Source organism: Peromyscus californicus, unplaced genomic scaffold, assembly GCF_007827085.1.
Source record: "Peromyscus californicus insignis strain IS unplaced genomic scaffold, ASM782708v3 Scaffold_20__1_contigs__length_68692818, whole genome shotgun sequence".
Taxonomy (NCBI): Eukaryota; Metazoa; Chordata; class Mammalia; order Rodentia; family Cricetidae; genus Peromyscus; species Peromyscus californicus.
The window spans coordinates 11,402,815-11,474,903 of record NW_026294503.1 but is presented as its reverse complement, the minus strand read 5'-3'; the positions used below and the strand labels follow the sequence as shown (position 1 = coordinate 11,474,903).

General features: G+C 39.4%; 1 protein-coding gene across 2 annotated transcripts; it reads right to left on the bottom strand.

Annotated features, from left to right (window-relative positions):
- Nucleotides 1-18,428: 18,428 nt before the first annotated feature.
- Trhr (thyrotropin releasing hormone receptor) lies at nt 18,429-57,937 on the bottom strand. 2 transcript variants are annotated; one of them, XM_052747748.1, is made up of 4 exons: nt 57,354-57,937; nt 55,935-56,807; nt 24,843-25,229; nt 18,429-20,299 (listed from the first exon to the last, which is right to left on the bottom strand). In XM_052747748.1, the coding sequence occupies exons 2-4, from the start codon at nt 56,721-56,723 to the stop codon at nt 20,240-20,242; spliced, it is 1,236 nt and encodes a 411-aa protein (XP_052603708.1). In that variant the 5' UTR covers nt 56,724-56,807; nt 57,354-57,937; the 3' UTR covers nt 18,429-20,239. The 2 variants fall into 2 exon arrangements, with proteins under 2 accessions (XP_052603708.1, XP_052603707.1); XM_052747747.1 differs by having other exon boundaries at nt 18,429-20,302; nt 57,354-57,926.
- Nucleotides 57,938-72,089: the final 14,152 nt, after the last annotated feature.

The window sequence follows — 72,089 nt, the reverse complement described above, 5'->3', positions numbered from 1 at the left end:
AAGCCAAATAAAGCATGGGGAATTTCCCAACAAGAAAAGCAAAATTCCTTTTAAATAATATCTTGATTTCATAGTTTGTATATCATTTTCCTTAATTATTGTACTGGCTAGTTTTATGTCAACTTGACACAAGCTAATCAGAAAGGAAGGAACTTCATTTTCTTAATTAGTGATCAAGGGCCCAGCCATTATGGGTGGTGCCATCTCTGGGCTGTTGATTCTGAGTTCTATAAGAAAATAGGCTGAAGAAGCCATGATGAGCAAGCCAGTAAGTAGCACTCCTCCATGGTTTCTGCATCAGCTCCTGCTCCCAGGTTCCTGCCATACATGAGTTCCTGCCCTCACTGCTTTTGATGATGAACGTTAGATGGAACCAAGACTGAAATAAACCATTTCCTCCCCAAGTTGCCTTTGGTCATGGTACTGTTTCATCACAGCAAAGATAATTATTCATTAATAAAAATAGTTCTTTCTTTCTTTTTTTTTGTAATACCCTTATCACAGAAGGAGAATGTATGTTCACAGCAATTCATTTTTGTTGGACTCCATTTCACTTCACTTCACTGCAATGAGATGAGATGTTTGCCTTTCATTCTTTTCCATTCTGCAATGTTGCAGACTATTTGTGTACACTGTAAAGAGGTGTCTCTGCCTAAGGCGCCTTCTGATTGGTTTAACAAAGAGTTAAATGGCCAATAGTTAGGCAGGAGAGGATAGGTGGGATTTCTGGGGAAAGAGAGGGAGAGGAGAAGGAATCTAGGTTCATGGAAGACAGTACAGAGAGAGGTAACCAAGTCAAGTGGCAGAACATAGATTAATAAAAATGGGTTAAGTTATAAGAGCTAGTGGAACAAGCCTAAACTAAGGCCAAGCTTTCATAATTAATTATGAATTTTTATGTTGTTATTTGGGACTGGCAGTGCAAGAAAGTCTGTCTCTACTACAATTCTCTCTATCTTGCTTTTTTTCTAGAAATCCAGGTTCCAAGTTCACTTTCCAACTATTTACGAAGTATGTCATAAACACTGAAATGGCTAACCAAGTGTTTCCAAATAGCAGAAAATTAGATAAAAACTGTTTTTAGAGAAAGAAAAGAAGCAAAGGGCTGTCAATTAACTTGCCAAATGGTATTTCTTTCATTTACAAAGAACACATATAAATCTGTAGAGCTTTTAATCCTTTTTGTGATATATACATGTTTTAACATGGAAGAGACATGAATGAGATATTGTTCCTGCAAGCTGAGTAATTCAGAGACGCATGTCCCTGTTTTATGCTATGAAGGGCCATAGCAACAGTGAGTAACAGGTGAAACTAGGAAAAGCCCAGTTAGTCTTAGCATCATTTCACTGTCTTCCCCTAATTGTTCCTTTTCCATGTTCCATCTCTTTATTCAGGCATTCAAAGGATTCCCCAACCACAGGCATCCACTCAAAATGGATGTTCAGGTCCACCTTTGCTTCGCTCTTTGAATAAATAAAAATATGAATTTCCTTAGGTTGATAAGCTTCAGTGCAAAGATGAGGTCTGCTCTTGAATACTTAGGCTGTACTTCCTGGCAGAAGTTAATGAAACTAATATTCCAGATTCTATTTCCTTTCTAATAAATGGGAATTATTTCCTATACTACAGAGTCAAACCCTCTAGTGGTGGTTCATTCCCCAGATGGATTCAGCAACACCTCAGCACAAAGGGGTAAAACTTTAATATAGACAATTAAAATGTGGAAATGATTAAAAGGGTTCTCTGATGTCCTATAAATAAATCAATAAAGGAAATTTCCAGCTTTTCCTTCTAATATGCCAACTTCTGAACTCAGCTATTAATATTTTGTTCACATCGTATACACCTGTCATTGTTTTTGAAAGTGTCCTGTGGAAGGGCACACTTCAACACCTATAAGCTTGTACATCTGGAACTTTTACATATACATGTTTGCACATGAGCATTTAAGACTTGGCAGACTAGTGTGATCAAATGAGGGAGAAAGGTGGTAGGGAGGAAGATGAGAAGGAAGGAGAAGAAAAAAAGAACATGGTGGTATACACCTTCAATCCCAGCCCTTGGGAGGGAGAGGTAGTAAGTAAGACCAGGCATTAACATCTACTCTGGTTATACAGCAAGTTGGATGATGCCAGCCTGAAATAAAATGGATCTTGTCTCTAAAACCCAAAAACAAAAGTATGAGTCTGGATAATGTTGATCTAACTCTTTTTTTTTTTGTTTCGTTTTTTTTTGTTTTTTTGTTTTTTCGAGACAGGGTTTCTCTGTGTAGCTTTGCGCCTTTTCCTGGAACTTACTTGGTAGTCCAGGCTGGCCTCGAACTCACAGAGATCCACCTGGCTCTGCCTCCCAAGTGCTGGGATTAAAGGCGTGCGCCACCACCACCCAGCTTGATCTAACTCTTAAACATTTTTATTTGTTTAATTTTAAACTGCTTTAATGAAGTATGAGTGATGGACAAATCTATAGGCTTTTAAACAACTATTTTCAAGTGATAAATGGCCATACATAGGCATTAAAAATGAGCACAGAAAGGAGTAAAAGACCAGGAATGGTGACGCCAGTAACCCCAGCACACGCCAGGCTAAGGTAGGGCATCTCAAGTTCCAGAGTATCTTAGACTGCAGACTGAAAACCACTTTTGAAAACAGGATAGTGTATCAGTTCATATGAAAGAATTTGACTGGACTTACCTTGCACAGGAGGTGATATTCATCCCGGGAGCCATAAGTTGCCAAATAAAAAGCCTAATGCTAAGTGTGGGCTATCCCCCCTAAAAGTCATTGAAGAATGTCCCAGAGTCTGCTCAAATAATACACACCATTGCCATTTTTCTTTGTTGTCCACCAGAACTTGATGGTAAGATTCTATTGCTGAAGACACCACAAATATTGTTCACACAAATATTGTCACTGACCAGGAAACTTCCTCACAGATTTACTGGAAGGTGTTATGTAGTCTGCTGGAGGGGAAGGAAAGTCACCAATAGTCTTACCTAGCTGTAAACTCTATGATCAACAATAATGACTATTGTGGCAAGATATGCTAGTGAGTGCAATAGTGGCATGAACACTATGGGGCAGCCAACTGCTTTCACTATACAAGAAGAAATTAATACCTTTACTTTAAAATATGCCCATGGTTTGGGAGCTCACTGGGCTGAGGGGTTGGTTGTACCTATCACTATTATTTTGCTTAGTGGACACAGTATCAATCTGCCCTCTAAACTTATATCTCTCTATCCATAGATAAGTGCAGCTCTCAGACTTCATCAGAAAATTTCCATTGTACAATGTACGGTGACTTACTCAGAAACTCACAGCTGGTAGAAGTATAGAGAATAGGTGGCTGTGTTATGCTCAACCCCAAGTGGAACATGTATGTCACACCCCTCTCCCAACCCAAAGTTCGGAGACCATTGTAGAAGAGGAGACAGAAAGATCGTAAGAGCCCGAGGTCAGGGAGGACGGTAGTGAAACAATGTGCTCTGTATATGATGGATCTGGTGCAGTCATGAACCCACTGCAGCACAGGTTTCCTGCATAAGACCTGCACCAAATCAAGCAAATCAATGTTTAAGCATGGAATGGAAAGGGTTCCTGAACCCCAAATCCTAACTGAGGTTCTGTGGGCAGTTGATGGCCCCACATCCAGGAGCATATAGACAACACAAACTTGAGTCGATGGGTTATTAAAAGAAAAGAGAGGACATGAAGGACAGGCAGGGCTAGGGATGTAGGAGTGGATCTGGGAGGCATTGGAGGGGGAGTTAGCATGGATATGATCACAATACATTGTATGAGATTCTCAAAATTAATAAAAATATTTTTAAAAATTCAAAAAGTGAGACAGCTTCTTTTTAGAGTAAATTTCTTCCAGGTGCCCCACTGTAAACAATATGATTATAACAATTCCGTAAATCTCCCAATGGTCTCCTTAAATTCTCATTTTAGGCAATAATATAGAGGTTGCATTGCCCTATATCCCAGAAATATTCTGAATCTAGACTGATTATTCTGAGATCATGACTTAGTTACATCACAAAAATTTTTGTTTTGTGATAACCTTGATGTACTTTCTACACTGGAACCCTCTAAAGTGCTTCTTAGGCAATTCATTGCTTAATGAAGAAAGGGTTTAAATTTTTATGTAAAGTATTACACATGTAAACACACATGTACAATCAGATTATGTAAAATTTTATCCTTTTTATTAAACTTTCTTTTTATTTATTTTGTGTCTTTCTCATCATGCCTCAATCCCATTCACTTCTCATCCCTTTATAGCTGCCCTCTGTCCTTGCACCCCACCCCCCAAATAAAATAAAATAAAATTTAAGAGAAAAAAAAGGGGGAAAAATCTCATCATGGAAGCTGTAGTATGACATAGTGAGTCATCCAGTAAACTCTTTTATCCATGCATCTTTGCTTGCAAGTGTTCATTGCAACGAGTCATTGGTGTGTTTCCAGGTCTCTGGTTTCTGCCACACTATTGTTGCTGGGCCCTCACTAGGACTCCTCTTGGATATCCTGTTTCTGCCCTGTGTTGTGGAGATCCTGTAGCTTTGGGTCTCAAGGAAGAGTCCCTTTGAGTGCTCCTGCAGATCATAGATGAGGTGGATGTTTGGGTGGGCCAACTCATAACTCTGTTTCTGGACCTGGGTAGTTGCAGGGTTGGTCAGTTCGCTAGCTATTCTCTGTCTCCACCACAAGGGTGAGCTTTCCAGCATTGCAGTGCTAGGTCACCAACTGCAATGATGAGCAAGGGATGGGACCAGTTTTCTGCTTTCCTGCCCTCAGGGTCAGCTCTCTCACCCCTATACCCCCTGGGCCAGCTCTACTGTGCTGTCCAGGTGAGGTGCAGGGTCCACTTTTCTGAGTGCTGTAGCTGGTATATAGGAAGGTCAGTTGCTTCACCCACCACAGGTACAGGGAGGGACAAGGAAGCAGAGGGCATCTTTTCCTCACCCTCACCACCACATGACAGAGGGAGAGGGTGGCAGCTCCCCCACTCTCACACCCTCAGGGCCAGCTCACCCATACCTCTGCCCACAGGGTCAGCTCTCCTGTGCTGTCCAGGTGAGGTGCAGGGCCTGCTTTCCTGAGTACTGCAGCTGGAAAGGGGGAAGATCAGCTTCCTAATCTGTCACAGGTGGTGAGGGATAAGGGGGTGGGCATCTCTCCCCCACCTACACTGCTGCATGACAGACCAGTAGTGGGGATAGCTCTCCACATTCACAACTTTGGTGCTGGCTCACTCACACCTCTGCCAACAGGGTTAGCTCTTGTGCTGCTGAGATGAGATACAGGGCCTGCTTTCCTGAGTGCTGAAGCTGGTGAGGAGCAGGGGCAGCTCTTCCATTGTTAGGACCTCAGGGTCAGCTCTCCCACCTGCCTCAGGCACAGAGGGGCACGGCGTGGGGCGGGCAATCTTTCCCCTGCCCATGCTGCCATATGACAGATGGGGGTGGGACCAGATCTCATGTTCTTGGAGCAAGCTCACCTGTTCTCCCCCCCCCCCCATCAACAGGGTCAGCTCCACTGTGCTGCCCAGATGAGGCGCAGAGATCACTTTCCTGAGTGTTGCAGCTGATAAAGGGGAGGGTCAGCTCCCTTGACAGCTGGAGGCAGTAGGGTAAAGGGGGGAGGGCATCTTTCCTTCACCCCCACCGCCACACCGCAGATGAGGGAGGCAGTACCAGCTGTGCCCCTCTCACACCCTCAGGGCTCACTCACCCGTCCCCCTGTCTACAGGGTCAACTCTACTGGGCTGCCCAGGCAACGCACAAGGCCTGTTCTCCCAAGTGCTGCAGCTACTGAGAAGTTGGGTCAGGTCCCCCACCTGTTGCAAGTTTTGAGGTGGTGAGGGGAGGAAGGTATCTTTACCCCACCCATGTCACCACATGGCAGACGAGAGGGGTGCGACCTGCTATCCCATTCTCATGGCCTCAGGGTCAGCTCGCCCATGCCCCAATGAACAGGGTAAGCTCTATTGTGCTACCCAGGTGAGGTGTAGAACCCTTTTTCCTGAGTGCTTCAGCTGCTGCGTGGCAGGACAAGTTCTCCCTAGTGTTTCAGCCTGTGAGGGGTGGGGCCAACTCTATATAGCCCTATCCTCTCAGCCTTAGGTGGTATCAGGAGCCACAGACATCAACACAGACCGTGACTGTATCAGGGGCGTGAACCCAGATGTGGGCCCCGGCAGCATCCCGGGCTCAGATCCATACGTCACCAAGCCACCCACCTCAGCCCGCTCCTCACTGATTTCCCCTCTTCAGATATGCCTCTGTCCACAGGACGTGAACCATCCTGTCTCTCTCCCCTATACCACACCATACATTCGTTCACCATAATAGTGCCCCTGTTTTCTCCTCAAAGCCTGGGGCGTTCTGTCCTTGGCCTGTATGTGAATCTCTTTGTCTCACTCAGTCCATCGTGGCGTTGGGCAGGAACATGCTTCCTCTACCAAAATTTTATCTTTTTATACTGCGTCAGACTATTACGATATAGTTTTTGTAGTCAGACTATGGTATTAGATCTACAGGTGTGTTGTAGTCTGTTTTCTAACTTGAACTTTTAAGTTCTTTAAATGTTCCTAGGATATCTTTTAAAAGAGCTTCTCAAGCTGAGATTGTACTCAGAAGACTCAGAGTTTTGTGAAAAGGATTTGGGCATTGGTTTGGACCGTGTCACTAAGTCTCCCAGAGAAGTTATGAACTACAACCAATGCACACAGTGCTCAACAATAGACTATTTCCTTCTTTCACTGCTCATTATGCCCCTGGCATGTTGGATTCTATTTGCTTCCTATGTCTACTCCTTAGTTTCTCGCATTTCCTTGCTGCTTTGTCCAAGGTGCCCCTTGAAGAGGACCCCGTTCCATTTCTGACAAGTAGACTCTTCTGAGAGCCGTGCTCAGCGCCTCTCTGCCCTGCTCATAATTGTTTTAAACCTGCATTCTAGAGCCATCCTGCTCTTCGGCAAAGCACAGAGAGGTGAGAACAAAGGCCTTTATCGTGATGGGAGCGTAGATCGTGGGCAAGGTGAAGAGCAGTGTTGCCCTCGGGAAGTTGACAACTTGGGGAAATGCACTTGGACAGCACGATTTGCATACTTCCCTGTAGCTAGAGTTTTCCTGCCTGGCCCACAGTCAGGACAAATCTCTCTCACCTGCCAGTCCCACAGCCACTCAGACCCGACCAAGTAAACACAGAGACTTATATTGGTTACAAACTGTATGGCTGTGGCAGGCTTCTTGCTAACTGTTCTTACAGCTTAAATTAATCCATTTCCATTAATCTATACCTTGCCACATGGCTTGTGGCTTACCGGCATCTTCACATGCTGTTTCTCATCGTGGCAGCTGGCAGTGTCTCTCTGACTCAGCCTTCCACTTTCCAGCTTTATTCTCCTCCTTGTCCCGCCTATACTTCCTGCCTGGCCACTGGCCAATCAGTGATTTATTTATTGACCAATCAGCAACACACTTGACATACAGACCATCCCACAGCACTTCCCCAACTGCTTCCTGCTGTGATATCTGCCATGTTATCTCCTTTGACCCTGGATAACGCATGAGCAACTGCACTAAAGCTTATGTGTTTGTGTCTTCTACTTTACAGTCAGGCCTCTCTCTTTAATGAGAGAACTTGGCACCTCACTCAATTTCTCCTGCTAAGTCATCTTGTATCTCCTCAAGAATTCAGTGCCCTTCCTCCATCTGTCAGTTTAAGTAATGAAGAGGCCACATCACTAGGTCATTTATTCACTCATTAGTATTCACAGAAAAGCATAAAAATAATTTTCTTAATTACAGTACTTGCTGCTGCTGTGTGTCTCCCAGATTTCTGTGTGTGATTTTGTCTAGGTAGCAGGCCCTCTGCCTGAATTCAATACCTTTAATTGCTGAGGAACTTCTGCTGGGAGAGGTAATAAGCAAAAAGGGAAATCAGCTTCGAGGATTCCATTTAAAGAATGGATTTTGCCCCTGCTCTTATTGGGTTTGGGGAATCAGGTTGAGCTGTGCTCTGTGATTTGCATGTACAAGCTGAGATAAAGCTTCTTTGGGGCACTGTTTATTTGCTAATAAAAATGCAGAAGAAGGTCTAGTTCTCACTAATTCCTGCTACCCTGTGAAAGGACAAAATGGGTCATCTGGTAGGCTCTAAACCATGGAAATAGCAATTCCACAGCCTTTCACCGTGCACCTGAATTTTATGACCACATCAGCTGATGATTGTAGTAGTGTGGTCTCTGTGGCCTCCCTCCAAGTGCACAGACAAGGTTCAGCACTTTTAGGTTTGTTGGGCAGCATGCTTTATAATCTCAGTCCAGTCTCAAGGCTCTCAAAAGAGCAGCTGAAAAACAGGATAAATTCGTCTCAATTTATTGGCATTAAAGATCGTAGCAGCTAAATCTCCCAGAATTCCACCTTAGCACTTTCTGATATCACTAGCTTTCAATAAGTGGATATTTTTTCCTTTCTGGTTATTTCTAGACTGGTGATAACCAAATATGTATCATTCTGGATCCCCTCTGCTCATCACCCCCATGCCTGCTGATGCCATTGGGGATGGAGAGGCATTTTGAAGCCCTGATGGATGATACCATAGGTTGTATCAATGCTTCTCCTTTGAGCAAAGTTGAACCCAAGTAAAATATATTAGGGAGTCCCATTATGTTTTCTTTATCTTAAACCTTGCCCATTCAATTTCCCCAGAGAAAATAAATAAAATAAGTGACACATTTGCTTAATCTTTAAACATCTATTTTCATACATCAGTAAAACTAATTCTTTTTTCCTCTTATCTTCTTATTGAATTTCCTTCTTTCCTTCACTCCCCCTCCTTCCCCTTCTTTCTCCTCCTCCTTCCCTTTTTCCTCCCTTTCTTCTTCTTTTCTCCCCCTTTCTTTCTTTTTCTGGGTTTTCAAAATAGATGTTTTATTTTGATGCTTATAGATCTACCCAAATACTGCTAACAAAACTCAAAATCCCATGACAACATAAACTCTTCTGGTTTCAAGGTCTGCTATAACTTGTGAAATTCTAAAACTTTTGCTTGTGCTCATTTTTTTTAATTTTTTTTGAGATTCTCATACACAAGTACATTATAAATCATTTCTACTTCCCCCTTCAACTCCTCCCATGTCCCAAACACCCTTGAATTAAGGATTTCTCACTTAATGATTATTATTGTTACACCACACACACACACACACACATACACATACACACAAAACCTACTGAATCTAATTAGCGTTGCCCCATATACATATATACCTACATATACATATATATACACATGCATACATATATACACACATATATAAAACTTTATATATATACATATTTATATATATACATATATATAAAGTTTAGGACTGACCACTTAGGATTGAGAAACATAAAGGGGCTTTTCTTTTTGTTTAGTGCTGAGGACTGAATTCAGGGTCCTCTGAATGACTTCCCTTTGCATTTAAGGGTCTAACTAATTCGCCCAAGCAAGCCTTAAACGTGTAATACTCTTGTTGCAACCTCCTGAATAGCTAGATTACAGGTCTGAACCTCCCCACCCCATTTCACTGCACCCATCTGTTAGACCAGTCCACTGTTCAAGAGGGCCAGGGCCTTCTGTTACATTCACAGGTTAGCTTGCATAAAGAGAAAAAATATAGTAAAGGTGAGAATTTAGTGACTGAGAATTAGAAGAGATGGAAGAGGCTGGGTCCAGCTTGTGTTCCATTGTCTAGCAAGAACACAATTGTTGGTAGAAATGGAGAGCCTGTTTTCATAGAAATCATTGTTCCACAAGATATAAAAAATAGTGTTATTGACATCTGCAGATACCTGCTGGGCTTTCCAGGTTTTTGTGTCCCCGAACAAAGAACTGAACAGCAACACTCAGTTACAGCAGAAACAGAGATCATTTTCCAAGAAACAGTAAACTTCTGGGAAGCAGACAGGAGTGAAGAGAAAGGGTGGGAATAAAACAACAGTGCTGTACAAAGGATGGAGACATTTATAGTATACAGGCTGGGCATTTCAGAGTCATTTGTATAGTGCAGGCTTTCGTGCACATGCTGTCTGTTACACAGAGTGTATAGTGTCACAAGCCGCTTTCTTACTTTCTGTGCCTGCCCTTAGGCCTGGGGACTCCAGGTTTACTCATCGCCAATAGGTTTTTCTCACACTAATTTCCTGCCTCAGTATACACAAACAAGACCAGGACACAGAAAGCAATAGGAGGGCTATGATGTATAGGACAGGGAAATGCATGCAACTCTTCTTGGAAGTGGGAAACTTTTGTGTTTTTGAGGTCAGAAAGGATTCTTGGACCAAAGCTGCACTTAACTGTTTTGGAGTGGAACCAGAAGCCAGGCAACTGGGAAGTGCTATTCTTGGGTCAGGTTTTGCATATGTGTTTTATTTCTAGGGCATGGAAGGAAAAGGTGAAGGAGAAGTCAAAGCTCCCTGGTTAGACAGGTTATTGGATTATTGGCAAAACTGCCCATTAATATTAATATGACTTAATTAGTATCTATGGGACGGTGAAGGACAAAGGAAACCAAACCGTACTTGCTTCTGTCTCAGACAGTTCAAATGCATATGCACATTTGGAACCTTAAGTTTCATTCACTTGAAAACAGAAGCATTGACCTTTTGTTTCTGAGGGCCCTGTGCGTTTATATCACATTATTGACAATTATTACCTTGTTTTATTTCCACTATTTCATATTTGCATCTGATGATTTTTCTAAAGTCTGATGAGAAAAACTCCGTTTTAGATTGTTTCAGAAACAGAAGCCTCAAAAAAAAAAAATGATTTCCCCTAGTAACAAAATAAATGCAAAACTTCGTTTCTTGGAAGGCACAGTATGCTGGGTAAACCGGTTTATCCGCAGAGGGGTGAGAGGGGATGATGAAGGATGCTGGAAAAGCAACAGAGACAAGGTTGAGGAAACTGCTAGAAAGTAAACTGTTAGTGATAGTAGCAGGAAGAAGTATGCCAAGATTAACTACCCACATTAAAATGAAGCCTTTAAGTAAGCAAGGCAGATGCTCAGTTGCTTGATGTCTGACTGTCTGGCACACTTTAACTCAATCTGACAGAGAAAAGTCATTAAAGGATCAATTGATTCCATAAGAAAACTTCCCGTGACCCCAGCTAAGAGAGAGGGTGCCTGAACTGGCTTACCCTGGTAATCAGATTGGTGACTACCCTAATTGTCATCATAGAGCCTTTGCTGTGGGATAATGCATTTGTACACTGGTTTAATAAAACGCTGATTGGCCAGTAGCCAGGCAGGAAGTATAGGTGGGATAAGCAGACAAGGAGAATTCTGGGAAGAGGAAGGCTGAGTCAGGAGACGCCAGCCTGCCGTCCAGGGAGCAGCATGTACTAGCACACAGGTAAAGCCACAGAATACGTGACGACATATAGATGAACAGAAATGGGCTGAGTTTAAGTGTTAGAGGTAGTCAGTAGTTAGCCTGAGCTAATGGCCGAGCAGTTTTAATTACTATAAGCCTCTGTGTGTTTACTTGGGTCTGAACAGCTGCAGACTGGATGGGACATAGGAAAACTTCTAGCTACAAGCCTTCATCCAGTAACTGATGGAAGCAGATGCAGATGCAGATGCAGAGATCCACAGCTAAGCACTAGACTGAGGTCGAAGAGAGGTAGGAGGGAATATACAAACAAGGGGGTCAAAATCATGATGGGGAACCCACAGAGACACCTGACCCAAGCTAATGGGAGCTCATGGACTCTGGACTGACAACTGGGGAACTTGCATAGGATCAAACTAGGCCCTCTGAATATGGGTGACAGTTGTGTGACTTGGTCAGTTTTTGGGGTCAATGGCAGTGGGACCAGGATTTATCCCTAGTGCATGAACTGGCTTTTTGGAGCCCATTCCCTATGGAGGGACATCTTGTTCAGACTCGATGCAGCGGGGAGAATCTTGGTCCTGCCTCAACTTGATATGCCAGACTTTGTTGACGCCCCTCTCTGAGGAGTGGATGGGTGATGGGGTTGGGGGAGGTGTGGGGGGAGCAGGAAGAAGGGAGGGAGGGGGAAGTGTGGTTGGTATGTAAAATGGAAAAAAAAAAAACTTTTAAATTAAAAAACAAAGAGGAAAGTAAAAGATAAACATCCTGACCTGTTGTGTGTTGGGCAAGAGAATGGAATTAAGATGATTGAAAGTGAAATTTAAGGCTAACAAGAGGAAGAAGCTAGCCTCTAGCCACCACCTAGAGACAAAGCACATAAACCAGGAGAGAGAGCAATTCGCTAATGTCAATTCAGCCAATTGTTCTAAGCAAAGATAATGTTCAATCTCGAAATAATAAATGCTGTTTTGTAAGGCACAGAATGATCTTGTAGCTGCACTTGAATGAGTGAGTTTATTAAGTATATAGTAAGCAAAATAAAGAATAGAGATTATCATATAGAAGCATCAGATAGATAACAAAATATCATATAATCAAGTGCTCAGAAAACCCATTAGAGATTACTAGAGTAGCCTAATTGATACATAGAGAGGAAAGGCTAGCATTAGCATTCATCAGAAATCGCTTGCTGTGGGAAGTTCTGTATGCTGTGAATGTGTTGCTCTGATTGGTTGATAAATAAAGTACAGACTGGACAGTAGCCAGGCAAGAAGTATAGGTGGAATAAACAGACAAAGAGAATTCTGGGAAGAGGAAGGCTGAGTCAGGAGATGCTATCCCGCCATCCAGGGAGCAGCATGTAATAGCATACAGGTAAAGCCACGGAACACATGGTGACATATAGATTAACAGAAATGGGCTGAGTTTAAGTGTAAGAGCTAGGCAGTGGTAGGTCTGAGCTAATGGCCGAGCAGTTTTAATTAATATAAACCCCTGTGTGTTTACTTGAGGGACACGAGTGGGAGAGATTTGTCCAGACTGCCAGTAGGCGGGGACATGGGAAATCTTTTAGCTACATCAGCTGGGGGAGCCCTGATGAAACAAGCCATACTGGAGCTCCTAATTGAAAGGTCCTAGCAAAACATAGCATTTTCTCCACAGTTGAGTCCCCCCCATTCTCTTTCCCAGCTAGGCATTTCTATATTATGAGATTAACAATAGTAATGCTGGTCAGAATACCTTTTAGCTATTATTATGAACACGATTTTTACTTTTGAGCTTTTTTAAAAAAATATTTTATTTCGTGTGTATACATGTCTGTTGGATGTTTGTATGTGCAGTGCCCATGGAAGTGTCTGATACCCTGGAACTAGAATTATGGTTGTGAGCTGTCATGTGGTTGTTGGGACTTGGACCTAGGGCCTTTAGAAGAGCAGCAAATGCTCTGACCTGCTGAGACTTCTCTCTAGGACCATTTTGTGCTATTTTGTGGCCCGGTTTTCTCCTGGTTACAGACCCAGTTGCCCAGCAAATTTCTAATCAAGGGGTATTGGAGGACACTTGAAATAAATGTTCTTAGAGTCTGGAATAGGAGAACCCCATTCCCTCTCAATGTCTGCTTGCAACAAGCTTAATAAACAAATGCTAATACGCCAAGACAATGTACATTACAAAGCTGTTACCCTACAGGACTGGATTTCCCCTCTGCTTCTAAAGCTACATTAGTTCTTATCTCATTTTCCCTCTTAAGACTTGCTTCCTGCAGGTGTCAGTTTTGATACAACACTTCAATCTTTCCATGTCTCCATTATATTACTCTATTTGATTTTGTAACACCAATCATAAGACACAGCCATATTCATTTCTATAAAAGGTCCAACCTTATATAAGTGATGTAACAAAATAAGGTAGAGCAATTCACAGTAACCATCTTCCTTGCCATCTCATGTCAGCAATCATAATAACGATTGTGAGCTACAGCCCAGATGTTCAACAGGTCAGGAAGCTCAGCAAATTCCATCTGGCAGTGGAAAGTTTGTTTCTGCATTCTTTTCGTCTTTTTTTTCTTTTTTTTTTTTATTTTGCAATACAATTCAGTTCTATATATCAGCCACGGATTCCCTTGTTCTCCCCCCTCCTGCCCCCCTCACCTTCCCCCCACCCCACCCCCCATTCCCACCTCCTTCAGGGCAAAGCCTCCCCCGCGGACTGAGATCAACCTGGTAGACTCAGTCCAGGCAGGTCCAGTCCCCTCCTCCCAGGCCGAGCCAAGCGACCCTGCATAGGCCCCAGGTTCAAACAGCCAACTCATGCAATGAGCACAGGACCCGGTCTCACTGCCTGGATGCCTCCCAAACAGATCAAGCCAATCAACTGTTTCACCCATTCAGAGGGCCTGATCCAGTGTGGACCCCTCAGCCATTGGTTCATAGTTCATGTGTTTCCATTCGTTTGGCGATTTGTCCCTGTGCTTTATCCAACCTTGATCTCAACAATTCTCGCTCGTATAAACCCTCCTCATTCTCGCTAATTGGACTCCCAGAGCTCCACCCGGGGCTTAGCCATGGATCTCTGCATCCAGATCCCTCAGTCATTGGATGGGGTTTCCAGCATGACAATTAGGGTGTTTGGCCATCCTATCACCAGAGTAGGTCAGTTCGGGCTGTCTCTCGACCATTGCCAGCAGTCTGTTGTGTGGGTATCTTTGTGGATTTCTGTGGGCCTCTCTAGCACTTTGCTTCTTCCTATTCTCATGTGGTCTTCATTTACCATGGTCTCCTATTCCTTGTTCTCCCTCTCTGTTGTTGATCCAGCTGGGATCTTCCGCTCCCCCAAGCTCTCTTTCCCTCGACCCTTGCCCTTCATTACCCCCACTCATGTCCAGGCTGTTCATGTAGATCTCTTCCATTTCTCCGTCATTGGGCGATCCCCGTGTCTTTCTTGGGGTCCTGTTTTCCAGGTAGTCCCCCTGGTGATGTGAGTAGCAGACAAGTCATCCTTGTTTCATGTCTAGTATCCTGCTATGAGTGAGTACATACCATGTTTGTCTTTCTGAGTCTGGGTTACCTCACTCAGGATGATTTTTTCTAGATCCATCCATTTGCCTGCAAACCTCATGATGTCATTGTTTTTCTCTGCTGAGTAGTATTCCATTGTGTATATGTACCACATTTTGTTTATCCATTCTTCAGTTGAAGGGCATCTAGGTTGTTTTTATGTTCTGGCTATTACAAACAATGCTGATATGAACATAGCTGAACAAGTGCTCTTATGGTATGATTGAGCATTCCTTGGGTATATGTCCAAGAGAGGTATAGCTGGATCTTGGGGGAGATTGATTCCCAATTTTCTAAGAAAGCGCCATATAGTGAAGGTGCTGATTCTTTCAGTTATCTCAAGCATTTCTGGTGGCCAATGGGATTCAGCCCAGAGAAAAAGATTGATCATGAGTAACTTATTCATATAAAATACTTTAATATCAAATGTGAAAATCCTTTCCGTTTATGCAACAAATCCAAGACAGTATATGTTATTTGGAAACATTTTCACTAATTCTTGATTTAAAAAATAATTTTTATTTTTCTTGCCTTAGTCTACCTGGTTAGGAGTAACATTTCTAGATGTTTCTGTACAACTTTGTTCAATGATAAGAAACAGGGCTCAAATACTGTGCACATTGCTACCACCAATTGCTTTTCAGATTTTTTTTTTTGTCCAGTAGTTAGAGTTAGTGTTTCATAAAACTTGAAAATTACCACAATTAATAGACCTTCTTCAGGATGTAAATTAAGGTTTGGAGTATGAAGCAAAAATTTAAATACCTCATTTTAATCATCAGTGTGGAATTTTCTAAGGACATTGTGGCAAAATCAGAGTCATTATAAACTCATTTAAGTTACTTCCAGCTTTTGAGAACACAAGAATTCCCAAGGTCATATAGAGGACACATCATGCATGTTGATTGATGAGTAATGTATGTATGGAGTGAAGGGAAAATTTATTTTTTTATTTAATATTATTTTATACTTCTGAAAATTCTGTGAGACAGGGAAACAAGTCTTATTATGAGATCTTTCCTGGCTTATGCTGCTACATAAGAAATACAGAGCCAACTTACTGAAGTACAATCCATCCACAAAGATCCTGACTCGCTGCACTTAAATTGTGTTTGACAGTTAGGAACATTGTTATTCATTTTGAAAAGAAGGTTTGCATAATTCCGCCATTTGGCTAATGTTTGAAAATATCTATCTTGGTGCTAAAATAATTTTGGAGCTTATAGGGGAAACTTTCTAGATGGAACTTAATGGACATCCAATGCTAACATTTTTTTTGCTTGCTTGTCTTTTAGCCAGCATATTCTTTTGGATAATTTTAAATATACAGAATAGTTCCAACTATTACCATTATTCTAAACCAGAAAAAATTAAGTAAAATAATATTATTATTGTTATTATTATTATTATTATTATTACCATGCTTTATATTTTCAGGAAAGCATCTTAGTTAGAAAGTGAGACATAGCCCAACTAAGTATTCGGTTTGGATGAAAATAGCTTGATTTCAGTGTATTATCTCATTCTTGACACTCCATTGAAAAAACATATGTACTATGGCCAGGTATCTTAAGACTACTTTTAAATGTAATTTAACCCTTTTAGTTCATTCATAAGTCATGGTTTCCCATTATATATGTAATGATTACAGTCTCCAAGAGTCAAATATTCATAGGCTCCATTAGCGATAGTGAAGAGAACAAAGTTAAATTTAAAACTTAAAAATGTTATAACATTGATTGTTGATGGTGCCATAAAGTAGATCATGAAAGAAGGGTTTGAAAACCAATGGTTTGTGTTGGAGGTTATTTAGAAAGCAGAGGAAAAGGAGTTAGGGCAGTCAGACAGAAAAGAAAGGAGAGTGTTTGGGGGCTGTTTCCAGTATGGACAGTGGAAGCTCAGCCACACAGACACTTCAGAAGTATTCCACCAGAAGATGAGGGCATTTCCTGACTGGGTTTCATCTTTCCCTATTTGACTGCTTTTCCCATGTGTCTTAATTCCCTTGACATTCTGGGTTATCTGTGTTCATACTGAAGGCTTTCCATAGCTTTGAACCATGTGTTGGCCAACAAGGCTGTCCCCTCACTTTTCTCAACAGGGAAGAACTGCAGTGTGTGTGTGAACTTGTCTACTACAGCTATGATGAAACCACAGAACCGTAATGAAGTTGGTGCACAAGACACCACAAGGTGCTGCCACTACTAGTATGGACTGATTCCCAATGACATAATAAATGTCACCTTTTACAACAGATGTGTCAGCCAAAAGGGCATTGTGAGAAAGGGATGGAAAAGGCAAACGGCTTTCATGTCAGAGGACATATAATTAAGTTGTGAAGCTAAAGTTATTTTCAGTTTATCATGGATGAGTGGATGTTGTTCGAGTCTGAGGAATCCTAAGGCTTCTTGGTGTCTTTGGGGAATCTACACTATAGTTAGTATGCGTCATATACAATGTTTCATCTTCATTAAAATTACTTCTTTAATAATCCCATTTATTCTCATGCACTGACAAAAGGTTCTTGAAAGGTTCACCATGTCCCAGATACTGAGTAGATGACTGCACTTGGGTGACCTTGGTGAGTAAAAATGTGCTTTCATCATCTTTTATTGACATTTTCAGGTCTAGGAAAGGAGATACATAACTTGGTAAAATCTCATGAAGCTAATTATCTTGGACCTTTGAAAACTTCTAAAGCTTAATGTGTTACACATCACAATATAGGAAAGTATTCTTTGAATGGTGAATAGTATTAGTGATTGATAATCTTGAAGCATCTAAATTAATCTTCTTTTCCCTCTGAAAATTGCAGTGCTTCAAGTACACACACACACACACACACACACACACACACACACACACACACACACACACACTTGAACATCTGTGTTCAATTGTGAAAGAATGGGGTCATCCAAACAAAGTTGAGATTTACTTAAGCATGAATTTCCTTTCATATGCCAAAATGCATTTTATCTCTTTGCTAGTGGAGTGTTCTAGGTACTGGCCAAACCTGTTTCACCAGTTACAGCCCTGTCTGAGATTATTTGGAATTGAAAGAATATCAGGGTAATCTGCTTTACACATGAAGATTTGAGCATAATTTGCTATTGTTGTAAAAGCAATAATAAGAAATATTTGAAGCAACTACTTCAAGCAGCTTCCCAAATTTCAACTATTTGTTAATAACTGTGATTTTTCCTCATCTAATATTAACATAAAATGAACTCATTAATGTCAGTGTAATCATGGATGACATGATAAATTAGTCATTTTTGAACCAATACACATTAAATTTCTTATTAAAATTGAAAAGTATCTATTTGTGATTTACTTATAATTAGCTGGAAAAACAATCAGTGGTACATGCCAAATAACAATGTATCAAAATGAAATGTTTGGGGTAAATGGTTTAGAGTCAAGCTACACCAAAATAGGATGATTTCAAAGAAAAGAAACCAAAGGACCTGGATCTTTCAGTTTGACGCTTTATTTCTCACCATACACATACACAAACAGTTTCCCACTGTAGAGAGGACACATAATACTGCACTTTCTTAGAGAAGAATCTTCGTCCACATGGACATGATGGTTAACTTCCAAGCAATGAGATGAGTCAGCATACAGCTCTCTACAGCTGGTAAAAGGAAACCAAAGCATTCAGCAGCATGATGTAAGCAACATGCAAGTCAGCAGGTCGTGGGAGTATAAAACTATTCACTGCTTTTCAGTTTCACATTTAATATGGATGCTTAGGTTCATGAAGGGCCTATGAACTAGCTTTGATCTCTATGTTTAGCATAACTGGATAACTGCATGGCTGTTAAGGAACTCTGACTCATACATACAGAAATAAATAGTTCCCCATATATGATGACAATGTGTTATAGAAAAGATATACACATATACAATACAGTTTTTACTTGGAAAATTATGACTTTAAGAATACTTTCAGAATTTTAACACATAGAAGACAAATAGTGTACTATATTTTCTGTAGATAGTAATGAAATTCACAAGGTTTAGAAAATACACAGTAGCTTACTTATATACACATCTACCTACTGTGTCTGGGTGAATATTTCTCATCAAATATAAGCATCATTAAGTACTTTATTTCTCTTCCTTTCCTTTTTGCTAGTTGCTTGCTTAAACTAATCCCTGATGAATCATGCTGCACTGGAAATATATCCTTAATATCTAGAATTGATTCTTTTTACCCTGAACTTATTCAAAACACAGCCTTAATATCCAGAGTTGATTCTTCTTATCCTGAGCTTATTTATCTCCATTCTCTTATATGGATTGTCTTTTCTTAACTATCTAAACCAAGTCTATCCTTAAAAGAAATCCAAGATTCTTTGTAAAGTCCTTCTAAAGATTCTAGGACCCACTGATATTCTTTTCCCCAGGAGGAATTCTTATGTTTGTAGTCTGAAATCATATAACTTATCTATCATGTACTCTACACATTTTGTTCATTTTATTCACATTTCAGTGATAATGTTTTCACTCTCTTAACAGACAATGTATTAATCTTCATCAGTATTAAATTAGATGAGAGATATGAGGGTACTATTGAAGTTTGCGCTTATGATATATATATACAAGGGATGGTTGTCACCATCATCCAACACAATTATAGTACATTTTAGTGAGCTAGGAGAATGGCTTAACACAATAAAAACAAACAATAAACAAGTTACATAATTGTAAAGATAAATCTATGGGAAAATCAGGCATCATGAAGATTTTAGGTCGTATTTCTTAGTTGGAGATTCATTGATTTACTTATTCATTCATTCAACAGAAAGTCATCATCAAATTCATCATCTGAGTTTAATTTGTGGGGTACAAAGATGAAATGAACTTGTCCTAATGGCATTTTTTGTTTATTTGCTTATTTAGAGTTATTCAGTATTCAAGATTCTTGAAGGATATATGTGGAGGCTGAGAACAAAGTGGTTTTCACGATGTGCTCAGAGTCACCCAGGAAATGATAATTTCTCAAGACAGAGACAAACGAAGCACATAGTAAGATACACTCTTCAGTAATTTTTATGTATATCAAAACCAAAGTGGCTTCTACTCATGGCTAGGGATTAAATGTTCACTTTCTTATTGTGCCATCCTGTACCATTTTGGTATCATGATGTCCTTACTGACTTCTGAATGAAGGCTTTTGGTCAGTTGGAACCACCTTATTCTGAGTCATATTGTACTTGTTTCTTTTCTGGAAATATTTCATGTGTATGAATACCAATCCAAGATGTTCTTGAGGAAGGTCATATTTCCTCCTGTTTGGCGGTCAACGAACAGTCATATGAACAAGAATGGGGTCCATTCTTCTGTAAAGAAAGAAAGAGTCAATTTTAAGCTTGCAGGAATACTGAATAACACTACCAGTTATTTCAGTCTCTTAGTATAACTTTCAATGTCCTTCACATTTCCTTTATTCCAGTTGAGAGTCTACAGTATGCACCTCTATCAAGACTAAAAGTCATCATTATGTGACTATGTGGTTTATTGGCCACTAAATTCCTTTCTTGTTTTATTACATCCAGATTTGATAGTTTTGGACAATGTACTATCTTAATAGGTATTACATGTTCCAGACTTTTCCATTTTTCTAGATATGATTCTCAAAATATGAAATAAACATTCTATTTGGTTAGCATGAATTTGCTTGGTATAAAAGAATGCAATTTACATCTTGTTTGATCTGACAACATTGCATACAGACATTCATGATCACTCTTATCAAAGGAGATTATTTGGGTATTGAATTAAGAATTCAATCAATGTTGTTCATTTGCTGTTGAAAATCTTAATAGTGAACTGTTTCCCAATTCATAACTCTCCTGATTAACAGTGCTGAATGATTTGAAATCATAATTATGAAATAAACATACAAGGAAAATGTTTCAGGGTCCTTTATGGCTTTCTTTATTTTTGTGGTAAGTAAAAATAAGAGTTAAAACAGTTACTTCTGATCACAGTCCGTTAAAAATAGAGTATGTAAGTAATCCTTCTATCAAGTCATCTTAGGAATTTGCAAGTAGACTATTAAAAACTGATTTTGGCTATAGTTCTGATGACTCTAATCTATATTCTGAATACTGCCTAAGAGTTGCATCTTGAGGTTATATCATGCAGATCTGCTTTCTTTCATTTGGGTGTGAGTTTTACAAGAATAGAGAGACTCATATTTCTCTCATAAAATTTTAGCAATGGTTTTTATATATATTTAATGTTTTTTTCTAGTTTCTGACTAAAGCTTGTGAAATGTCAAGTTTCTTTTCTGCGAAGAAAACAAGCCATATTAAACAACTCAATTCTACGTTAGTCCTACTATATAAATCATCACAGACCTACATAGGAATTTTAGAAGTAACAGACCAGGTTTTTCACTAATTAATGGAGATTTTTATAAAAATCAGAATTTGTGTAGTATTTGCCTATATATATTATATTCAACAGAACATTTGTACAAGACAGTTCAAGTTCACGTTTACTCTTTGAGGAAGTTAGCCAAGTTTTCCTGCTCTGAGCAAAGTGATATTTGTGGAAGGATGAGAGCTTGGGAGGCAGGAAAGGGGAGACACCATTATCAACGGAGAGTTCTACAAGCTTTCTTTTCATGTGCTACGGTAACACTTTAGAGTCGTTCAGTTCAATTTTGTTTTGGTGGATATTTATTCATTACTAGCTGAGGAAATCCAAGATAAATTGCTTCGGGGACTCAAGTTTGTACCCTTGTCACCAGAAGGAGTCTAAATATTTGAAATGTTTCTTCATCTTGGGACTGACTAGGTAGATACTCCTGAGTCTTCTCTCGCTCATGTATGGCTTCCTGACTTCACATGCAACATCCCATCCCCTCTTGGAGTTGAATCGAAAAGAAAATAATATTGAATGTGTTATTTGTAAAATTAATCAAATTATGGGTTAATAATTTAAATTACTTTCCTCTTAAAACTTATTTTTTTCTAACATCATTTTTACAGATTTAAAGTAGTTTAGAATGGCATCACTAGTGGTTTCATTTTTTAAAAGAAGAGACCAGAACAGTGTAGCTCCTGCTTTCCTAAGACATATACTCTCCATAAAACAACTCCACTGTCCACTTAAAACCTAGCTAGATTTCATGTTTCTTTACATGGATTTACTAAGCCGTTCACACAAACGACCCATCACCTTTGGTAGATAATCAAGGTGTACACATGATTCTGTGCATTTCATCGACTTAGACAAGTTTATAAAATTTGATTTTTTTCCTATTTATCTTCAGCATGTAGAATACTCGTGATCTATGTCAGACTTTGAAAGTTTGACCCTACAGGGGAGGAAATCCTCAGAGAAGATTTATGTTAGCTTTGGTTATTCGTTCACCTTTGCCCACTTCTCTCAGGTGTGTGACCTCCCCGAAGTCCCTCCGCAATTAACAGAACTGGAAGTAATACAACCACTCCAGGAGCTTCGGGGAGTCTCGTAATAAGATTATTCACCACACCAGCAAATTTTAATTTAGCCCTTTAGCTTCCATTTGATGATATATAGTTTTGATTGTCTATGGAGATACTTTATGAGTTAATGTAGCATGATATTGAATACTTTAGAAAGTTATACCTCCTTTGTGTAAATTCAGGTAGGTGTTGGACATTGCACAGAAACGTTTGCTTTTATAATGGCATTTTCTTTAAAATTGGAACACTATGGACTGAGTTCTTTTGAATTTCTTATGTAGTCAAAAAGCAAGACTAGCAAACAACTTTTCAAAAATTAAAAAGGGGAAACTTAGGCTATATATTAAATGTCCAAAGGTCAGAAGAGTGCATTTTATCATGTGTATATTATGTAAAACATGTTGTTTTCAATATCTGATATTGTTATTTTGTGTGTGTGTGTGTGTGTGTGTGTGTGTGTGTGTGTGTGTGTGTGTGTGTGACCCATTGGGTCACAAGAATTTGGCGGTCAACTTTACAAAAGGGAAAAAATATTTTCTCTCTTAGTGGCCACACTCTTTAGGAAAACATCATGGATACCTGTCAAGACATGGTAATTGAGATAATGGTGCTTAAGTATCTACCAGTGTGTCAGACATAGTACACGTTCAATAATAGTATTTCCTTTCCCTAATGTAGGAGGTCTAATATATTCCAATTCTCTTTTGCAATAAATTTAAATTTATGCACACATGGGTGTGTATTTCTTTGTACCTAAACACATACTTATGTGATTTGAGGTTGGGTCATACTATTTCCCTACTCACATTACTCCAATAATAACAATTAATGCAGAATAGAAATTGAATTAAAATAGATTGCTTAGTGTTATGTAGCTAGACTTCTGGTACTTTCTGTAAATATTTGACATCTTTTTATTGATGGATGGAGTAGATGAGGAAGATTTCATACAAGCCTACTTAGAATGGTTCCTGGATAACGGACTCTCCATGAGGCCAATATATTCTTTTTAAGAAGGTTTAAAGGGTTAATAATCATTATCCGTTAAGTTTCAAAGAAACACCATAAACTAAAGATATAGACTGGAGGGAAAAAAGTACCAGCTTTATGGGGCACTTAAAAATATGGCTTTTTGACCCAACTATTAAAAATTAATGACTATGAGACTATCACCAAGGCCAATTTATAGTCTTCAATATCTGACTGGTTGCATCCCAGTGGGTGAGTTATTTGAAGAGGATTAAAATAATACCCATAAGCCTCCTGGGTAGATGCACATTCACACCTGTCTAATAATAACTGGAACGCTAGGTCAAAGTTCAAACTGTAAAGATGAGCTAGCAATAACAGGATGAAATCAGTTTCAAAACAAACTCAGGGGACTTGCAGTGCTTTGATTTAGAATGTGTAAACCAAATATGCGAAGCATTTGAATGAAGTAAGTCTGAAAATGACAAGGGGGAGCAATGAATGAAAGACAAAATTACAGGCAAGTTAAAGTCCAAGTCAGAGTGGGTCACCTTGAGGCAAAATAGCCAGAATTTGGCTGATTTCAAATAACAACTTAACCTCAGAAACTGCTTCAGACCTTTAAGCTTGGTTCAGCTGGAAGAATTCACTTGACACAGCTCAGTAGTTTATGCACAAGAATGTTCAAAGGGGATTTTGATCTGAAAGATTTTGAGAAAAATGTGAAACCATGTTTTAAATACTCAGCCTGGTACTTACTGTATATTTAAATTTCATTGTGTATTAGCTGGTATCTTCACAGTTGTTTAAACTGGGTATGCCTTTATTCCACTCATTATTTAGGAAACATGAAAAGTTAATAAAACTTAGGCTTGCTTCAAAATCAAATCCACACGTGTGTAATTTTGAGGGTATTTTGAGTTTCTAGTTCTTTTTTTTAAAAAAAATGTAGTTCAGATATTCATGAAACAGTACTGTACTTTGTTAAATGAAATACCAAATTAAACATTTAAAAATCACATCTTGCCAAATTCCCAAATGTGCAGATATTTGGAGCATGTGGTGTATGAAATCCCATTTAATAAGACTGTTGGTAAGAATTTAAATTGTTATCTAAATTTTATGGAAATGTCCTTACTCCAGGAAAGAGCATGATTTCCCACATTAAATGAAAGCCAAGAGTCTTTTTAGTTTTTACCATTTATCCCCTCCACAGATAGACTCCATTTTTGTGATTCTAGTTTGGAAAGAAGGAAAGTGAAAAACCCTGTCATGGGTTTAAAGCATGCGGGGCTAAGACTTGGAGGAGCAAAGCCAAGCCTGCCTGCGATGTCTCCATAGCATAGCACATGTAAGTATGGGCTGTTTTCTCTCTCTTAGATAACGGCACAGATTCTCATTGACTGTAATTCACTTTCTTCTCATTTATGAATCAGCTCTGACTAAGGGTTACCTCAGAAGCCAAGCAGGTGTCGTCAAATGACACCTTGGTGGTTGACATGTAAGTGTCAGTGACGGTGATGTCATCCAGCTCCGTGCTGAACCGGTCTGACTCCTTGATGACGCTGTAATTTAGAGCCACACTGTAGTTGGCAGGTTTCTCTGTGGGCTTCTGCTTGCAATTGCACAGCTTTCTGAAGGCTGCACGGAATTTCTGAGACATGAGGTTGTAAATCACAGGGTTGATGGCACTATTGAGATAAATGCAAATTCTGCAAAAGAGCAGGAACCAATTTTCTTGGAAAGGGCTGGAGAGAAATGAGTTGACAACCACGAGAGTCCTGTAGGGCATCCATAAAAGGGCAAACAGAATTACAACCACTGCCAGCATCTTGGTGACCTATGGAGAAACATAGAGAAATGCAGTACGAACACCAGTGGAAACAAATCAAGATACCTATCACCTTCTTTCCCACCTGAGTCTATGTTTTCCAAGATATAGTCAAATACTGCCTTTCAGTCAGGTTGCTTCTTTGGAAGTTTAACCCAGAATGTAAGGTTGAGGGAGCAGAGGAGAATGTGATCCAGGAGGAAGGAACAAATTAGGAGTTTGATTGAGATAGCTCTCGCTTGGACAACTGGACTCAAGTTTTGTATTTCAGAATTATCTGCTCCAAAAGACATTTATCCAGCAGCTGCCTGCTGCTAGAAGGATGTCCCTAAGGATTTAAAAACCTATGTATTTCCAGGACTTTCTATCTTAAGAACTCCTGGGGACTTCAAGACAAACTGCTCTGATAAAAGAAAAAAAAGTACTGACATACAGGGACCACTGAGTACCTGGAATGGGATGTGGGCAGGAGCCACCCACTTCAAGAGTGGGTAGGATCAGTCCAGCTAAGGCTTTTGTCATAGCTCCCAAATGTGTCTGTGACACACATTATGAGATAGAGTTCTAACTCCATCTCCTTAGCTGTAGGAAATTATCCTAGCCTTTCTCATAGACCATCTGTAAAATGGGACAATAGTACCTTCCATCATCAAATGTGATAACCTAATTGTGTGAGAAGACGCAGAAAAATCCCAGGAGCTGTGTAACGTCTGCTCTATATCAGGTAACACACTAATGTTGCAGATTTCTTATCACAACTGCAAAGATTAAGACTGTTCAGAGTGAGTATTGTATCTGCCAGTTTTCAGATTAGAGAACGAAGGTAGTGCTACTGCTCAACGTGATGGAGGAAGTTGATGAGCCTTAGTGCAGGAATTTGTGTCAGCCTGAATGCAGAGCTTTCCTTCTTGCCACAGCTTGACTTCCTTTAGGCTTAAAGGGGGGGAGCGCAGACAAATTTTCTGTAATTTTACCCAGAGCGGAACTATTCTGAAGAACAAACGAGATACCAGAGGCAGGAAAATGGTTAAGGTGAAGTTAACACCTATGACCATCCAGGAGTGAGATTATCAACAGTGTCTTTCAGCAGATTCTTCTTACCTGGATGCTCAGTGAAATCTGGCACTGCTCACTTGGAACTTACAGTAAGACCACCTGGATTTGATTCTGCAAGTAGTTTTAAGATCTTAATCAAGTTATTGTTCCATTTGGACATCTGAAGATCTGCCTGGTTATAATGTTTTCTTCACAGAGTTATTGAAGAATTAAATAGTGAGTGGGTTGGGACTTAGAAACCCTAAAGCACCATGAAATTCTAACCTCTCATTAAGAGCATTATAGAGAGATCATAGTATTCCAACAACTTGATGAATGTATGTAATTATTGCAGAGATTATCTTCGCATGCAGAAATAATAACTAGTTGATTTTCTTCAAATGCAAAATTTTACACATTTAACAAGCTTTTGGTCTTTCATTGCATTTGAGAGAATTAAATTTCCTTAGTCCACACTTTGTAGATGTTCTAAAAATGAACAATACCAGGACAAAAATATATTCTTTTTCTTTTGACAGTGAGGTGAAGTGAGTTGAAAAGAGTGGTCCTGTTGAGATTTGGTGTGTGACAATGTGGATAAAGTGAGTAGAGTACTACCCTTAAGCAATCATGCCCCATCTTCTTTCTACCTTCCTAAAGCCTAGACCACTACCAATCTAAATGATACTCCTATAGAGTCAGCCATTTCAAACATTCCATATGAATGAAACATACAGTCAATTGTGCACAACTTGAGACATTCAGCATCATAGTCATAAGGTGAACCATACTGCAGCTTGTATTTTATTTATTTATATATATGTATAGATATTTATTTTCATTGCTGAATAGTATTTCATAGTGCATGTATATCGCAATAGATTTATCCATTCTTTAAATATTTAATTGTAATCACTAGTACTGCTATGAAACATTGGAGTCTAAGTTTTATGTGAATGATTGTTGTTATTTCTCTTATCTGTTCAATCTATAGCAGTGAAACTACTGGTTTGTACATTTTTAAAGTGAGATCTTCTGCAATAATGTGAAACACTCCTTTAATCTTTGAAAAAATGTTGGGAGATAATTCTCATTATGATACATAGCAAAACCACTAATTGACTTTGCAGAGACATTGGAACTCAAGAGAGGCACAGAGTAAAATAAAACTAAAATAATTGGGATGCATATTTTATGCTGTTCTTGAAAATAGATGAATATGGGCTGGAAGGATGGTTCAGTGGTTAAGAATGTTTGCTGCTCTTCCAGGGTCCGGTTCCTAGGACTCTCGTCGGGTGACCCACAGTTCTTTGCACGTCCAGCTCTAGGGAATCACAAGCCACATTCCTTTCTGGTTTGTCCAGACACTGCACATGTGCACACACACACACACACACACACATACACACACACACACACACACACTTTTCCAGATATGTCTGTTTGGAGTTCATTCAAAAGAAAAAGAGAAAGGTGGGTGTAACTGAAATACTTGTACATGTTTTTCTGGCAAGGAGAGTAGAGAAATCATTGTCTTACTGGAGAGGGATGAGGAGCATCAGTTTTATGTCTTTCTTTCAAAGATGGACTATAGTACAGCATTTTTGTTTCCTTAGGAACCAGTTCCATAAAGAAAAACACTTATGATCCGGGAGAGCATGAGGAATCAGATGCTTGAAGGAACAGTGTTGAGGATGGAGATCATATCCAGTGCACTGTCAGTGGGGATAGGATCTCTTTTGCTCTTTCAACCACATTTAAGAGATCAATACAATGCATAAAAAAAGCTTAAAATATTTTTAATCATTCTCTACAATCCAATAGAGTTCTAGCAGCAGTTAATTTTTGAGGTCTTTGTAATTAACAAAATTCTTTCACATCACTAGAGCATCTGTGGGAGAAGTGTTGGTGTTACCATTTTGTTGATGAGGAAACGGGAAATGAACTCATAGAAGCAGAGAAAAGGAGCATACTTCAGGTGACAGAGCAGCTGTTGAACCAACACCCTTGACTCTAGTTCTTATTTTCTTTCCAGGGATGATAAATTTAACAGATTTATTAAGCTAAGACATGTACTTGCTCTAGATATTGTTTGTGGACTATCTGGAAGGGATGATACTGTTACCAGACATCACTGGTAACCCTGAAATCTGCTCTGCCCCCACTCCCATGTCTTTTGGCCCCAAATTGGAGTCTTGCATTTAGAGTCCTGATTAGGAAAAAGACAGTTGTCACAAGGCAGTCACGTGTCCTTCACAACAATCTGCTTCCCTGGGTAACACACAAACAAGAAAATTGAAATGCAGAAAATAATCACGAAAAGTAATGGAAACTCGAGTTTCTTAGGACACAGCCCAATTAATTGCAAATCATTTATTAGGTTCTGGCTTCATGGGACCTGGGGACATTTTAATTAATTGTCAGAGATCAGCTTATTAGTCTTCCTAGGAAGACATAGGATTTTGATTCATACCTCTGTTCCCTAGGATATTTGTTAGGATTCTTGTACTGATTCAGAAAAATACCTGAACTTTGATTCTGTAAATGATTCAGAGGGGAAACGGATTCTGTGTGTGGTCATGGGACTTGCTGCTGTCAGGGAACAAAGAAGACAACATTGCCTTGTGCACCAGTGAGTGACTACGGTAGAAGAGGTGGAATGGGCAGACAGTATCAAGGTTTTCCAGTTTGTGTCTGCCTCCCAGGAACATGGCGCAGAGAACATGACCCATGGCTGGACTTCTGTAGTCAACTGTATTCTCCAGTATAGAGAATGGGTTTGTTTGTTTGTTTGTTTTTGTTTGTTTGTTTGTTTGCCAATGTTAAAAACATGAAGTCCAAACTTGTCATTAAGCTTCTATTGACAACTCTTTACCTCTCTGTTTAATGAATGGCTTTCCAGGTGTTATAGCAGGAAATCTTAATCTTAATTTGTGAGCAGGTTACCAATTTTGGATTCCCTACAGTATAAATCCACTGCTCTACTTTTGGCCTCTCAAGAAACATAAATCAAGAAGACATTTACAAAGCACATCTTGGAGACAAAAGGTTAGGATGAGTCCTTATTACAGAAGCCTGACACATAACAAGTGCTCAATGAATGATTGTATTATTGAGTAAATGTTTATTCTTACAAAATATGTGTGAGATAAGAGTCTTAAAATTAGCAAAGTGCTGTGGTTCTTGCACTTTTTTTTTTTAATGACTGGGAGACTCACTTTCAGAACACTTCATTCTGGAAGCAATTGTTGGTTAATGAATACAAAACAGTTTTCCTTTAATATTCTAATGCCATCTTTTAAAGGGCAACAATACATTCTGTGTCTGGACTCTATCCATATTCTGTTGCTTTCTGCATATTAACAAAGTGTTCTGAAACTGGATATATTTTGCTCTTAGCCCTCAGCAAAATGATCAATGACCTTTTGCATTTTGTTATATTAATTGAGGCAGTTGAAGGATAAACTGACTTGATAATTAAATAAATCTGAATGTAGCCAAGCTTCTGTGCTGATTGGGGCCCTGGGGTTTTCTTCTTGCAGAGTGTTTCACTTTGTTTTGACATATGTCTGGACAGTCAGTTTTGAAAAAAAAAAACAGTCAGCGTGAGGTGCTGCATACCATAGTGTGAGGTCATTTCTGGTGTTTAAAAGTTGAATGATGAGACTGGAAAGGGTCTTGGAATCAGCTCAAGATCAGTTAAAGTACAATAAAAATGAGTAAAGACTGAGTGATGATTCATGGTGAAGAGCCCAGGGACTGTCAGATGTTGCTTCCCACATCACTTATTGATCTCTTGACAGGAAGCCATGCCGAAACGTAATTCCATGGGTTTCTTGACTCCTCCTGTCACCCCGTATTGAATGTTCTATTCAGAGTCACCATATTGGCAAGAAGTAGGCAGAGTACATTATGAGTTCTATTATGATTAAGGTGTCTATGAAAGAATTTGTAAAAGATTCATAATAGAGAATTTTTTATTTTATTTGGTAATTCTTTCTCAAGAGATGGGGATTGGGGGAAAAGGGCAGACTGGTAGACGGTTTTAATGGTATAGGATTATGAGAGTGGTGTATACACAAAAATTCCTTTTTTTTTTTCCTCCACAGTTCTAGAAGGAGTTGAGGTGAACGTTTTTCCTAAAAGAAGCAAACACAAAGATGGAACTGGGCTTTAAGACTCAGGAGGCCCTCGGGTTGAGTAGGGTTACAAGATCTGCCATCGGGGGATACCAGAGTTGAAGTTACATGCAAATGCATTTCTATGCAACACACAGTGTGACCCTTCCTCTGTGACAAGCGCAGTTCCCCAGGAAAATATCTGAGTGTCACCCAATGCAAGTGTGAAAGCCTTCCTTTGCAGAATGGACAGAGCTTTACACAGAACTCTGATACAGGATGACCGTGAGGCAAAAACCCACAAAGAGGGCATTGTGATGGGACTTTGAGCTGTGTGAAACTGGGGTCCAAAGAAAACTTACATCAAAAATTCTTAGCATACAAGAAAGCTGAGCACTTGTTATATAGGGAATGTGCAGTAATTTCTAAACAGTTTCATATAAAACGGCAACACAGGATGAATGCTGAGAATACTCTAGTCATAGGAATTAGCATATTAAAGGAAAGGAAATAATTAAGATGTCTGACATAATCTGTGCTGTTCCATGGCACATGTTTGTGTATTTTCTTCATATCATCTCTGCCTCACCTGCATTGTGGAGGATAAGACTGCTGGCAGAAATTAATATGTTAATGATTAAAGGCTACCAAAGCTGACAGCACAGTCTTTTTCTCTTTATTAAATACCTTAAATTTTGAGGGAAAATATTTTTCCTGATGTCTTCAAAACAACAAACAAACCAAAAGTCCGGGCTTAAAGATGGAGTTGGTGGAGGCTGTAAGAAGGAAGGCAGCATGAAATGAGTTATTTCTAAACCTAACCACATGTCTGAAGTATATAACAAGGCTATTTCTATTCTCACTGTGACACTAAATCCTGTTGGGACATATTTTTAAATGCTTCTTATTTCAGGGTTCTTCTGTTACAAATGTAAGCAATTGTGTTCTAGGTAAGATCTGTAGTTAGGCTCAATGCAAAACTTTCCATAACGTTAGCAACTGTTGTAGCATGGCTGTTTCAGGATCGATTACTTAGTCTTGATAGTGCTGCATGATGAAAAGCTGGCTCTTCTCCTGCTGCTTGGATGTTTTCTTGTTCACAGGAGGTAGATATTTGAAAACATGCTGGTAAAGGAAAATCTCAGCTGGCAGCATTGAGATTCAAATTACAATAACATCTGAATTTAGAAAATAAAATGTCATTTGATTTTTTTTTTTAATGAGCCATGCTACAAAAGTGCCACATTTCATCTGCTGTGCTTTTGGTTTGTGATTGAGCCTTTCTGTGTGCTATCTTTTTCAGGTAAGCTACCAGCAAACTGCTAACTGTAGGTAAAGGCTGCCTCAAACATCTCACATTGGTTTTCTTAGTTTTGCTCTTTAGGGTATGGTTACTGTTTCTGGACATTTTTCTGTTCACAACCTATGGTGATATTTTATTTGTGCTGAAATGTGACTTTATTTGTATGTTAATAAAGTTGCCTGGGGATCAGAGCTAAGAGCAAGCCATTAAGCAGAAGTCTGGTAGTGGTAGCACACACCCTTAATCTGAATCACATGGCAGGCAGAATCTCTGTGTGTTTAAGGACACAGCCAGTATGGTGACACACGCCTTTAATCTCAGTACCAACCATAGAGACCTGGAAGTCTGTATAGACAGGCAGTGATGAGGAAGTCATGTGGTTGGGTTTACAGCCAATGAGAAGGTAGAACAGAAAGGCAATAAAAAGACAGGACACAGGAAGAAGGTCTCTCTCTCAGGGCAAGGACAGCATTGAATGGTAAGATAAGGTGGTCTTAGCTCTTGGCTCCTGCTTGATCTCTGGGCTTTTAACTCTTTATTTGGGTCTGTGTTTCTTATTTAATAAGACTGTTTAGAATTACATCTACAAGAAACAGCCTTAGAAATTCTAAATGGTCAGACATCTTGGCTAGACAACCGGGATTATGACTGCTAGCTGTAACACTTCTCTGTAGATTCTTTCTGAAGGTGATGTTTTCCCAACCTTGTCTCTCTCCCTTGTTTCTCTGGCTACATAGCCATGGTCTGGCAAGAGGGGACACTGTAGACTGTTGTCATTTATCCATCAACTTTAAGCTCAACTGTCTGTTCGTTTGTTAAAAATCTAAAGTCTGAATGACAGAGGAGAGGAAAGGTGAGTTGATATGTAAAGAGAGGTAACGCTCTCAAAGGTGTCAAGAGTTTTGTGGACATTTAGGGTTTTTTCCTTCTAAAACTCTTGGGCAACATCTTTTATCAAGGGACTGGCAGTACCTGGGGAGCATCCAGCTCCCTCTGTCCCTATGTCTCACTCGGGACAGTCAGTCTGTACCTTGGTGGGACCTGTCATGAGCTACAAAGCTAATTTTCTTGCTAGTATGGAAGAATACACAGAAACAAATTTCAGGCCAGCTCTGTTTCATGTCCTCGACAAATCACAAACTCAACCATTTTTCATGATGTCAGCTTTTCTTAATTTTTATTTTTAGATAGGGTCTCTGGTAGCCTTTTACTTCTTATCATTCTGCCTTCACTCCCTAAGTGATGGGACTACAGACATGCATCACCACACCTGGCTTAGTTTTAGCTCTCTGGAGTGCTACACACATTGTCCAAAACCAAGTCTTGATTGTTAGTTTACGTTATCAACCAGTGTCACTCAGAGCTCCTTTGAGTTTGATGTCTGCTCTGCGGAATGTATTTAATATATGAAAATGTATGTGTGGTGATTAATCATACGGAAGATATGAAAATTCAAAGTAGCATGTACACACTCTTTCAATGTACGGGGTGGTTATATTCACTGTCCTGTTGTGGAATCTGCATCCTTACGAAGGGGTGACCACTTTATCATCGTACTGACCCAATACCCTGAATGAGGCTTCTTTTGCATTTGTCTTCTTATCTATTTGACTAGAAACTCAGTTGAGTCTATAAGGTCTAGTAAACAAAGCAGGGCTTGCGAGGCCTGGGTCTGTGGTCTATGCTTTTGACACAGATTTGTGTACAACAAAGTCCCTTTTGGGTGATATGGTCTAGGTTGATTTAAGAATTATGCAATGACTAAAGCTTATTCAGACAGGGTTGTACTCTATTTCTAGTTCTACCCATATCTGGATGACAGGGAATGAGCAATTTTACTCTTGAAGGCTTCAACACTATTCTGTGAAATAAAATATCAACAGACATGGGGACACATACTTGTATGTGCAGCACTGTGCAGGTAGAAGCAGGAGTATCAGAAGTTCTAGGCCAGACTCAACTGCATAACAGAACCCTGTCTCAAAACCAATAAACACATAAGAACTATCATAAATAACATGCTCAAAAATAACAGCTCAATTTATATTAGACTGGCAAGATTTGTAACTATAGGAGAGACAAGGCAAAATTAACCAAATAATGCCCTTTTGAAAGTAGCAATACTTAACATATATCTTAACCACAGTGCTAGGGACTTTATTGAATTATTTAAGCTTTAGGGTGTTTGTGAGGTAAGTATTCTCTTCATTTTTAAAGGAGACTCAAAGAAGTTAATCTTGGACAGAAGGATGGGTACTAATCATTCTGCAAATTGTTCTCTCTTCTGTTCTGTTGCCTTACTCTTATTTTTGCTAATAGCATAAACCTGTGCACACCCTGTTCTTGCATTTGCTTGCCTGCTTCTCACTCTTCTTCCTTCCTAGAATGATGGCTCCCTTTCCTCCCTAGAATGATGAGTCCTACTCTAACCTACTTGCATGAAGCAATATGAACAATATGAATATCTGTCATGAAACAGGTACAATAGATGTTCAGGAAATGAGTGGGGAAAGAGTCCACTGATGCTGTGCATAGCCTTACTGCCTCCATGGAATTCCAGAGGCTGGTTTATACTTCCAGCCCCAAATATCACATATCACTATAATGCTGTGTCTCCTTTCTTCTCTGGCATATAAGATCTTGATGGCAGGACTAACATTTTGGGCATATTTTTATCTCTACCTTAAAACAAGGTTTTATATAAAATGCTGAAAATAAAAGTTGAATTTAGAAAAAAAAAGATTCCTTCTCTAAAAGAGAGATCGTAAATCAATTTATGTTGATCCTCCAAAAGTTTTTTGAGGCACAGTTTTCATTCTGTGAAAATAAGAATTACTGAGTGTACTGTTATAACGAATTTAGGAAGATTAAAGAACCAAGGAGATTCTAATTTAATGTGATCTATGCTTGGATCATGTTCAATACCAAATGTTGATGATGCTATGTTATCACAAAGTTAAGTGAGATGGGATTTGCCACCAAAGGTTACAATTGTCATTCTGACAGCTCTTTTTGTTTTTTCTTACCTGCCTACTGTCACATTCAATCAACTGTGGCTTCCCTGTTACTTAGAAGTTGTAAAAAGCTGTTTCTCCCAGTACCACTCTGCATGTAGAGATGGTAACTTTGTCTTCTAGAGTTTATTAATCTAGGATTCTCTACTACAATGGGCAAAGCATCTTCTTTAGAGAAATTCAGAGTTAAGTTTAAGGAAATGATGTACATGCTAAGTGACCTTGAAACTTTTTCAAACTAGTACTGTGACTTATGGATAATTTTTCAAGTCTTTTATCTAATGATTCATGGGTCTATGATATAAATTAATAATTGAAGATTTTTAGCTCTGGAAACAAAATTGGCCTTTAATTTTTAGCATTGATTTTCTAGCAATTTCTAAATGTTGTTATGGCAACACTGTGCTTTTAACAAACATGGAATCAAGTTTTCTAGAAGAGGAAGAACCCCAAGAATGATTAGATCAGCAGTTGTGTAGGAACAAGCCTTGGAAAAGACACAATTTAAATCAATGGGGGTGATGTCCTGGTTCTCATCAAGTAAGGTTCTCAGCTTTCCCATCAAGTTCTCCTAACCTACCAGAAGAAAAACCTCACCTAGTCCACAGCAGTTGTTCTGGGTTACCATCCTGGCCAGATCATATAGAAGTTATTAGACCTGGGCCATTGCTATTTCTAATTTTCATCTTTTTCCTCAGTAAAATGGTGACAGAAATTTCATCTCTCTCCCAGGGGTATTGTGTGAGAAGACAGTGACAAAAGTGTTCATGGCACTCCTTGGAAGTGAATAAACACTGGAGAAATCAAAGACATCGTTATAAAACACATTACTTACTGTGTTTCAAGCACTGTTTGAAATACTTCATGTGTTGGTTAATTTAATTTCTACAACAGCACATAGGAAAACACTCTGATTACTTCCATTCAGAAAATGAGGGAATTTAGGCACCAGTTCCACTTATGAATGGTAAGATCAGTATCTGAGCCAGTCAGAACAGTGTCATGTCCCATTTTTCCTAAAAAGGTAACTTCTGTTCCTCAGGTTGAGAGATTGTTATCCTTTCTTCCACAAATGCTGAGACAGCATTTGGATAAAAGACCATTTATCACAACTTCTACTAACTATCATTCTATCTAATGGTTCTTATTCCATCATTGGAGAATGTTTCAATTCTTAATTAGAGCACATAAGCCATTTTGTTTTAGAATGAATGTTAATAAATGTTATGAAATAAAACTGAATGGTATTACTAATGCCATACTTCTTTGCTTAAAAGCCTAAAGACCTCTGTAGATCAACCTGCTGCTTTAATATTGCAGCAATATGAAATACTTGGTTGAGTTTCAAGCATTGATTTGTTCATGGGAGCATGTAGAATTATAATTTTAGGACATCTTAAAAATTGTCATTTTTAATACGAGAAATCTCCTACTTCATCCTTTTCTTACTCCCCTTATATTCACAAATTTTCTTCAAAATTTTGTATTACATCTTGGCATAGTATTTGTGTTTACTAATTTTTCTATTCTCTTTTCTAATAGAATGTGAGGTTCATGGGATGAAAATTTGTTCATTGCTGGTTTCTCAAGTTTTAAATTAGTTGCTAGAATATTTAAGGAGATAATCAATACATTTTTTTTGTAAAATGACTTAATAAATTAAACTGCTATGTATATATAGAAAAGTTTCATTTTTCTTAGACAAATATAGCCCACTCCATCTTTGCCTCATATTCAACACCCTGTTAACATGGACCAGAATGTGAGGTTGTGGATCAAAGGCTGTGATTACATACTAGAATTAGAATTCTTGCTCTTCCAGGTTTTGAGGACCTTGAAAATCTTAAGCCTGAGATCTCTATTCATTAATAGCAATAGCAGCAAATAAGATGGCACGTGAAAGCCCCTTGGCACCATGCCTGACAAACAGTAAGAGTTCGGCAATATCACCTACCATAAATGTTACAACATGCCTGATACCATTGCAGCTGGGCAGATGGCTCTGCACTGGCACTGTCTGAAAGACGAGACAAGGAGTGTGGTGTGAGCTAGTGAAGGAAGAGTGTAAGCAGGCATGTTTTAACAGTGGTTCTCAAACCGGGATGAGGAAGTATGAGGAGGGCTTTAAGAAAATATTGGAAGGCTCTCCAAAAGTCTCCATGCTCCGGGAGAGCCTACAATGTTGCCCACTTTTAGAATTTGAATCAGCTACTAAAGGGACAATTCTCTGTGTTTCAATGGGTTTAGAATGGAGTAAATGTTGAAAACAAACACATTAAGATAGAATATATTCACATCTTTATGATGAGTGTAAACATGTCAAATACAAAAAGGATTGGCTAGCTAGTACACACGAAAATCACTATTTGTTTCAGTCTTTTATGCATTGTATTTCCCACAACACTAATCTGTGACCATTTACCAGGCTGTTTTACTTCTCGGTGCTGACATTCAATTTCTGTTTAGGGGATGTTTATGCTTGCTGGTCATTATTCTTCAAGGGGTTTGTATGAAAAATTATGGGTGTTCCTGAAAGAATAAATTTCTCATTGTTACAAATATTTTGATTCTGTACTTAATTTAAAAGAACATGTTGGGTCAAGTTTAGGTCAGTCAAAAGGTGGCCTTACTGAATAAATGGCATACTAATGATGAAAGCTTGGCTTTGAGATAGCAGAATTATTTGATGACACGCATTTGCAAAATTACCATTTCTTTTTTAAATGCCTTTAAGACATTCTACATGATCACTAAGATTCATTTGAGGTAAGTTAAGTTTACCACAGCCCAGTAGTTTGTATATCTGACTACTGAAGCATAAAAAGAAAATATATTTCCTTCTAGTACTTGAGCAGTGACTGCTTAGAATATTGTTTTAAAATGATAAGTGCTTTTTAAACTTACAGTATGCACACACACAAATATTTGTCCATTTAAAAATATGATTATGACAGGAAAAATAAGCCTAGTGCAATTCAATAATATCTCTTGAGAATTATTCTGAGGAGGTGTACCCAGATGAGGAGCAGCTGGTAATAAAGACTGTTACTCATCAGTTTAAAAGGTATGGCTGACCACAGCAGTTTCCCACCCTTCTGAATTTTGCTCTGCACTGGATTTTGAGTGACTGACACAAAATTGGGAGCATTTCCCTAAGGACTAAACAGACATCCTGTGGTGGTGATGTATGAGAGTGATGTACAGATAGAGAACCTCATCTGGCTTATTTCTCTCGTGTGCTCAAAGATTTCTGCGAAGCAAAGACACAGAATGAGCTTGTCTGCAAATGAGGAGGGAAGCACTCTTGTAGCCAACTCACTTTATTAAGAGCGTTTAGGTATCATGGTGCCGTGTACCTTTGGGATGGAGTCGGCAGTAAAGTCAAGAACTGTGGGCTTTTATTCCAAGTCTAATTTCTTCTAAGTGGGTTTCCCGAATTCTTTAGAGACAAGGTGGAAAGAGTCAAGACATCTGATTTAAAAAGGGAAGCGACTCAACAGCAGATATGTATGCTGGAGATGCGGAGAAAGGAGAGACCTCCCTTAAGATGGGGGTGGGAGGTGGGAGAAGTTTCTCCCTGTGAGCATTTTTTTTTTTTTTTTTAAATTTAGAGAGGTATTTGACCTCTGTTGATTTGGATTAGGGCTTCAGATGGAAATTTTTAGCAAATAAAGAGAGCCGGGCCCTGCAGTAATTCATCCAATCTGATTCAGTCTGGCCGTCTGCCTTAAGATCTCGCATCAGTGAAGTGGGTAGAGTGCCACGCGCAAAATGGTACTAATTGAAATGTATTCCTACTGCTGCACAAAAGAAATCGCCCCAAGGACACTATCAGTTTAGCTTGTGGGGAACAAACTGGTCCATACAAATATGGTTTAGCAGAGTGAGTCCAGGATAGACCCATTGGAAAGTGATTATTCACGTGTCACTAATAAATGCAGATGTTCAGTAATTTATGATCTTGCTAGCTCAGTTCTAATCATGAATGGGACTTAACTCTGTTATCATCCTATTCATGATCTATCTCCCCTGTTTTCTTTAGTGGACAGCTATGTGACTTCTCTTCCTGCAGTTACCTGCACTAATCCCATCAGGAAAATAAAGACCAGCTTGCAAGGACTCGTTACTTTCTCTCCTATAACTAGACTTAATCTGCACCCATGATAACCCATCTCTCCTCATTTCGCTTGTAGTCCTGCTTCTATCCATTCCTTTATCCATCTGTTTACTGAAAATTTACTGAATCCTGACATGTGGGCCATTCAGTACCAGGCATCACAGATAGTTCAGTGAATCAGATACACAATTCCTGCTGATAAGGACAAGGGAGATTTCTTTTCTGTAACCTTTCTTACCACCTTGGGCATCAGTATTAAGTCTTGTTCTACCTCAACAAATAATTCCTTCTATTCTCTTGGCTCTTTCTCATGAAGATTTAAAAGGCTTGCATTCTTCTATCTTCAGAAGGAAAGCCAAACATCTCTCCATGTTATCACTGTTTTCTTCATCATTGGCTTGCCCGTGACTGCTCTTTCTGGTTCTTTCTCCATCCATAATCTATTGTCTCCCTGCAGCATCATTCACCTCCCTCAGTGCTTTAGAAAGTCTACACTCACCACATTTACCACCAGCCCTTTGAGGGCTTATCTTTACAATTTTCTCCTGATCACTATTGAAACAGTAGCCTGGTTTTCTTGCTTACACACAGGGTATTTTCTTTTCTTGTCAGTTTCTTTATCCCTAGAACTCTGGCTACTTTAAGGTTTCCTTCCTGACCACAGCACTTCCTCCAGTGACATGTCTGTTCTTGTACCATCATCACCATCTACATGCCACTTGCTCAGAACTCTGTATTTATAAGATAACTGATTCTTCCGAGCCCAAGATCTACATTATTAACCATGCCTTTGTGGACTCTAAATACCTCAGAGACAAGGCAGGTTCACCCCATTGCAATGTATTCTGCCCTAGCTACCGCCCTCATTAATGTAAAATGCACTCCCCATGAAGGATAGTATTAATTTATGGTTATTGTTTCCATATTCCAGGCACTATGACAAGTGCTTAAATTGGTTTTTGTACTATTCCTAATTATTTTTGAACAAAGCTATTACTATTATCGTTTTTGACAGATGTACAAACTGAGGCTCAAGATTGTAAATTAAGTGGCTCACATAGCATTGGAGAGGCCAATCTTGGCTCTGACACAATGCTACAATATTCTAGAATTCATGCTCACAAATTCAGTACTACCTTCTCTTCCAGTAGTTCGAGGATCACCTTTGAATTATTTTTCTTTCATTTTCTACCCATCTATTCACACTAAATCCATCGATTCTATTCCAAATGAACTTTAGTCTTTCTACATTCATTGTCATTTATCTAATTTGGGTACCCCTTTGTATGATGACTCACATTGCTGCAGATTTCCCCAACATAATGTCTTTGACCCTGGCTCTCAATTATTTTCCTATATAGAAGATATTCATAGATCTTGCTGCAACACAGGTTTTTGCCTTGCAATCTCCTGGTGATTTTTTCATAGCCTTTAAATCTTGTCCAGCTTCCTAAGTAGATTAGATAAAGAGATTTTCAAGTGCCTTCATCTTTCATTAGTCCTAAGGAGCCACTGGCAGTTACTGGCAGGGTCATTCTTCCAGGCCTTCTTATCTTTACTTGTATAGTTTCCTCTGCTGAAACCATCATCTTTCCATTCCAACCACAAATGCCTATTAACCAGCAAGGCTCAGCTTAGGAGTCCTAGTTTCTACATAGCTTCCTGTTTGCCTACTTCTTGCCAGACACAAAAAGATGATGCTTACTATCACAGCTCTTATTGTTTTGTGACTTTAGTTATTGTGGTGGGTTGAATAAGAATGGCCCCAGTAGACTCATATGTTTGAATGCTTAGACATCAGGGAGTGGTACTACTTGGGAGGAATTAGGAGGAGTGGCCTTGTTGAAGGAAATGTGTCACTAGGGGTGGGCTTTGAGGTTTCAAAAACCCAAGCCAGGCCCAGAGTCTCACTCTTCCTGCTGCCTGTGAATCCAGATGTAGAACTCTCAGTTTTTCTTCCAAAATCATGTCTGCTTGCTTGCTGCCATGCTTCCCACCATGACAAAAATGAACTAAATCTCTGAAATTGTAAGAAAGCCCCAGTTAAATGCTTTCTTTTATGAGAGTTGCCTTGGTCATGACGTCTCTTCACAACAATAGAACATGGACCAAGACAGTTATTATTTTACTTTCTTTTTTGGATTGCAAACTTCTTGTGAGCAGAAAAATTGCCTCACTCAGATTTGCAACATGGTGCCTTAAAACAGTGCCTGGCCTACTGGCCTAGAAAGTGATTATTATTATTATTATTATTATTATTATTATTATTATTATCTCACAGGTGAAAAGTGCATATCTGTCCAGGATTTATATATCTGCTCTTTATTTCCTATGTTTACCCCCTCAAAAAACAACATGATGGAAGGGATTGTAAGAGCTTAACTAGACCATGCTGAATCCAGAGGAGGACCTCCACTTTGCGCTGCAGTTGTTTTATACACAGCAACTGATTTGATTGCTCTTAACATTGAGAGATAGCTAATTGATTCCTAAAGAAATTCCTGGAGATTCACCCTGGCACTTTAAGATCTTTAGTTAAATATTTCTCCTATAATTTTACTGTTACTCTGAGCCTATTTTCATCTTTCTTGATAAAGTATAAAACACATCAGGGAATTCTTTTTTTCTGCCCTATCTCACATCTGTGTTATCATTCAAATATTAACAAAGTGGGATCCATCCAAGCTAAGCATTATAAGAGGAAGCATGCTGGGTATCAACCCTGAACACTGATGAACACCTTGTGCCACTTCACTTTATGATCTTCAGAACTTTGTGGAGTGCTCAGCACTTCCTGGCCATAGTGTTCCCAGTCTCATAATGACATCACATATCTCACCGAATCGCTTATTTCCTGAGATAATCACTGTTGCCCAAATAAACACACTGAGCTCACCAATATTCACAATCTCCATACCAATCAAAGAATAATGGCTCCAAGTGGAAAGGCATGGGATACTTTACGTGTTCACAGCTACTGTAGAGTTATGCCTAGGGCAGTCTGGCAGGGTGTGTAGCCAGAAGGGAACCATGTTGTTTATGAGAGGCAGCAACACTTTATTTTCTAAATGCTATACATTTTTGTTTCAACTATATATGGCTATCATTCTTTTAGACTATGCATTCAATTTGTATGTCTTCTCCCTTTAAATTTTACACAACTCTACAGTGTTGTACTTGACTCAAGCACCAGGCCATGCCTTTTGCTTTAGATAGGCCCACTAACTCTTTTAACTGTGTCCTTTCACGCTCCCTGGCTCATTACTTTTACTATCCTTTCCCTCCAAACTGGGAACATCCCCTAAAACTCTCTTTTACTGCATGGACATGTATTGAGAGGGAAAAATAGTCATTTTATCTTTAGCAAAGTCTCTCATTCTTTTTTCTCCATAAGTGTAGCATTAGTTGTTCGTCTGTCCTTCCTTCTTTAAATCCAATACTTGTCACACCTTTTTTCTGTTATTCCAATGATTCCCAAGTCCACGCATTTGGTGCTGACAGCTCACTTTCTAATATTCTCCACCCCTACATGTTACTTGGAGTCTTAAAGGAAATTTTTCTGATAGTGTTTTTAATATCTCTTCATTGATATTACTTTTGATAACTTTACCATTTTCGATCTCCTGAAGGAAATCTGCAGAGTAACATTTGATTCTTATATTTCCTTCATCCTTCATGAGCAGGGTTCACTCACCACTTATTATGGTCACGTGCATCAAGAGGCATCATGCAATGTACGGCATTGTGGGAGAGGCAGATCCAACAGCAATATGGTGAGCTATACCAATGAAAGAAAGAGAGTAGAGAACCACAAGTTCTGCCTGGAAAGAACAGGGAAGCCTGAACTGAGTAAGGACCCCCTAAAGGATGGATGGAGAATAACACACCCAATAAGAGGCTGTAGAATGCTTAGGAATAAGGGATGACTTAACTGGCTTCAAGATGTGGTAGAGCAGCAGTTTTCAATCTGTGGGTCACACCCCCCTTGGGTGTCAAATGACTGTTTCACAGGGGTCACCTAAGACCACCAGGAAACACAGATATTTACATTATGATTTGTAACAGTAGCAAAATTACAGTTATGAAGTAGTAACGAAACAATTTTATGGTTGGGGGTCACTACAATATGAGGAACTGTATTAAAGGGTCACAGCATTAGGAAGGTTGAGAACCACTGTGGTAGAGTACAGAGGATAGAAGAATGAGTTTGAGAAAATAATGAGAATATATATCATTAATATTCCAACATACCATGATAATGCCTTAGAATTTCAATATAGATGAAAATATTGGATGATTTCAAGATGAAGAGTCACAGCACTGCTTGCATTTTAAATGATTCTAGCAGTACTCTGAGCTGAATAGGAAGAGGAAATGAAGAGGCAAGGAGATTGCTTCATGAGCCTCTGTAAGTTTGCTGAGAGAGAGACTTCAGGAGAAGAGGCAGTTTTGAAAATGACAGCTAAAAAATTAACAAAAAAGAACAGATTATAGTTCCGAAAATACTGCCAGAGATAACTGAAAGCCTATTTGGAATGAAACTTCAAGAGGGCAGTGGCTACGGTTTGCAGAATGGGGCTTTCTCTAGCATTCATTGCTGGATGCATTATGTTTGGTTTTCTGAACTCACTGTTCCAACCTCAGTCTCTGTGTCTTCTTAGTCTATTTTCCATGTTGGCATAAAAATGAACATTTGGCTTATATGCCATCATTTCTCATACAGAGATCGTTATTTTCATACTGGCCTCTCCTCTATTCTTCTATGATAATAACATCATTTCACACTTCCTTTCCTTTATCTGAAATGACTCTTCTTTCATTCCTTTTAACTATCCTCTCCAAGCTTCCATATAACTTTCACACTCCCAGCTCCAAGAAATTTATTTAACTTTACAAAATTAATCATTGAATTTTTTCCCCTTGCCCTTATATTCTGGAAGAGATGTACTATGTTCAAACCCTACGTTTATTAGTAGAGATGTGATCTGGGGCAGGCAATTAAGAATTCCTATTCCAGCCAAATGAATGGAAACACATGAACTATGAACCAATGGCTGAGGAGTCCCCACTGGATCAGGCCCTCCGAATGGGTGAGACAGTTGATTGGCTTGATCTGTTTGGGAGGCATCCAGGCAGTGGGACCAGATCTTGTGCTCATTGCATGAGTTGGCTGTTTGAAACCTGGGGCCTATGCAGGATTGTTTGGTTTGGCCTGGGAGGAGGGGACTAGACCTACCTGGACTGAGTCTACCAGGTTGACCTCAGTCTGTGGGGAAGGCTTTGCCCTGGAGGAGATGGGAATGGGGGGGGGGGGTTGGGGGAAGGTGAGGGGGACAGGAGGGGGGAGAACAAGGGAATCCGTGGCTGATATGTAGAACTGAATTGTATTGCAAAATAAATTAAAAAAAAAAAGAAAGCCATATGTATAAGGATAAAAGCTGTTAAAGGATAAATATACTATTAACAACAAAACGGAGTATTGAAACTACAATGATAAAAGAGAACATGACAAGTACTTCCCATGATCCCTCATGTCTATTTCCTTTTTTAACATAATTGAAATTTTTTATTTTATAATTTAATTTAATTTTACATATCAATCACGGATTCCCCTGTCCTCGCGGATGCAGAGATCCATGGCCAGGCCCCAGATGGAGCTCTGGGAGTCCAATCGTGGAGAAAGAGGAAGAACTGTATGATCAAGAATTGTTGAGACCAAGATTGGAAAAAGCACAGGGACAAATAGCCAAACTAGTGGAAACACATGAACTATGAATCAATAGCTGAGGAGCCCCCAACTGGATCAGGCCCTCTGTATAAGTGAGACAGTCAATTAGCTTGAACTGTTTGGGAGGCACCCAGGCAGTGGGACCAGGACCTGTGCTTAGTGCATGAGCTGGCTGTTTGGAACCTGGGGCCTATGCAGGGACACTTTACTCAGCCTGGGTGAAGGGAAGAGGGGACTGGACCTGTCTCAACTGAATCTATCAGGCTGAGCTGAATCCCTAGGGGAGTCTTTGCACTGGAGGAGATGGGAATGAGGGGTGGGTTGAGGGGAGGACAGGGGTGGGGGTGTGGTGGGAGGAGGAAGGACAGGGGAACCCTCATGTCTGTTTCATTTCCCACTTCCTCATCATTTTACAGACAAATTATTTGCAGGACATCGTGAAATTTATGGAATGGGAATTATATATTATGTTCTACTTTTGTGCTTTAAAACCTTTATCGTTTTATTTTTACATCACTGAATATGTACCATTTGTGAGTATAGATATACCAAAGCTCTTTAATCCTTTTGGTAAGATGTCTTTGTTGATTTCATATCCGTAACATTATGAATGGAGTGCTATAAATGTTTCAAGTAGCTTCCAGTGAAGACAAAAAAATAAATAATTGGATAATAAAAAAAAAAGTTGGAAAAAAAAAAGAATTCCTATTCCATAATTAGTTCCCGATTCTCAAGATTGTTGTGGAGATTTACTGAGTGAGTATGTGTGTTCAAAGCACCCAAATAGTATAAACCATATAATAAAAGGTCGATGAGTGTTTCTCATCTGTCATGTACATTTAATGTGCTTCTCTCTGAGCATGTAAAAGGAGCTCAGGTCTGACTTACTGATTTAGTATTCTTAATATTCTGTTAGATATGATGACTGTCTGTAGTAGAAATATCAGTCTATACCTATCTTGATATTTTATGAATGAGCAAATAAGTGGTGTTTTTAAAATAAGTGCTCTCACTAGACACTGAAGGCTAGCAAATAAGAACCCCAGTACCTGGAGTGGATTATCTCTTTCTGAGTTGTTGGCCAGTGAGACCTTATAGCTCCACAAACAATATAACCAATACTCTTGTTTACCCTCTAGAACACGACAGTAAGATCATATTGTTGAAGACACCATAGACCTGAACAATAGAATGGAGAAATCAAATTGTCACTGACCTGGAAGATACTAAAACTTGGTCTTATTTTATGTGAATGAGTGTTTTGTTTTCATGTAAGTCTGTGTATAACATGAATTCTTGGTGTACACAAAGGCCAGAGGAGAGGCCCAGATACTCTGCAACTGAAGATACAGGCAGTTTTAAGCCACTATATGAGTGCTGGGAATTTAATTGGGTAGAGCAACCAGTGATCTTCATTGCTGAGGCAACTCTCTAGGCCCCCTGACCTGGAAGCTTCATCCCTACTGGATAGCCTTCATAGTACCAGAAGGTTCTATGTATACTCCTAGAGGATAAAAGTAATCATTAGTCTTACCTAGCTGTGAACTCTGGGAGCTTCAATAATGGCTGTCCTAGAAAGACTGAGACAGCACTGTCCCAGTAGTAGCATGAACACCAGGGGCATGACCAACCACTTTCTGATTGGATTTAAGGCCCACTCCACTTCATCAGGACCAGAACCTGCTGCTAGACACATCATAGGCCCTATGAAAGAGCCTGCTACTATTATTCTAAAAATGAATATGATGCTAAATTAACTCATAATGATTTATTGTCATATCCATATATTAAGGCATTTCTCAACTCTCCTTGGGGACAGTTCTTTCTGCAGTAGATGATGATTAACACAGAGACCCATAACTGGTCAAAGTCCAGAGATAAAGGGACTTTAGAATGCTCAGCCCTAATTAGGACATCTATATCACACCTCCCCATCTCAAGGCTTAAGGATCATGGTAGAAGAGGGGGAATAAAAACTGTCAGAGCCGGAAATCGTGGGTGACTACAAGGGAGCTGTTTTCTGGGCACAGAGGCAGTTGCACAAATGAACTCACAGTGGTTCTGACAGTATAAGCTCAAGGCAGACAAAACCGGAGCTTGGAGGTGGGCAGAGTCTTACCCCTGGTTGAGGAGCTCCTGGAGACTGACAACTGCTGGGAGAGGGAACGTCCATTTCCTCTAGGGATATGGCTTATGGTAGGTTGCCTATACTCCAGTGGAAGGGTACACATTCAAGAGCATAAAATGAACTTGATTGGTTAAAAAAAAAAAAAAAAAGGACACAAAGTTGGATAGACAGGAAAAGGGGTTAGATCTGTGTGGAGTTGGGGGAGGGGTGAATATGATCCTAATACACTGAATGAAATTCTTAAAGCAATAATATATAATAATATAAATACTTAATTAGATGTAATGTTAATTTTTGAGTACTTATAATATAGTATGTTTCTTCAGAGCAACCTAATGAATTAATCTTGTTAATATCCTATTGTATGCATTGATAGAAAGTATAATAAACCAGGCTGGCTGGATGCCTCAGTGGGTAAAGGAGCTTGTCAGCTTGATCACATGAATCACTCCCCAAGACATTTATGGTAGAAGGAGTGAACCAACTCTTGCAAGTTGTTCTCTGACCACCATAAATGCATACTGTGCGTGTGCCCCCCACAGTAAATTCAATAAAAATAAAAATTTAAAAAGTATAATAAATTAACTTACCAAAAGTTATAGAGATAGTAATCTGATACTTCTACTCTGCTTTTCTGGCTATAGAGGACATACTTTCCTGCCTCCCAGTATTTTTCTAGTGTACAGAATCCTTTGATTTACTTTGGCTTAAACTGAGACCCTGAATGCAACATCACCAAAGCATAAAATTAGAGAGGGCCTTACAGGGAAGGGTACAGAATTACATCAGTGAAAAATCGAAAGGCATAAAGTTGGTGTGTGTGTGTGTGTGTGTGTGTGTGTGTGTGTGTGTGTGTGTGTGTGTGTAAATCTTAGTTGATATATTGGATCTGTAGGGAAGAAATAAATAACAGATAAAAATGTTCTTCTCCCTGCATTCTGTGCTAAGTGTGTTCCAGCATTCTGCTGCATTCCAGCTAGGACTCTGTCTTCCTTACCTGTCAAATTTTGCTATTAAAGTCTGCTGATTTTGTTTTTGCATATTTCTCATCTGCGGTCCTTCCTACCCATCTCAACCATTGCTTCTTACCCCAAGTCTTAGATCCTTCTTGCTGGATTGCAATGATCTCATTTCTGGCTCCCTGATTCTCACTGGCTAGATCATATAATTTTGAGAACCAAGTTAAAAAAGTCAAGTCCCATTTTCTACCAGTACTAGGAAAGGCTGTGGTTGATTCTCTAGTGTTTTATGACCAAGTGTAGATGCCTTCAGAGGTCACAGAGTGCCTGCCAGGGTCTTATTCTGGACACCTTGGTTACCCAGATGACTTCTGCTTCTATGAAAGTTTGTGCATTTTGTCTTGGCTTGGCAGACACTTGATTGTTCTTTAAGAAATGGAGTAGGTCTCACTGCAGTTGAGACTTGCTCTCCAACCTTAAGTGCCATAATCACCGCTTTATTATTGCCTCTTCTGTACACTGTAAACCTTAACTGCCGGCCTCTCTCTTTTAATTAGTGTCAATCTTTTACATCTTACAGTAAGTTCTAAACAACAGTGACTATAATGGCTTCTTTACAATAGTGCCTAGCATAAAATTGGTGCTCAATTAGTGATTACTGAATTGAATAAACAATAAATAAGAAAAGCCAGACAATATGATAAGGTTTTTCAAAGCCAGTCATGGGAGAGTGGAAATACTTTTTATAGGACATGATGTGTGTGAAGTATTTCAGGAAAATTAGTCACACGGGGACATTTACCTAGCTCTATTACTGTCTTTGCACTTGGGCACATATTGGTTATCTTCCCTGGGTTGCCATTGCCTTACTTCTTTGCTCCTCCATTTAGGAGAGGATTTTTAAAGCCCATGGAAAAGGCAAGTGAACTTTGTATTACAAAGTGAATTATTGTCTGAGTCTGCAGTGTTTCTGAGTTAGTCTTGTCAGAGTTGTAGGGACAAAAATATTCCCAAAGGTCTTATCTACTAAGTTAGTCCTCATCCACTGATTAGTTCCATTTGAGTTATTTTGGATTTTAAAGAAGGATTTAATAGAAGAGGTACAAATTTTACTTATAATTAGAGAAGGATGTCGCATGCATAGGCAGCATTTTTTCATGGGGCAAAACACTATTGGGTATGACTAAGACCCTAAGCACACATGCATATACTTTTTACAGTTTTACTTACATTACATAAGAAAAGTGATGTTTTTGAGGTATAACCACACAAAGAGAAATGTGCTGATAAATATTTCCCATTTATTTATCCAGAAGAAGGAGGGAAGACTTTATCATTACATTTATTGATTTCTGTAGTGAAGTCACACTCCACCAGGTCAGTTTTAGGCCATGTTGTGATGGTACCGGGTACAGGGGTGGGAAGAGACTGTCAGCCTGCTCTTGTGAAACCCGTGTTCCCAGGTTGCAGCACACCACTGCGTCCTTACACTTGTCCTTACTGTATTCCAAACTCAGTGCTGAGCACAGTAGAGGATGCAAAGTTTTACTGCTAAAGCTATTGGAAGGTGTAGAAGGAAGACAGGTTAATAATTCTGAATGGCTAATATTGCTAAATCAGAAATATACGCAAAATACTTTAGAAGCATAGGAAAAGCATTTAAATGTGTACTGCTAGCGAGGGAATTGGATGTGTAATTCTGCCTGAGAATGTCAGAAAAGGCTTTACAGTGTGCATGAAGGATTGATTTGAGATTTGAAAGACAATTGGGAAAGTGCCAGATGATGGAGTTTCTGGCTGAGAACAGAGCATTGTCAGAGGACTGAAAATAACCCAGTGCTGCTGGAGCATGAAGTGTAAGTTGAAAGAGCCATGGGGGATGAAGCTGAAAAGTATGGGATGGTGCCAGGATTTTATTTGTTATGCTAGGTAGTTTTAATGCTAGGCTTCAGGGAACCCTAAAAACTATTTTTGATACTGTAGCTCTGCACGAGAGAGACCATTTAGTCAGCAATGTTGCAGAGTAGTTTGGTGGGGGGTAGAATGGGAGTTGGAGAGTTGGGAGAGGTGTGCATTGAAGCAGGACAGTGAGAGGTGGTGAACTGGCACAGTGGCCGTGTGGGTGGAGAAGTGGGTCAGCTGGGAGAGTTACCACTAGAACCACGAGGTCTCTACTACTGCTTAGATTTAGGTTAAGGCATAAGAGGAGTGAAATGTGCTCAGGTGGACTCTTGGGTTTCTATCTGTAAACACAAAACAGGGGAGAGAGAGGCACAGGCACTTCACAGTTGTCCTCATTTCACCCCACCCCAGTCTGTGGTCTTTCACAGAACCTTGTGGTTGACTCAGGATTGTTTGTGTGCATGGCACACATGGAGGTCCTTGAAGGGGAAAACAATTATCATCTGATATCCCTGCATCCTCCCATTTAGGGTGGTGTCAGGTACTTCCTGCTTGTGACAGGATGTTTCATGATATTCTAGAGGGCATCGACTGAATGAGACACGTAAAATTTCGTTAAACGTTAATTCAGGTGTACATTTTACTTTTCTCCTACCTATTGCAAAGCAAACAAGACTGAGCATATGTTACAGATTAGCCTCTACTGCCTGAAAATTTGGACTAAAAAAAAAATCCACAAGGAACTGTATAGATAAGTATGGCTTGTGATTCTCAAGAACAGCTGATTTTAAGATCTTCTGGTATGTCAGCCAAACTGAGAATTCTGCAGTGGCACAGGTTATGTGGAATGGTGAAACTTGGCTCAAAGCTGCAAATCTAAAATTGCAAACAAACAGGGAACAGGGCTGTGCTTTTCTAGGATGAAGGACACAGAGCACGCAGTGGCAGAGGTTATCACTTAGTGTATTTATGGGAAATTCTCTTGAAACAATATATGAATCAGGAAACAGGAAGCTATTCTTTAAATAGAATCAAAGTGATATCCCTGTGTGTTAAGTGATAAATTCCTTTGTTTTTTTGCAACTTAGATTGTTTTTACACTAGTATGAACACAGTTGGGTCCACAGGATTGGAAGAAATAAAATAATTAAACATGCAAGGCAAGCCTGTGTAAACAGTCTTAGTAAACTTGGGAAACTTTTTTGAAGACAAGGTTTCTCTATATAACAGTACTAGCTGTCCTGGAACTAGCTCTGTAGACTGGGCTGGCTTTGAACTTGGAGACCCACCTGCCTCTGCCTCCCCAGTGCTGGGATTAAAGGCATGTACCACCAACTTTAATGAAGGCTCAGTGATGAAAAGCCAAGTAGTCTTTGCCTTGTGAGGGCAATCATTGGCTAAGTTCCTGGGTAAGAGGGAAGATTATGTTATGTTGAGCTGGACTTTGAAGCAGGGGGAGGGGAGTTGTTCTCTAAGATGTACATGCAGCTGCCAGCTGCATGAGTCATGCTACTTAAAAGACTTTGAGCTCCCAAACCCTACAGCTAGGACATTCTACCATGATGCCTCTGCCTCTTTCCTTTCTGTTTGTTTGTTTATTTAGAGTCTTGTTATGTTTATTAAACTTCTCAGCTGCTCTGCTAGCTGGTCTTGAACTTATTATCTTCCTGCCTGAACTTTCAAGTGCAGATATTACTGAACCACCACTATGCTGGACTTCCTTTGTGCTTTGTCCAAGATTCTCTCTCTCCTTTTAAATACTTTAATTTTTTTGAGATTATAATTACCTAGTTTCCCCCCTTCCCTTTCTCCCCTCCAAATCCTCCCATGTATCTTCACCTTGCTCGCTTTCAAACTCATGGCCTCCTTTTCTTTAATTGTTGTTGTTGCTGCTGCTGTGTGCACGTGTGTATGTATTTGCATGTATTCCTAAATGTAGACATACAACCTGCCTCAGCCTGTATGATCCTAGTTGCATGTTTTCAGAACTCTCTATTTGATACTAGATAACCAGTCAGTGTACTTTTACCCCGGGGGAGACTCTTTCTCCTGCTTTCAACATTCTTTAGTTGCCTGTGGTTCTTTGTCTAGAGTTGAGGCCATCATGAGCCTTCCACCTTCCATGTTAGCGTGGCTACGGCTCCTGACGTCTTCCTTGTTTCTTTAAAGAGCACACAGTGGGCTAGGAAGATGGCTCAGTTGGGAAAGAGTTTGTTGCACAAACATGAGAACTGGAGTTCACATCTGAAACACCCACTTATGTCGGTCACCCCAGCACTATCATTGCAAAACCAGGAGGATCCTTAGGAACTTACTGGCCAGCTCAAGACAAATCGGTGAGCTCTCTTAGTGAGAGAACTTGTCTAAAGAACAAGGCAAAGAACAACTGGAGAGGATGCCCTTTGTCTAGCTTTGGCCTCCACACACACACAAGTATGTACATATGTATATATCACTGCACACATGGGCACATGCACGTGCACACGCATTCACGGTGGGGAGCTAACATTATAGAAAGACTGGAGGAAGGCAGGAGGAGAAGAGAGTAGGGGCAGCACAACCTTTATTTCCATGAGCACACAGAATGGCTAGGGTTGCATCAGAACAGAGGGGTGGGGTGGTGGAAGCAAGATTTAATTCCTGAAAAGCAGTGATAATTGATGAGCAGCTGACAGGTGGGGAGAGAGCAAATAGGAATCTTGTCTAGTGCATCTCATTTGGTTTCAGCAACAACTATACAAGTCAGTTGATGCACCCATTTTATTGATGAGAATACTGGGCTTAGAAAAACTGATAAAGTCATGATAACTTTTACTGTTTGTGTTCTCTTTAATTTCAATGTTTTGGGAGTAAAAATGAGAAGCAAGCATAAATAATGTTGTGATTATAATAATTTAAACTGACCCATTTAAAATAGAAGAAAAGAAATGTAAGAAAATGACTGACTGTCTTTGACAGAGAGATTCCCCTTCTTCTCATTTTTAACTCTTTATGTGTCTCACATGACATCATTTATAACAACGTAAACACCATCATCAATATCATCCCCAAATGGCATATGTTACTTTAGAAAGGGAAGCTGTTTTTGTTTTGTGTCTTGGACTTTCAATATTCTTTCTAGTAAGCAGTTTACAGAAGGAACAGCTTTTTTTATGAAGTATTTTGAAGAATGGATTAATCAAATAAACCTATAAAAACTGACAGAATCTCTGGAAGCTTCTATTGGGATGAGGTCACACTATTGTCCTGCTCCTCATGCTGTAAGACAAGAGAAATTGCTAAGTGGGGCCACTGGAAACAAAACCAGAAGTCTGGTTGGTAAAATATCTTGCATATCCCTGTAGCCCATGGGAAGAAACTATTTAAAATGAATTTGTTTATTGATAGTACAGAATTTTACCAAAAGATAAGAGTTTTACTAAAAAATGTTTCTGTATTTCCAAATTTAAAATTCAGTAAGTTATGCAGAAATACACAGTCAATGATAGAGAAAGCTTCTCTTTGTAATGCTGAACATAGGAACTGAGTGGATGGAGGGATTTTGTAGCTTTGTGTAGGTTGAGCTAAAATATAACAAATACCACCATTAAAACCCTATCTCTTCAGAGTCAAACCACCCAACTGTAAAACAAAAGACTAATTCAATCAGGCAATCCCTTTACATGGCTTCTAGCCACAGAGTAGAGTTGAATTTAATTTATCTCAACTCAGGTGGTTTACTAAAACATAATCAAGTCTTTGAGTAATAGAAATAAGTTTTTTATCTAGATTTTTTACATTGGAGATACAAGTAAAAAAACATCAAGCAAGGAAAACATCACATTTGTCTTTCATAGAAAAAACAATCTTTCTTTTATTTTCTTTAAAAATGTAGCCCTCTAAGCTATGTACATTTGATTTTATTTAGTAACTTGGCTACAAGGCCCTGGCCCAGATAAATATTTATTAAAATGTAAATTACACTTGCCTAAAAGAAAAAAATCAGAGAGAAATATTAAAATAAAAGTCCTTAGGTTATAGGACATGGAGATTTGAACCGTATGAACAATTAAGACTTTCCTAGAAAAGGAAGAGGCCAGAACTTAGGTCACTCAGTTTGGAACACATTGGCCTCACTCACAGCTGTGATCCCATTCCCTGGGATGGGGAATGCATATCTCAGCAACAACTATACAAGTCAGTTGATGTGCCCATTTTATTGATGAGAAACAAGGCCTTAGAAAAACTGATTAAGTCATGAATACTTTCACTTTTTTGAGAATAATTTCAATATTTTGGGAGTCAATATGAACCTGCTACCACATTGAATGGCCCTTTTCTCATCCATTGTGTCTCATATGTTCACCTTGCTTTAAATTTGCCCTATAGAGCAGTGGTTCACAACCTGTGGGTCGTGACCCCATCAGGGTCAAATGACCCTTTCACAGAGGTCGCCTAAGACCATCAGAAAACACAGCTACTTACCTTATGATTCATAACAGTAGCAAAATTAAAGTTATGAAGTAGCAGTGAAAATAATTTTATGGTTTGGTGTCACCACAACGTGAAAAACTGTATTAAAGGGTCTCAGCATTAGGAGGTTTGAGAACCACTGATGTAGAGGATCTTAATTAAGCAAGCAGATTACCACCAACTGCTCTCATGGGTAACTTTCTGCCATCCATGTCTCAACTTTCAAATCTTCCTTATCCAGAGCTGCCGGTTTCTCATCTCTAAACACTCTATCTTGCTCTCACATGCTTATCTTTAACATTCTTTGAAAACATTGTCAACATGTAACATAATTAGCAATCTAAACTACATTATTAATGCTAACAGGTGCTAATGACTGTAATTGAAAGAAAGGACATCAGGCTAGACAAACAGCTTTAAAATATATATATATATATAAAACAAAAATATAAATGTGAGTATAAAGAACAACTTTTCTAGCTACCCTTCCTTGCTGCTAATATTAACTCATATTTGATCCCCAATTAAATGTGCATATTCTTTATTATCTTATTGTATTTGCTAATATTTGTCTTGGCAGATGGCCAAAGTATCTCTCTCCATCTCCATGAATCAAGCTTTGGGTAATGTCCAGCTACACCTTGTATTAGGTGACATTGCTGTCTGTCTACAGAAGTAAAGACTTGGTAGTAGTTGCTCATGTGTCCCCTCTGTATTCATAAATGTCATGTGAATCAAGTGTCATATCTCATTTAAAATGCTGCATGCATTCTCTTCAGCTACAGCCCACCTTTTATTGCACATTTTCACTTTTATGAGTTTGCTCTGTTGTGTGCCTGCATACATGTGTGTGTATTTATCCACTCACAATTCATAACATTCTAGGTAACCTATAGTTTAAGAATTAATAGTATGGATGATCCACATACATGCCTTTAAAAGCACAGTTTTCTACCTATACAAATACAATACACTGTTTCCCTTGCAGAAAATAAAGAGAAAATTCAGGTGACTTGAAAGAAACAGCATTGTTGATTTCATGATTTCTCTTTTCATTATGAGAACAAATATTTACTGCATACTTACTACATTCAAAAGAGAAGGAAAAAGAGCTGAGAGGTAGGCTCCTAAGTACCTCAGGATAGTTGTGCAGACACAAACAGATGAGCATATATCATAGAGCCTTTTATTTTTATATTATCTTATAAATGAGATGCTTTACTCACTAATAAAACCATCATTTCACTGCGGCCACATGTGCACTTAGGTAATCTGGGGGCATAAAAGAGTTCCAGTTATGCTAAGCTAGAAAACCTACATTAAAAATTAGTTTTTAAATGATTGAGCTTGATATTGGTTATTCTTTTTGAAACATTTTTTTCCTGAGGAAAATGTATTTCCAGGTTCTGCATGCTAGGATAACTTGGAGAGAGCTAGGGAAAAGGAGTAGAGAATCATCTTTCATCAAGATCAACCAAATAAGGCTGATTACCTGTCTTTGCTGGATCAGTTATGAGTAACTATACGCTGCAAGAAAAGTTTCATTATTTCGACTCATTGATATCATCTCAAATTCTCTTGATAATTGTGTAGTAAAATTCCTGAAAGGTAATTCTTTGTCAGATCTCTACAGAGGGCTAAAGTTTTCTAAATGTTCAATTAACATTTTTGGAGAGGCACAAGTGTTTTAAATCAAGATTTCTGGGGTTCTGTCTACAGGCCCCTATATCTTAACAGGGAACTGCTTCCCACTGAAGTGCTATCAAATCCCTCCATTTATTTTTAGATCTTCAGTTGATCCAGAGGTGTGTTTAATATGCAAAGCAGAAGCTTAAACTGTAAAACATTTGCATGATTGTATTTTGGTTTGCCATCAGCTAAGTAGGACAAAGTTGATCCCATCTTACAAAAACTATTTCACATTTCCTCTCTTGATTTGGAATTTCAGCTTTGCTTACCTGCTTCCTGGAAGATACAGTGCTGTTGAAACATCTGTTAGTGGCATTTAAATTCAAGTTCTTGTTCTGATGGGTTGAATCATTTTTCCACATCTTAGAGTTCTCCTTAGGGTCTGAAGGAATGGGGTTTAAGAAGAGGATTCTAGCTATAAATCCATAGAGTACAGTGGCCAGGATCATTGGTACAACATAGAAGACACCAAAGTCCATTAGGTAAATAGGTGAGTAGTAATTCCTGGAGATCTTGTAGCCACAGGATACCACAATAGCATCTTTGTAGGTGCTAATATTGAGATCCAGCAGGAAGAACCAGAGCATACAGTAAATGGATGTGAAGGCCCAGACAAAGATAATGATCTTTTTGGCTCTGGAAAATGTGCAGAGAAACTGGGCTTTGATGGGGTGACAGATTGCTATGTACCTCTCAATGGTAAAGGCTGTTATTGAACATGAGGATGCATTAATTCCTAAGTACTGGAGATAAGTAATGCAGAGGCAACCAGCATAGCCATAGACCCAGGAACCGTAGATGCTGTCGGTTATATTGGGGAGGCCTGCAGCTACCAGGACCATGAGGTCTGCCACAGCCAGACTCACCAGGTAGCAGTTTGTGGGGGTTCTCATGTGCTTGGTTCTCATGACCACCAGGACTACCATGATGTTGCCCACAATGCCCAGTCCACAAATAATGAGCACAAGCAAGATAGTGACCACCTGGTACTCGAGCGTCACTGCTGCTTGTGGCGGGAGCTCGGTCTGGTTCACTTCACTGAGTGTTTCGTTCTCCATCTTCAGTGGCTTGAAGTTTCTCAGACACAGGGACTCTTTAAAACATCTCTCCAGCCTTCACTTTGACTGAAGTAGTTCTTTCCCCTGTGAAAAGTCACACACATGTTCACTCACAATGCCCCGATTTCCAAGCAAGTTTCCTCTCTTTACACCTCTGAGTTTCTACAGAAATGGGGTCCCTAGGCACTTCGGAAAACCCCTTGCTTGCCGTCCCAGGCAGAATGAAGTAATTGTTTTGACCACATCACCTTGAGAGGGACAGGTTAACTCTCCCTTCACAGGGAAAGGTGCTTAAGAAAGGAGAAGCAGAAAATGCTCCTGTTTTGAAACTGGATCCAGTGGGGAAAACAAAAATCAACGAACAATCAATTCCAAACTTAAAAAAAAAAAATCATGTGCTAGCTGCAAAATAAATACAAAGAAACCTCTCAGATGCTTGGGAAAAGTACAATGAAGAAGAAAAAGGTACCAGTGGAAAAGCCAAAAGGCTCCATGGTCAAGCCTCGTAGGCATTTAGCTCCTGCCTCTGGCTCTCAGGAGTGAAACATTGTTCATATAAAATAGCAAGCCTTTGCGCCTAAGTTCCTCATTTCCCCAGCCCCCAGCCTCAACAGAAGACAGTTCTCTTACCTTTTCCCTCTGTCACGATGCCTGCTTCTCAGAGTAGACGAAGGGGTAAGAGGTCCAAGTTTCCAGTCCTGCAGAAAATCTTGCCTAGTCTGTCTGGCAGGGAGATCACTTCGCAGAGGCTCAGTCCTCAGAGCGGCAGTTCCTCTAAACCCTCACATCCCTTTCAACTCATGACAGACCCTACAGCCGCAGTAACAGAAGCAGCAGCAGGAGCAGCAGCGAGGCTGTCAAATCATAGATCGTCCCTTAATGAGAGCGCTCTCTCTCTCTTCTCTCTCTCTCTCTCTCTCTCTCTCTCTCTCTCTCTCTCTCTCTCTCTCTCTCTCTCTCTTTCTCTCTCTCTCTCTCTCACACACACACATTCCCAAGTGCCTGTCAGTCCTGACTGATTCAAAATCTGTTGAAGAATTTACTTTTAAACATGCAGCTGATACAGTGCTCAGTGTGGAAGGCTGATCACAGGTAAAAGATCAAGGAGCAGCTGATCTTGTAGGTAACATGCTCTAAGTTCTGCAGAAACTCCCGTGCCTGAGCTGCTCTGAAATATATTTTTACTTCTTGCTTGACAGGATTTTAGAAGGTAGCAAAACCTTCTGGGCAGAGCCCTAGAAGTCTGCAATAGCTGTCTGCAATGAGATCAACTTCTCTCTCCGCGATGGAAACCCTTGGACTGTTTCTTCAGTAAACTAGCAAAACTGGCTCCCTCCTTTCATGTCATATGAATGAAAAACAAGTTCAAGTTGATTCTAAAACATTTTAACTGTGAGCTTCTGATGCTCACATAAAAGTATTAGCTTTAGAAAATGAATTGAGACTAGGAGAAGTGGTGGGTAGTGGCAATCTCAGAGGTCGGGAGTCAGGAGGACTGGGAGGTTGAAACCTGTTTGGGCTATATATCAAGACCTTGTCTCATGAATAAAAATAAATAAATAAACAAACAAAAGCAAATAAACAAGTAAAATGAACAAATGAAATAATTCAACCTAAAGCCACCTGTGGAAACTTATAGGGCTTGGGGTCCTCTGTTTACTTCAAGTACCTTTGTTCCTTATGTTGTTGCCTGAAATGCCAATCACAGGAACTACCCACGAAAGCTTTATCTAGATATGTTCCTAAGAGGGAGAATTTGCTAGTGAAATTCTAGCCCAGGGTTATTTCTGCTCTCTAAAGCTACCCGTGGCCAGTTCATAACATGGCTCTTCTCTGGACACCGACTGAATGCACCAACTGTTCATGTTTGTGTACTTTTAGCTGACCATCTTACCATGGAAAACAGCAGTTAGCTGGACTCCCATTAGAAGATCAGATCCTTGGGGAGTCTATTTAAGTGGACAGGACCACCACAAGGGCATCAGAACTGTGCCCACAGTAACGATGAGATTGAGGCAAAGCTGGGGATTGTAGTGAATGACCTCTGCTTTGACTCACAGAGGAACCCCTAAGTACCCATTTCCTTTTCCTCTATCACCCATTGTTACAAAGTAACATCTCAGCAGTCACATTCAGGCTTCCGGTGTGTATTGTTTGGCCTGTACAGGACCAGCTCAAGTGTAATTTAAAATACTTAGATTATTGTTACCTTTCAAAATTTAGAAATTACATATTAAAATCAGGACTTTTTTTTTTCTCATAAAATTTAAAGGGTCTGGCCCTCATGGGCCTGCAGTCCTGCATGGAAGTTAACTGAGGACAAGTGGTACTGGGAGTCAGAGTCCCTGATGTAGCGTGTGATTGCTCCCGTTTTCTACATGCTACACAACCTTCCATCTATCTTTTGCACAAGTCAGCTTTTGCTTCTGTCATCACACATGTATGATCTCTGTCAGTGTTTGGGTGTTGGCTCTGAATTATCCCAGGATTCTGAGCGGCAAAGAGGAAACCAGTCAAGTCTATGTTTTCTCATTCTGGGCGCATCTTTGCCTGAATTTTAGTTTGTTCCTTCAACTGCTTTAACAGACTGACCCTTTCTCCCTGGCCTACAGGGCAGAGATTACTCTGAATGGTGTCACTCTTGCCTGTTAATCAGAATGAAAATGCTTTTGAGGGAGGCATTGTGTCCCTACTCTAACTTCACTACTTCATGTTGAAATCTTACTTCATACATCTCACCTTCCCTTCTCATTCTCTCAGAGCCTTTAGTCAGTCTTCAGGTCGCAGGGGGTGTGGCATGACTACTGTGCCGTGTATCTTTACAATAAGTGAGCAAATGCAGGAGGTCAAAGATTTGACCTCCATGTCAAATCTTTCCTACGGGCATTCTTCAGCATCTCTGTTCTGAATACTCTGCCCCTCCGTTTTTCTTCTCCTAACAGATAACTGTTAAGTTCTTATTATGTGTTGGATGGTTATTAAGTAAACATCACATTTTTATCTTCAAATGGCTCACAGTTATTGGGAGAAACAGACTTAGGAACCGTTACGTGAGTTGTACATTGAAAATGGACATTCAGTGTGTTGAGTTATGAAACAAAGGTGCTTCTGAGTGGCTGTACGGTGGACAGAGGGACCAGGTTGAGCTGTCCCACACAAGGTAACATCTGAGAACAGTCTTGAAGAAAATCACAGCTTCCTTTAACAGAGGGGACAAGAGATGAGCTTGTGACTAATGATAATGAGATATGCAAGGATGTGTAAAGTGGTAAGGATTTCTCGGGGTCAGAAAGATTTCACCACCTCCTTGACCTAGAGGGGTTGAGCTGTGATGAGACAGACATTGGGTGTAGATGTAGACCTACATTGCCAGGTAGGGTGTTTAATGAGGGTTCTCCCTGGGCTGTGACTCACATTTTCCTTGAGTCCTCTTCCTTTGCCCCTTAAACTTGTTCTTTACAGGCTGGAAAAAGTTCTTCACACACTTGCCTTAACCCCCAAACTTACCAGATCATTATGTGTCTACATGTTTCCAATCAAGTTCACGCTCCTTACAACATTGTATTTTTGAAGTAACTGTTATTTTGTAAAGTAGATTTTGTTTATAAACCTTAATGGGCTAATATATAATGTATTTTTATTTGCAACAAATAACACAAAAATTAAGCAAAATGTTAGCAAACCCTATATTCACATTAAGATTTCTTAATAATACTATCTTAATTTCTAACCAACTGTGGTCTTTATTTAAGTTCTTCTAACTAGAGAGAAATGAAGGCATTTCTTTTGAAATAGTCGGCTAGTAACAATGAGGACAGTACACAGATGATGGACCCAGGGTCACGTACATACATCTCAGGTCCACGTTCTGCTTGTATTTCTGGCACTCTGCTGTTTAGGCAGGGCTTCTCAATCTTGTACCACATTTTGCACAGAAAAAAATCAGCATCAGAATTCATAGGGCACCTCATAAGATTGTCAGCGTTCTTAACCCCTGAGTCATCTCTCCAGCAGAGTTTGTTTGTTTTAACATTTATTTATTATACAGTGTTCTGCCTGCATGCCAGAAGAGGGTGCCAGATATCATTACTGATGGTTGGGAGCCACCATGTGCATGCTGGGAATTGAACTCAGGACCTCTGGAAGAGCAGCCAGTGCTCTTAACCTCTGAGCCATCTCTCCAGGCTTTTTTATTTATTTATTTATTTATTTTTTTATTTTTTTGGTTTTTCGAGACAGGGTTTCTCTGTGTAGCTTTGCGCCTTTCCTGGGACTCACTTGGTAGCCCATGCTGGCCTCGAACTCACAGAGATCCGCCTGACTCTGCCTCCCGAGTGCTGGGATTAAAGGCGTGCGCCACCACCGCCCGGCAAAGGAAAGGCGCAAAGCTACACAGAGAAACCCTGTCTCGAAAAACCAAAAAAAAAAAAAAAAAAAAAAAGATTGTCTCAGTTCCTAGCTGGGATTTTCTCATTTGTCTTCTGATCTTGCCTTACACTTTCCTTTTGAGCTTGAGAAAATAGCAAGCACTTCTTTGAGCCCATCACACTCACAGTTAGATGACCTGCTTATGGTGTTTGGTTTTTCCTTTTCCTTTCCTTGCCACAAGAAAGTTTCCATTCATATGACCAAAACCCCTACCACAGGACATGCATGGCTTCATGCTGTCAAAACCACAGAAGCAATTCATAAGAGAGTTATCTCTAGGTCTAGGAGTGAGTTTTTCTAGTAGATAGGTGGTTCTTCACTAGTCATCACAAATCCACTAAGAGGTAATGATTTATGTTATCCACATTTTTCATTTCAGGCTACTAGAGACCATGGGAGGTGACATCAAATTGTCATTGGTAACTTGGCAAGATTTAGAAAAGTTACCAGCTCAGAAAACAATGGAGAGAGAGAGAGAGAGAGAGAGAGAGAGAGAGAGAGAGAGAGAGAGAGAGAGAGAGAGAAAGAGAGAGAAACTCTTTTGGGGAAATTGCATGAAATTCAAGTTTCTGGGCTCTAGAAATGAGATATATGATCTACCAAATTAGGATTCAGACACTGTCTTAGTTAGGGTTTCTATTACTGTGAAGAGACACCATGACCATGGCAACTCTTATAAAAGAAAATATTTAATTGAGGTGGTGGCTTATAGTTTCAAAGGTTCAGTCCATTATCATCATGATGGGACATGGCCACATGCAGGCAGACATGGTGCTGGAGAGGTGGCTGAAAGTTCTACATCTTAGAATCAACAGGAAGTAAAATGAGAAACTGGGTGTGGCTTGAACATATATGAGATCTCAGAACCCAACCCTACAGTGACACACTTCCTCCAGCAAGGCCACATCCACTCCAACAAAGCCACACCTCCTAAAATGCCACTCCCTTTGGGGACCATTTCCTTGCAAACCATCACAGGAACTGTATCAATATTCTGGTCCCTGGGTCTGAGATGGGACACCTTGTATTCTGGAGGTAGGCTACAAAGTCACTATAACTTGAGGGTGAGTCACTTCAACAACACAGGAAGGAACTTGATGCTTCTCTTCATGTGAGGGTTTCATCATGGAGTAAAACAGACATGTCACCTTATTTGTTCAGAACTCTAGGAGACACTGTGTGTGTGTTGTCTGAGCTGGGCACAAGCTACTGATTTTCATATTTTTGTTTCTTAAATATTTTTGTATTACCTGGGCCATGCTTGTGGAGAAATTGGCATCTTATATTTAAACACAAAATGGAAATGAACCAACACACAGACAAAGCCTCCCTTTCTTGTGCTTTGGGCTGTTCTTAGCGGGCTACTTGAACCTCATATTCAGGAAAGATTAACATTGTTTGAAGACGTTACTAAAGTGTTACTCAGGGATATGATCTAACAAAAGAATAGACTTTAATCAAACTGTCTAGGTTGTGAGATCACTTACAGTTTGATTTATTACATGTTTTATGAAACAATAACTTGATTTTCCAAAATGCATATAACTTGAAGTTACTATAAGAAAACTAGTGTGAAATCTGAATGTTTTAGTAGATTGTATCTAGACTTTCCTTTGTATTCTAGAAAATTTAAGTCAAATTCCCCTCTATATATGAAAATTGTGTAAATCTTTGCTACTGAAATGGTATTTTTTTCTCACTGAGCTCATCAATATAAAACTTGCCCTTAGTTACTCTCCTAGTCTTATGCTTTTATTACACCATACATGTATACAAATGAGCACCTATACATGCTGTTTCACAAAGCTCTTAGAAAATCATAAGGATCAAACATATGCATATACATTACTAAAAGAAACTTCATTGAAATGTAAGTTCTGTAGAACAAAAGGATTGTTTTTATTTATTTTCTGAGCTGCAGCAATTACATAAGCTTCTTATAGCCATGTCACAAGAAAACTCCTATCAACCTAAAATGGTCTTTGTGCATTGCTCCTGAACAATTCTGTAGTCAGCTCATCATGGCTCAGCTTTCTATCTCTAGAAGATGTTTGTCCTACAGCATTTTCACATAAATGGAATTGTAGTACATGCATCTGTTGTTTTTAACAGCATAATTTATATTTAACCAATAGTTGTTGTAAGACTCAGTACTTTTTTCTTGTTGTTGCTGTTTAATATTCCATTGTATAAATACAGATTATATCACAAACTTACTTATTGGTTCACTGATTTTTACAACTCCTGGTTTCAATGTAAATATTAGAGCAATAAATTTCCTTCTTTAATGTTAATGAATTGCATTAATATGTTTTACTTTTATTCTCATTAAATTCACTATATTCTCTCTTCTCTCTTCTCTCTCTCTCTCTTCTCTCTCTCTCTCTCTCTCTCTCTCTCTCTCTCTCTCTCTTTGTGTGTGTGCGTGCTGTGTGTCCAGATGTAGACTTGTTCAGAGGCTACAGGAGGATTTCATGTGTCTTACTCTTTAATATTCTACCTTTATCCCTTGAGACAGGATTTCTCAATGAACCTGGAGTAAGGCTGACATTCAGGAAGCTCCATCAGCTCCATCCCTAGTTTCTACCCTCACAGACACATTCATCTTTTTATAGAAAGGTGCTGGGGATTTGAACTCAGGTCCACAACTTTGTATGGCAAGCACTTACCCATTGAAACATCTCTGAAATGATAGTTCATTTTATTTCCTAGCTTTCATTTTACAGTATCTTTAAGATCTTGTGAATGGGTTGTTTAATTTCCAGATTCTTGTAAGTTTCTAGATATGTTATTGTTATCTACTGTCTTTAACTCCATACTATGTATGGTTTCAACTCTCTTTAATGTATTGCAATTTATTTTTATGGCCTAGAACATGCTTTATCTTGATGGATAAGTCCACGTGCTATGCTTTGGCTTGAAAGAATGTTCTATAAACATTGATTAGTTTGAAATGGCTGATAGTGTTAAGTATTCCACATCTCTATTGATTTTTCTGCCTAGTTGTTCTGTTGATTTCTGGGATACAGTGTGGAAGTATACAAAAAAAAAATGTATGAATTCCCCATTCCTTTGTTATTGTCATGCTGTGAATCATGCATTTTGAGGCTCTGTTATTTTGTTTCCTTGGTGATATGGCATTATGGTCTCTATAGTGATGTGCCTTAGTCAACCCATCAAAAGGCTCATTGGATACAGAAAGAGATATTTTTATAAGTTTGATATCACTTTGATGATGTTAAGTGGAGTTTTAACAAGTATAATGGTATCAGTTTTATTTTTCACAATCCCCCTTTAGTACTCATGAGTAGTAAATAGAAGCTTCAATTGCACATCAGTCACTGGACTGAGTCTCCGACCAGTGTATGGTATATCATTAACTTATCAAAGCTATGCTGTAAATTAAATTTAAGTCAATTACCTGAAGAATCAGGGAACTTAATTACAAAGTAGCTTTGTATTGTGATACACTGCTTTCCCTCTGTCTGCATTGGCTTAAGTATTATTTTCAGACAGAAAGGACAATATACAGTATTAAGCCAGATATGCATTTTCCTGTAGATGTAACCAACCTTCTTATTAAATAAGAAACACAGAACCAATGCAAAGAAGAAAGCCAAGAGGTCACAGCTAAGAGCTAAAACCTTACCCTTCCTCCTGCAGTGGTCCTACCTCTCCGAACCAGAGCTACCCCTGTGTTAAAGTCTTTATATAGAGTTCCTGTTCTGCCTTCTCATTGGTTGTAAACCCAACCACATGACCGCCTCGTCATGGCCTGTCTATATAGGCCTCCAGGTTTTCCATGATTGGTATTGAGATTAAAGGCATGTGTATCCAATAATGGCTGTATCCCTGAACACACAGAGACTTACCCAGCTCTGCCTACCAAGTGCTGGGATTACAAGCTGCCCTGCTTTCCTATGGCTTGCTAATAGCTCTGACCCCCGGGGCAACTTTATTTATTAACATACAAATAACATTTTAATACAAATAAAATATCACCATATTTCCCCTTTTCTATTTTAATAAAAAGGAAAAAAAGAAAAAGCTTATAACTAATATAAGAAAAACTATATACAAAAGTACAATAACTATATACAATATATACAAGTAATAAATACCTAAACAACGTCTAGTTCATTTGTATTTGACAAATTCAGAGAAAATAATTCCATTATCTATCCTATTGTATCTAATTCACTTTCTAACCTAATTAATCTTCATCTATAACTAACTAATCTTCAACGCCCTCAGAGACTCAAGAAGGAAATAATATTAGCTAACAAAAAAAATAAAAACAGGAAGTATATGCAAGCAACTTCCAAAAAATTGTGAGTTGACAGAAACAGCCAGCTGCCTGGACAATCATCTGAGGTTTCTCTGCAGTGTTGGGGCATCATCTTCAGCCTATAGGCTTAACATATCTGACAGACTCATTTGTGAAGTAGGATGTACACAAGGTCAACAGTTCAACCTCACATTGGGTGAGAGCAGCCTATATACCAGAAACACCTGAATTCCACTAGTGTCATGTCATGAGTCAGGATTTTAAATTCTGGAAATTGTTGATGTTTTTTGAATTCAGCTGTCCATTCTTCTTGGCTATGTGTGTATGTGCCTTCATTTCAGCATCCCATTCTTCTCCACATCCCTCTATTAAATGTCATTCTACTGTTGAGAGGTGTGAGCTTAATTCCTCTTCAAAAATAACTGTTTCAACTACCTTCCCATTGCACATCAGAAGCCATCGGCCCACTGCCTGTTCAGCTGCCTTCGAAGAAAAGGGCACTGTACCTTTCCCGGATTGTGAAGACCACTTCAGGGATGGTGCCATATTGTCCTGGACTCAGAAGATGCCTTTTGATAAAGCCATAACCACACTTGTTTTTACAAGAATCAGTAGTCCTTTGTTTCGTGTCCTGTCTGTCCTGTTTGTCAGCAGTTGATTCAAGGATACTTTGTTGTCCAGTGGCTAACTTTTGCCACAATGAAAGTTAACTCCAATTGCAGTTTTTTCAATGCCCATATTTTCTCTGAAGTAGATTGGTACTGCCAGGAGCCAACATGTCTCATAGTCATAACAAAAAAGAAAAATTTTCTAAGTTATTAAAACATTTTAAATGCCATATTCTGTAGATCTCTGAAGGGTTTGAAGATAGCCTGTCTATCTAAAATATATCTACTCAATCTTGAAAACATACCTAATATAACTACAAGTTCTATTATAATGTCTAACTACTAACTTTCATTTCTTTATATCCTAATAGTTGGTAATAACATTCAAGGATCAGAAAATTGCATTACATTGTTAGATGAACGGTACAATTAGAAATATACATATAACATTTTCTAACAATATCAATTTCAATATATATATTTGTATACAATATAAAACAATCCAATCCAATGTAAAGTATTTACATTTTTCTTTTCTTTTCTTTCTTTTTTTTTTTCTTAATAAGCTAATGTAGCTAGAGTTTTCCTGCCTGGCCCACAGTCAGGACAAATCTCTGTCACCCGCCAGTCCCACAGCAGCTCAGACCCAACCAAGTAAACACAGAGACTTATATTGGTTACAAACTGTATGGCCATGGCAGGCTTCTTGCTAACTGTTCTTATAGCTTAAATTAATCCATTTCCATTAATCTATACCTTGCCACATGGCTCGTGGCTTACCAGCATCTTCACATGCTGTTTCTCATCATGGCGGCTGGCAGTGTCTCTCTGACTTAGCCTTCCACTTCCCAGCTTTATTCTCCTCCTTGTCCCGCCTACACTTCCTGCCTAGCCAATGGCCAATCAGTGTTTTATTTATTGACTAATCAGCAACACATTTGCCATACAGAACATCCCACAGCATTTTCCCCTCCAAAATGTAAGGAAGACAGTAACCATGACTAAAATTCAATCAAGGATTCCAATTGTTAACATTAACAACTGAATGTTCGGTGTTACTGTGAGGTCATCCTAGCACTGATGTGCAGCTACCGGCTTTATATTGCTTTGTAGAAATGTTTTCTGACAGCCCATGGGTGGCCTCATCCTTGTAGAAAGTGGATTTAGTAAGAACTTGTTAGGAGTAGTCATCATAGGCAACAACATTTTATTTGAAGGAAGTAAGCAAAATCTGCCACATGCAGAAGCATCACACTTTCGATAATCAAAGGCCACTTTAACAGTGGAAATATTAAACTATTAGTGTAACACGAAAAACACTGAAAGCAAGACACTTCTGAATATCTTGTTATATTTCCCCTAAAATTTCCAGGCTACTAGGAAAGCCTCTGTAACAAAGCCTGACAGAGAAGTGTGGTGAATCAGCTAAGAGCCAACATTAAGGCGATTTCTCACCTGCAGTGTGGAGGTTTGTCTCTCCATCAATTCACACTGGTTAAGTGCTCACTTACCAACTGCCAGTCATTTGCCAGGCTATATGCCAGCCCCTGCAATGACAAACGTAAATACAGAAAGCACAGAGGTATTCCTGGCCTGGCACTGGTGACTTAACATAAACTGCCAAGTACAATGCAAAGTGTCCATTGCTATCACTGAGGTATGCACACATTGTCAAGTGAGTACAGAGATAGAAATGTATGATACAGAGTAGCTTTCCATGACCAGGGAGAAGCCAAAAGGACACAAGCAAAGAGGGAAAAAAAAGAAGGTAATAGAGAGCTGGAAAAGAGAGCCTCAGACCATCCAACTGGGGTACAAGGAAGACTCTACACAAAGCAAATTATCAGAAGAGAACAGTGATTGCCTAAGGGGTCCTGTGGTAAGCTTTACTCTACAGCACAGGCTGAGGCTGAATCCTCCCTGGGACTGGGGATTCGTTACTTAGGCCTATGTTCACTGCATGACTCTTGACCTCCATCCTAGTTCATTTACTGCCAATGTGGCTAAAACTCTTTAGTTTCTCTGTGCCTTGAATTCCTCCCATGCAAAGTAGGATTAGTAAAAGTAGTTATCTCTTAAGGTTGTGTTGTTGTTGTTGTTGTTTTAGCATTAGGTGAAATTACATGAGTAGAAATTACTCAAATTATACTTAAGAAAATACATACTGTGTTTTAGCAGTTGCTTCAATTAGAATAGATTGAAAAGACCTCTCTGTACTGATTATTGAGATTCAGACTTCTGAAATTGTTCTCAGTTTATTGGTACATACAGGGCCAACTGCAGAAAGTTGAGTGCTCATTTGTATTATAGAGAAAAGAACTTGAGTGCTAGAATGTAGATCCTTCTTTGATGAAGACATCCTTGAAATAAAGGGCTAGACTTATTGATCCTTCTGACTGAAATTGTCTAGTCTACCTATTCTAAAAGAAAGCAATTCATTTTCACTTGAACTAGCAAAAAATGGATACAAAGAAAGATACTCATGTTGACTAGCAATGGCATCAAATATTGGGCTGTGAAACCATGTTAAAGTTCCATGAGAAATTTGTTTTAATTGCAGGTGATATGATTAAGTGTTATTTCATAAGCTTCCAGTTTTATTTATGTATATAAATAATACAGAATAGTTAAGCTGATCATAACACCTGACATTGTTCTAAGAATTTGATATGATAATTCAGTTAATTCTCATAGCAACCGCAAGAGATAGATCTTATTACTAACATAAATTTGCAAATGAAGAAACTAAGAGTTTGAAAAACCTCCAAGGACAGAGAGAATGCCAAGTTGGAAGTCTGGCTCTAGAAGCTAGGAAAGGTATGAGGGTAATGTATGCTGCATATCTCACTGTGGGTCTTCAGCAAAAGCATTTGTTTGAAAGACACCATCAGGGGGAGAAGATGAGCAGACCCATAACCCCCAGAATTCCTAGGCAGGTGTACCATTCTGCAGACAGTTAACAGTCTTGGCAAGAATTCCTAGTGTCAGTGTTCAGGTTACTTCTGGGTTTTAGCCAAGTGATCTATTCAATTTAAGAATGAAAAAAGGAATAAAAATGCACATAAAAGAATAAAGCATCAAAGTTTTGAAGGGCATGCTTTTAGGGACTTCTAGGATGTGCCAACTCTAAAAGTTCAGTATTGTTTACAGAACATGTTTTAGGCAGTAAATATTATGTCTCCACATATTCCATGGACAAAGATAAATAAAACAAAGTCCTCCATGTGCAAGTAATTTATTGTCCTAATGGATAAAAAAACCAAATACACAATAGAAGATATAATAAAACCTTGTAAGTGTGATGATGAGAGCACAAAAAATTATAAAAGGTCTCCAATTATACACAACAGTGACCACTATGCTGGCCTTCAGGTTCTGAAAACCTCCTGGGTAATCTTAAAGCTTGACCTCGATCTTGAGACTAGAAAGAGGAGAGGTACATTTCATGCTGAAGGAAGAATGTGTGCAATAAAGGGAAGGAATGGGAAGACGAATCATGGCTTATTCCAATCTACTCATCAAATATGCTTTCCAATGCTGAAAATGTCATTGGAAATAATTATTTGACATTTCTTATGTCTTAATAACTGAAGAAAGACTGAACCTTAACAAAGTAGATGTTTTCTTTTTCTGAGACCATGTACAACTGGATGCTATTGAGACAGGAAAAGAGTAACTGTCCCCAATATTATGCCTATTCTTAATAAATCCTCCCTGAAATGGCTTACCTAAGGGGCTGTACACTTCAAAGTCTGAAGCACTTTTTATTGATTGATATTGATCTTCCAAGAGAGATGCTGTGGGCAGCAACTTTAAACTTGCCTCACTTGTTTCGATTTGATTATGTCAAGTGTTTACCATTTCCTCCCAGTGAAACAAGTCAGTAGAAGATTGTCTCCTCCTTCTAGACAGGGGTTTCTAACAACACATCTCAGTAAGCAACAGAACTCTTGACAATAGTGTGCTTTGTAGTGATCCATTGCCTTTTTTTTCATTCAGGAATTTTTTATTCATTTTTCATACCAACCACAAATCCCCCTCTCTTCCCTCCTGCTGCCCTTCCAGCCTCCCCGTGCCCTGACAACCCACTCCCCATTCCCTCCTACAGTAAGGTATGGCTTCCCATGGGGAGTCAGCAGAGCCCAGTACATTCAGTAGAGGCAGGTGCAAACCCCTCCCCTTGCATCAAGGTTGTGCAAGATGTCCACCCATAGGTAGTGGGCTCCAAAAAGCCTGCTCATGCACCAGGGTAGGATCCTGCTCTTACTGCCTGGGGGCCCCTTAAGCAGATCAAGCTACACAACTCTCGATTATGTAGAGAGCCTAGTCCAGTCTCATGGAGACTCCACAGCCGTTGGTCTAAATTGCATGAATTCCCACTAGTTTGGTTCGGTTGTCTCTGCAGGTTTCCCCATCATGATCTTGATGCCCCTTACTCATAGAATCCCTCTTCTCTCTTTTTGATTGGACTCCTGGAGCTCGGCCTGGCTGTAGATCTCTGTATCCACTTCCATCAGTTACTGGATGAAGGCTCTATGATGACAGTTAGGGTATTCACTGATCTGATCACTGGGATAAGCCAGTTGAGGCACCCTCTCCACTATTGCTAGTAGTCTAAGATGAGGTCATCTTTATGGATTCCTGGGAACTTCCCCAGCACCCAGTTTCTCCCTATCCCCGTGATCTCTCTCTCTATCATATTTCTTTCATTGCCCTCCCACTCCATCCCTGTTCCATGTAGCATGAATCTTAAAGAGTCTTATTAATAAAATCAAACCTGAGGCCAGTTATTGGGGTGAACACTGGTAGATCAGAGAGACGGAACAAGCCACATCTATCTCACCTTGCCAATTCCTCAGCTGGTTTTGTTTCCTCAGACTGGAAGCCTCTGAGTCCTCATCCAGAATGAATCTCAGCTGAACTGTGTTGCTCCAAAGCCTGAAATCTTAACCAGCCAAATGCTTAACCAGGCAAAATGCCCTAGTTTCTGGTCCTCACGCCTTATATACCTTTCTGCTTTCTACCATCACTCCCTGGGATTAAAGGCGTGAGTCACCATGCTTGGCTGTATCCTTGAACACATGGATTTCTGCCTCTGGAATGCTAGGACTAAAGGCTTGTGCTACCACTGCCTATCCTCTGTTTAATATTGTGGCTGTCCTGTTCTCTGACCCCAGATAAGTTTATTAGGGTACACAATATTTTGGGGAACACAATACCACCACAGTTCCAGCTCCATCATCTTGTTCTCTTATGTTCTTATCCCTCATCCCTTACCCTCCATTGCCCACCCCCATGCCCAGTTCCCTCACGGAGCTCTCTTCTATTGTGTCTTTAAAACAAATGGCCTCAGCTTTGGAAGAACAAGGGAGATAGGTGGTCTTAGAGGTTATGGAAACGAAGTACTCGAATCTTCCCCCAGATGTTTAGAAGACAGCAAGATGGCTCAGAGAGTAGAAATGTTTGAGCACAGGTGTGGAGGATCCCCCAAAGTGATAGGAGAGACTATTAACATCTACAATCTTCCTTTGACTTCTGTACACATCGACCTCCTTCCCCCATGTCTTTTGTCTCTATCTCTCTTACACACACACACACACACACACACACACACACACACACACACACACACACACACACACACACAAACCTCAATAACCCATAAATCAGACAGTCCTGGCCTATTTCCTTCCATTCTCCATGCCTTCATTTTCTCATTTGTGAAATGAGGGTTAGAAGAAGTAACATGTTCTGCTTTTAATGTGGGATTTGAAGATCATTTCAGGCTCAGCTGGAGAGTCACAGAAGGTTCTGGTGGCTTGTAGTCATGCCATAGCATCTCTCCCAGCTGATTATTTTGAGGAAACCGAAGTGAATGTTAGTTTCTTCCATCGACAGACAAGGCTTTGTTTTGATCTTAGACTGTGTTGTTGAACCTGCTGCATGTGAACCCTGGTTTTCATCACATCTGTAAAACTTCGCTGCTTATGTTTGCTCGATGCCTGCGAGGCTGCTGTCTGCGACCTCTGCCATGCTGTCTCT

Coding starts and splice junctions, on each gene's coding strand:
- Trhr (XM_052747747.1), bottom strand. CDS start 56,723: ATGGAGAACGAAACACTCAGTGAAGTGAACCAGACCGAGCTCCCGCCA. Junction 25,230..55,934: donor CTGTATCTTCCAGGAAGCAG/GTAAGCAAAGCT, acceptor GTTTCTCCATAG/GTCACCAAGATGCTGGCAGT. Junction 20,303..24,842: donor ACACCTGCTTGGCTTCTGAG/GTAACCCTTAGT, acceptor CTTTCTTTACAG/AAGAATGGACCCCATTCTTG.